The 72,089-nt window shown below is 36.6% G+C and overlaps 1 protein-coding gene across 1 annotated transcript; it reads left to right on the forward strand.

Moving 5' to 3' along the window:
- The first annotated feature begins 26,080 nt into the window (after positions 1–26,080).
- On the forward strand, positions 26,081–29,473 carry LOC113349882 (heparanase-like protein 3). The gene is made up of 9 exons (XM_026593918.1): positions 26,081–26,435; positions 26,786–26,822; positions 26,925–27,117; positions 27,225–27,373; positions 27,895–28,125; positions 28,229–28,418; positions 28,499–28,624; positions 28,734–28,833; positions 28,986–29,473. Exons 1-9 carry the CDS (start codon positions 26,214–26,216, stop codon positions 29,370–29,372), a joined length of 1,635 nt encoding a protein of 544 aa, XP_026449703.1. The 5' UTR covers positions 26,081–26,213; the 3' UTR covers positions 29,373–29,473.
- The last annotated feature ends 42,616 nt before the right edge of the window (positions 29,474–72,089 follow it).

Here is a 72,089-nt window from a genome sequence, read left to right on the forward strand (position 1 = left end):
AGATTGATTTTTACCTACAATTTATTTGGGGCTGCCTTTAGGAGACAAAAGTGGTGGTGTGTTGAAGTAGGACAAGGTGATTGAAAGATTCATTAAACAGCTGGAAGGTTGGAAAAAGAAAACTTTAAGTAGAGCAGGTAAAATTACTCTTATCAACAATGTTTTAGCAAGATTTCCTGTTTATTATATGTCCTTGTTTATTATGCCTGCTTCAGTAGCTAAGAAACTGGAAAAGATTATGAGGAATTTTCTCTGGAATGATAACAAAGGAAAGAAAAAATTACATCTGGTTAAATGGGAGGCTTTGCAGAGAAAGAAAAAGCATGGTGGTTTGGGTATAAAGAATCTTAAAAAGATGAATGAAACTTTACTTACAAAATGGTTGTGGAGGTTTGCTACACAGAATGATGTTTTATGGAAAAATATTATTGTGGAAAAATATGGGATTGAGTATCTAGGTTGGTTCTCTAAAATTCCTAAAAACCCTTATGGCAGATCTTTATGGAAGGGAATTATGAAGTGCATTTAAATTTTTAGAAGTCATATCAGGTTTAAAGCTAATTCTGGTGGCAACATCAGCTTCTGGCATGATGTTTGGCTGTCAGATATTCCTTTCAGCACTAAATATCCTAATATCTATGCGGTGTGCGGGTCTAAAACTCATACTGTTGCATAATGTTACAATACTGATACAACTAGTTGGAATCCGTTATCTCCCAGAAGAATGAATGTTGTAGTTAGAACTGAATTTGTAGATCTTCAAAGATGTCTGAATTTGGTTGTTTTGAATTCAACAGTTGCTGATGAAATTCTGTGGTCTGTTGGCAGCAAGGGTCATTTCTCAGTCAGATCTACTTATAATACAATTATCTATACTCCATCAGAGTTAGATTCTCAGCTAATCTTCAAGTTCATCTAGGAACAAAAATTTCCTCCTAAAATAAGCTTCTTTCTTTGGACTATTGCTCACAATAGGTTGCCTACCAGGGACATGTCGAGAAGAAGAGGAATGGAAGTTTCTCCTACTTGTTTGTTCTGTAGCCATCATGAAACTGCAAAACATCTTTTTTTGCACTGTGACTTTGCAGGAAAGATTTGGTCTCGCTTCAAAAATAAGCTCAGCTGGAATTTTGTCATGCCTGATGATTTTTTTTCAATGCTCTTGACTTGGGAGCTTTCTTTGCAGAATACTCAACATCTTCAAATCTGGCATATGATTGTTATTGCTATTTTATGATGTCTTTGGAATGAGAGAAACGCAAGGGCCTTCCAGAACAAAGTGAGTAATGAAGTCGCAATCATCAGAGAATCAAATACACTCTTTTCACTTGGTGTTTAGTTTTTAAAAATCTAGAGTCTCCTAGCTTTCAAGATGTAATGGCAAGTTGGCCTAAGATTTACTTCTATTTCCTTTAGTTTGCTGAGGTAGTTTGTTACCTCCTCAACATCTCTTTGTTCCTCTTTTCTTGTATTCTTTTGAGGGTGGCACAAGCCACTTTGTACCCTCTCTCTTTTTGATCAATATATTCTTCTTTACCGATCAAAAAAAAACTTCACTATAATTGAGCTCTTTTTTCCGATTCTAACACCTTTGTGGGGTTTGAATTGTCTTTCTACTATATTGACCTTCCTAAGTCAAAACAAAAAGGAAAACCGAAAACATTAAACGACATTTTTTTCATTACAGATAAAATAACACTACCGTTAAATTTCTACTTGCATATGTCAACGTTTTTCTTTGATAAAGTGGCAGAGAGAGTCGAGAAACTTGGAGAAAGTTTAGTGTCCAAATTTTCTTGGGATAAAATCATATGACTTAACCCAGAAAACCAGGCGATGTCGGTCTTGTTGAGATTTGTCCTACCTGGTGTGGGTTATTTAAGATCCTACAGTTTGTAAGCCTTGGGTAACCCTAACCTTGCAAGCCGATTTTCGAGGTTAGTTAGGCCCGTGTACTTCAATATGGTATTGTAACATGCAATTTGTGACGATTCATTTGATCACCTTTACTCCACGTCACCCGATTTAATGTCCACGTGTTAGACCCAACGAGGCTACACGTGAGGGGGCGTGTTGAGATTAGTCCCACATTGTATGGGTTATCTAAGATCCTGTAGTTTATAAGGCAATCCTGACCTTGAAATCTGGTTTTTGAGGTTAGTTAGACCCATGGACTTCAATATGGTATCAAAGTAGGTTATTTGTGACGAGTCATTTGACCATGTGTTAGACCCAACGAGGCTACAGTGAGGGGACGTGTTGAGATTATTAGTCCCACATAATGCGGGTTATCTAAGATCCTACAGTTTATAAGCCTTGGTAACCCTAACCTTGTAAACCGCTTTTCAGATTAGTTAGGTTCATGGACTTAAATAGATTTAACAAAAACCAAACAAATTAAAACAGAAGAGACCACCTAAAAAAGAAAAAGAAAAATACAACAAGCGAAATCTAAAATCCCAACATATGAGAAATGTAATTGGGAGTGACCGGTGGCCAATTGTGGATATTGTTTAGCAACGAGTATCGCAAGAGTGTGTGCCACTAAATTGGCTTCTCGTTTGATATGAGTGAATTGGATCGAGTTAAAGTGGCGAGTGCAGTCTAGAATGTCTTCAATTATACGAATCCTCCGTGGAATGGACATTTTTTCTTTACTAAATATTCGTGTTAACAACTGTCCCTTTTACAACGTCATCCTGATAGCTACTTTCATGAGTTAGTTGTAGGGTATGAACAACTGCTTGTTCTTGTACCATTATCTATCGGTTAGTTTTTGATTCATAAAACACCACCACCAACAACTTTTGACTCTTTAATATGTCCATCATAATTGTGTCTCTTAGGTAGATGGATGTAACTTGAGTAAAGTGTTTTATGTCGTTCTTCTTGATAGTAATCTCTGAAAATATTTGATACATTTTATAGGATATGTCCAGCCGTAGCTATTTTTCATCAAATACCAATGAATCATCTCCAAGCAGAAGGTTTTGAAGTTGTAGATGGTGGATTTTTGACAAAGGTTAAAATCGTAAAACCATAATTGTACATATTCTTGATCCAGCAATCGGATGAGTATTGAGGCTCATGTCTCTCATTGAAGCACGAAAGCTCATGCCGCAAGAACCTCTAACTGAGAATATTGTCTCTCAGAGCATATGAATATGCAGTCTCTCAACTGAGGCAACGACATATCTCATAAATACTGAGTAATTTCAGTAATTACTTCTATATAGAATCGAACGATTGGACGGCTCCTAGATAGCTTGCCTACTAGTATAGATCAATAACGTCTTCAGGATGTAACAATGTTTTCCCTGACTATATAAAAGAAATATGATGCTTCAACAAGCTCATATCGCTCAATTCTTGAATAATTAATGCTCCTAGAAGATCGTGCTAGTATAGAGCCATCAATTAATTATTTCTAAATCATTAGATTCATTAACTGAATCCTTAGAAAATATTCTACGTTTTCATAATATTTCATCACTTCAATTCATGGTTCTTCCCAGCAGAATTTCATGGGTTAGTGATAAATATTCAACTTACGGGCATCTGAGACGCTATCGAGTAAGCCCCGACCAAAATGGTGCAAGTGTATTCAACAATAATGCACTAACGAGAACCTGAATGCACGAACGAGCATTCCAAAATACGAAGGAACGATGAATCTATGTAAAATAGGAAGAAAAAAAAAATAATAATAAAATATTAACTAAGGCGCTAGGGGACTAGGCCCACCGTCCGGCCAGTCATGTCGTGGCCAGTCCCATGCCTAATTTCTTTATTTTATCATATTTTATTATTTTTCCTTGATCTCATGAAAATCCCTTCATTTGAACAAAACTCCTTCGTTTGAGTAAACTCAGTTTCATGGTGTTTCCTTCACACCAAGGAAATAATATAAAATTAGAAAAGGTGTCATGGGATCGGGTCTACTAGCCGGCCGACTATGCCCTAGTTGTGGCCGGTCTCACACCTCATGATTCCTTATTATTTTATTATTATTATTATTTCTTTCATCCCATGAAATTCCCTTGATTTCATGATATTTCCTTAAATTCATGAAAATAATATTAAATGAGGGAAAATTCACGGGACCGGGCCACTAGCCGGACGACCATGCCCTAGCCATGGTCGGTCCCACGACCCTTTTTATTATTATTATTATTATTATTATTGTTATTATTGTTTCCTTCATCTCATGGAAACTCCTTCACTTCAAGGAAACTCCTTAGTTTCAACAAACTCCTTGATTTCATGATATTTCCTTAAAATCATGAAAATAATATAAAATTAGGAAAAGTGCCATGGGACCGAACTTATTGGCCGGCCGGCCATGCCTTATCCATAGCCGATCCCACACTTCATGATTCCTTATTTTATTATTATTATTTCCTTCACCTTATGAAGTTTCTTCAGTTTGAGCAAAAACCTTGATTTCTTCCTATTTCCTCAAAATGTTGCTCAAACGCGCATCAGAAAATATCAAAATTCTCAGGACTGAGACACGAACACTTTGGTGACATGAGCATATTACCTTGACTGGCCAAGGTTGACTTTTTGGCTTGCAAGAGGCCGGTCCCACACATTTTCATCATTTGACCTAATTTGTTCACATTAGGTTCAAACTCTTCCAAACAATTTGGAATTTCATAAAACGATTGTCAGTCGGTCCCATGACCAACCAGGGCCGGTTTCATGACCCCTTGGTCGGTCCCTCATCTCTTCATAATTAGGTTTTATCACCTAAGGGTCGGACGAGCATTATTTTAATAAATGATTAAACCTGCAAGTAATCATCCTTTCACCAACTAGTCTTCAAGAGACTTTGGTATTTGCTCACTCGAGCATCTGGGCGTTACATGGTCGACTCATCATCCCATGTAGCCGGTCCCTCCTTCATTTCGTGGTTGATTTTCAATAAATCATCAATTGATCATCAATTGATCAAAATTAGGGTTTCGAATCCAAGGTTCATAGTTCCAGATTCAAACACTAATAATTTTATGTTGATCTCGTAATCAACACTTTAATTATCATACTCGATTCTGCCAGTATTTTAAATTAATATTTTATTTGGTTTTGTTACCAATAATTCATCAAACGAGCAACATTTTCTCAGATGAACAATATTTGCTCAGACTAAGGAATATTGGTTCAACTATCAATATTCAACAATTCATTAAATGAGCAATATGTGTTCACCTTAACTATCAACATTTATTCGACAATTATACCTCTGTCTCAACAGACACGTTCAATTCATGAGTCCGAGAACATTTATTTAACTCAGCAATACAAAGACTCATCGTGTCATCAAGTCACAACTGACTAACTAAAATCACGAGACATCAATCGTCTCACATGGGGGATATCAACTAGGGTTTTAGTCTGGAGGTCTATAGCACGTGTTCATACACGATGAGAATGTGAGCAAGGCGTGCAAGCAGTTAAAGGATTTAGCAAAGTAGTGAGTAGAAAATCAACCAAGTCTCCGTACTATGAGCAACTGGTTTTAACACGATTTTCACTTCCCCACTCTTTGACTCCAACAACTGTCACACTTCATGGGATCAAGGTGTCTACAATTCTTGCAATATAAATAAGTCTCTGAATCATGATTGAAACAACATGCACTCTTTCGTCGAACAGACAACAAGAGAATAAAAACTATCGTCTTAACAATTACTCTCAACAGAGCAAATTCAATCAATCAGAACTTATCTTATTTCTTCAGGCAGAATATACAATACACCTACAATTTCGATCACCATTGATCTCACAAATTTCTCTGCTTCCCTCCTACAGATCGACCCATCCTCTCTTGTGACCGAATTGACTCTGGAACGGCCATTGTCTTGGTTTAGGATGGAGTCGTACAGATTGATTTCTCGAATTCAAAGCACTCCCTTTTTGCAGTGCATCTGTGTAAGGTTAGACAGTTCGCTCGTTTCAAAGAGCTTCCTCCGCACGGTCGTCTCCTCAATTCCTTAAAAGCTAACAACTCGTTTTGCCCCATCTACATAAGTGATATTATATTTTTAGTCATCCAACTACTAGAACATGTATGCATGTGGAGGCTAGACAATTAACTCTCAAGCTTAACATAGATCAAACAGAATAACTCTTGCTCCACGATATTAGAGAAAAATATGAATACTTGTTTATATATTATCCTCACGCAAAAGGGTAATAAACAAGTTTTCAAGTTTGACGCATTAAATTTTTTTTACTTTGTAGACCATTATCAAATAATCTCTAAATAAAAATTCTCAACTTTGGAACAATGCATCTAACCTTCCGTAGCATCTTCAAAGGCATATGTGCAAGAGTGATTAATCAAGTTTGCCTAACTTTGTCTTCGAGTAGCCTGTATAAAGACTTGGTGTTGAGTTCACCAGTAGGTGTAAATTTCCATATTATAAGATCTTTGTCACATATATAAAATATTATGATCACTAGAATATCCTTTACAGTACTACTCCTTTTACATCCTAGTATTTGTCACCAGGAGATGTAAAGTCTTGTACACCAAAGCGATTATTAATGGTTATATCTTTGAATTGAAGTGTCGTAGCAACTGAAATCTTTTCATTGTTGCATATATATATATATAAAAAAACGTGGTCTTGGATGTGTAACAGAAAAAAGAGATGTGGATAAATGGAAGTGGGGAGAAAGAGAGAAGGATAATATCGATGATATATGATTCCAAGATGTATGGTCTATGAATAACCTCATACAAATGCAGCATAATAAAACATGAGTATTCGTCCATATCATAGAAGGAATATGGTTCATAAAAAAACAAATACAAATAAAAAAGAGCATCAAGTCGATAAAGACGACTCAGGAGAACCAAATTAAATTAAGAGCTCTATTACAGTGCTCAGGCCTAACCATCAACTAAGAAGCGATAGGAATGACGAAATCAATGATTGAAAACGATTCCATTGAAAATAGTCGTAATGATTCATTAGATGAGACTTGACGCTCAGTTAGTTATATTTGTTTGTTTATAGCAGATTGGTATCATCCTCACATCATAAAATGAAAGCTCTTTCCATAATTCATTATTCATTTAGTGAGAATTTCTAAGATGAAAGGTTCGTAATATGGGTATCTAGCGGTGGTATTATAGCTTTTCAAGTAGCTAAGCCTATTATAAATTTGTTATAATTGTTGAAAACAGGACGCGCCAAATTGATATTGCTCTCCTATGAACGTGCTTATTCATATTTCCTAACTAAGGAACTCTCTATCGAAAAGGGTAGAGAAACAAATATAAATCTCACACTCAGTCCTTTGTTGTATAGGACAATGAGTATATCCCTTATATAGATTTTTAGCGGTACTGTTTCTCTTTCGACAGAGGAAAGAGAAGGCAGCGGGAAACAATGGATGCTCAAGGTTATCAACATCGCGAGTGTGAGTATTACTGGTTGTTCTTCGTTTCATCTCCATGGATAATGGATGTACAAAGTTATCAACATCGTGATTGTGAGACATGATAACCTGGAGTAAACCTGATGCGAATTGAACACACAAGCTCCTAACCTGGAGTAAGACATGATACCCTCTTACTATTGTATCATTGGAGCATAGCATAAAAGTCAAGAGTTAATAGTGTTGTTTCATCTAACTAAGACCTAACTTATAAACTTAGAACATGATGAAAACAGATGACATATGAGATTTGGAAATTGAGATATTCATTCATGCAAACTTCTTATTCAACTGATTTCTACCAAGAATAGTAAAAGCAAGATGAAATCATAACTAATTCTACTCCTTCCCACTTGGATGATTTCCTTAAACAACAGAAACCCTTATTTATACAAGAGTTGCTAAGAGAGAAGATTTCTCAAGAGAAGTAGCTTGCCTGATCATTATCTAGCAATGATCTCCAGTTTTGCATCCCAACAAGCGCCTTTGCAGAACGATAAGAGAGAGCTATCCAATAATTCAGATCGCGCAGCAATATAATTCGAGTAGAAAGAGATAACATGAACGAAAAACGAGGAATTCATTATATTTTAACCAGCAGAATTTTTAGAAAAAAAGAAGGAAATGCAGCGAATATTTGGATTGCAAGAACAATTAGTAATGTATATTTGAAGAAGACGGGGCTTACTCATGCTCGAGGATTGTATATTTGAAAAAGATGGTCCACTTTTTGGAAAATTTTAAGAGTCTCCGAGCCATGTTGTACTCTATTCGTACTTACAATCGAGTTTATATTTCCAATATTAATTAAAGTATGAAATTGAAAGAGCTACACTCTTGGAGAAATCAACCCAGAATCATTTTAATGGTGATTAAGTGGACCGTATGTGCACAATAAGCTCCAAGATGAGATCTCAAAAGAGATTGAGACAAGACACCAGGGAAGATGCTTGGAGTCGTACACTATTGTGAGATGAATATTGATAACCTCGCGTTTTTAGGGGCTTCTCAAAAGGATTTAGGGACCATCAATTTATACTCATCCAAAGACTCTAGTTAAGGATACCCTATATGATATTGAAGTTACATAAATGTCCTTCTAGTAAAACCGTATAAAAACCAAATCAAAAAAATTCTACTCATTTCAACTCTTCTTCTTCCAGTTTCATATCTTCCGATTGTGGAAGAAAAAAAACTTTCCTCGTTCAACCGAAACATCGCCGCGAATCGTAAAATCAAAACATCGTCGATTCGTTTATAAAACAATGGATAAGGGAAATGAAACCCACAGACCTAGAACCAAAAATGTTTCTCGGGGTATCGATCCAAAGATTGGGATTTTAGCAAGAAATAAAGAAATTCTTGCTGCAAATGAAGAAGAACGCGAAGAACGCGAAGAACAAGTACCCGGAAATGTAGTCGGTGGTGGCGATTCCGATAGTCAAACACTTCGTCAACTTCAAATGGCCCCAATTAGGTAAGAATCTATCATTTTTGGGGTTTATTTCGCTTTAATTCGTCGAATCGAGAAAAACAATTCTAGGGTTTTCGGTTATTTATCCAGATTCGGGCGATATTCATGCTTATTTACTTCCGAATGTAGTCGTGTTCTTCATTTCTCAAGAACATCGACATTATTCGGGAGAAAGATTTGATGGTTATCGGCCGAATATTGGTGGTCATATCTTCCTGGATACAAACTGGTAATAATCGGTAGTTTAATGAATTTTTTGGCTACCGAATATATTTAAGTAGACACACAGTATTCGGAAGAACACTCACTACCGAATGTATATATTGAAAAAATCTCAAAATTTCTGATATAGGAAAAATCCCATTTTGGGGCCAGTATTTATTCGGAAGACAATATAATGTTTTATACCTCCGATTGTGTAGGATAAAATTTTAGAGTTTCTGAACTCCAGTTGATGAATATTCGGTTGTAAACATGTTTAGTTATATTCCGATTGTTTTTCATTCGAAAAAAATATGTGTCTTCTTACTTCCGAATTTGTACATTCGGGTTATAGATGTGCACTTTGTCTTCCGATTGTGTAGGATGAAAAATTTACAGCTTCTGAACTCCAATTGATGCATATTCGGTTGTAAACATGTTTAGTTATATTTCGATTGTTTTGTATTCGGGAACAGTATGTGTCTTTTTACTTCCGAATGTGTTCATTCGGGTTATATTTCCATACTTTGTCTTCCGATTGTATAGTTTGTAAATATTGTTCCTTTCTTTGTTGTTTAGACAAAGTCGATAAAGGAGGAAGAAAGTGACAGCTAGTGCTAGGAGGGAAAGGAGCGCCAAAGATAATTCAAGTGCTCAACAAAGCTTACAAGAACAAAGCAGTCAACAAGGAGTGCAACCAAGTGCTGAACAAAGTGTAGAACAACAAGGCAGTGAACAAGGGGTGCAACCAAGTGTTGAACAAGCCGCTCAACAAAGTGCAGAACCAACTGCTCCACAAGTTACACCCCACCATGAAATTGAACCAGTTGATCCAGTGCCAAGAGTAGAAGAAGAAGGACAACCAAGTGGTACCCAAAAAGCCAAAAAAGGAAAAGATGGTGTAAAGAAGGATATTGCTAAGAAAGCATCACATCTTGTCCCTCAGCACTTGAAGAAGAAGGGTATTCTAGCAGGCACAATTCTTGGGCTACCGGCGGATGGAGGAAAATTGCTATTTGGATACAAAGACTCATGGGCCAGAGAAATATACGAAACCGAGGTAATAAAATTACTATTTTTTATTAATGTATTGTCTATGTGTTATATCGTAATATTTGTATTAAGGATTTTTTTATGTACTTTAATATTCATCAAGATGCGGTCCGTCTACTCAAACCTACCGCCGCACCAACAAAAATGCTTGCGTGGCCTTTATCCGGTGAATGTGAAAGGTTCAAGTCAATTGTTGCCAACTCGGGGTTATCTAATGCCGCCGAGAATTCATTGTTGGAACATGATCGTGTGTCCATATCGGCGTTCGTGGAGAGAATGTATCCTGAGACCGATACTTTCCATATGCCGTTTGGGGAGATGACGATTACTCCGGATGATGTTCTGCAGATTCTTAACCTTCCCGACCAAGGCACAGCTGTGAAGTTTAACTACACAAAGCAGTTAAGTTGGGCACAACTTTATGCTCTAACTAAAAAGTGCTTAGGTTGGGATGAAGAGACAACAACAGCAGATTTTAGGAGGCATGCAAGCTACAGAACAAGACAGATCAACAATACAGCTTTGATGAATATGTTCTGAGGTACCTTGGAGAAGGAAAAGAATGGAACGTTAACTGATGAGCAAGTGAACCACGCTGCCACCGCATATCTCCTTTGTGTATTGGGATGTGTCATATTCCCCAATACTTCTGGCAACCGGATCGACGCCAACCTTATACAACTTTTGGATCCTCTCCATGAAGTCGGTGACTATTCTTGGGGCACGGCATGCCTAGCATTCTTGGGGCACGACATGCCTAGCATCCTCCGAATATTAAAAGTTCAAAACAAACCACGCCATGGCTCCAGGTGGTTCCAAGGGCCAATATTGAAGGTTAGACAACCCATATTCGGAAGTTTTGGTAACTAATTTAACTTCCGATTATTTCAAAGACAAAATTTGAAAAGTATAAGTTTTTCCAAATTCTGATTTTTGGGCCATCGTACATTCGGAACTTTACAAAAACATTATCCTCCGAATATTACAAGTACAAAAAAAACTGTTTCCTGGAACCAAACAACACCATAATCGGAAAGAAAGTTGACTCATAACATAACCGAATATTACAATCGGTAGGTTGTTTAACAAAATAATCTACCGATTTCGTGTAATCGGCTAGTTTTTATATTAATAATACTCCGATTACATCCATTACATAAAGTTCAAACGGCCTTAACCTTACAATTTCGTCAAAAGCACCTAAATCCATACTCCTAATTGACCATAAAAGTATTAAAACAGATCATAACTTCCAGTGACCATAGAAATTGTCCCTCTTGATTTTGTAGCATCCTTCATGTTCAAATCGTTTCCCGTAGAGGTCCACATACCGGCGATCCGCAAGATTTCTCTGAAATTACGAATGAGTAACAAGTTAGTACTAACTTTTGTTAATGTGAGTTGGAGTTACAGAGATACTTACTCGTTTTTCATACGTCCACCAAGGAAAAGCGTTCCTAACAAACCGTTCCTCATCTTCAAGTTTGTCATTCTCCTTATCGAGCGCATTCTTTCTCATCTTAATGTCATTGGATAATCTTCGAATTCGATTACCATCTAAGGCCTCAAATACCATTAATATACGGTTCCATATCTGCTCTTCGGATTCCGATTTGTGGAGCTTATGAACACGATCATGAGCAGTTACCACAACCCACGCTCTATAAATAGCACAATCTTCTTCTTCGGCAAAATTAATATCCATGTTTTTTGTTATGAAAATTAAAACTGAAGAGAGGAAAGAGTTTGGTGCAATTGGGGTGATAGATATGAGTTTCTTCATATAGGTTTAGGGTCCAACGGTTCTTTTTGTTTTTCCCAAAAACTCCAACGGCTAATTTGACGAAAGTTGAATGTGGAGAAACCAATAATCGATAGGTATTGTATTTAGCATATCTACCGATTATGGTAGCTTTCAAAATTTGAATTTGGGGCAACTTATAATCGGTAGGTTTTTTAATATATTTAACTCCCGATTAACGCTGCATCCAAAACACGAACCAAGTGGTTATGGCTGGCTGTGTACACTCCCGATTAATGAACACAAATCATTCTAATACTGCACCGACTACAATCGGAAGTGTGGGAAATATTTTGGCTTCCGATTGCAATCGGAGGATAACAATGTTATCATATCCTCCGAATATATAAGGGTAATTTCGCCATTACGAATTACGCGAGATAAGGGCTGGCTACATTTTCCCTTTGGGTGACCTTTTTTGTTTTATTGTTGGCCCCTAAATCCTTTCGAGTGGCCCCTAAAAACGCGAGGATTGATAATACTCCCTCCGTTTTTAAAAAATAGGTAGGTTTTCTTTTTTGGGCATGTCAAAAAAATAGGCTTGTTTTCATATGTGGAAAATCAAATGTTATGATTTTACTACTATATCCCTTGAGGGACCACTTCTCTTTCCTTTTTTTTTAATAACAAACGAGTGAGGACCAACGGATAGATTAGAAAAAAGCATAAAAAAGTGACTCCAATTATTAGTTTTCTTAATTTTTATGAAAACCAAACAAACCTATTTTTTTAAAACGGCCAGAGTATAAAAAAAGACCCAAACTACCACACTTTCCTTTATAAGAATAAAACAGTAATAGTACTGGAACGTCAAATTTGAATTTTCTGGTCATTCCTTAAGTTGCGACAATTCCACAGGATCATTAACAATGATCCCGCGGCTCATTATGGATAACCAACACATCTTTCGAGTTTTTGTTTTCCACTTAGAGTTGTGGCTCAAATCTATTGGTGTATTAGCTTGTTCCCTAGTTTGCCACTTGGAGTTGTGGCTCAAATATATTAGTGTATGAGCTTGTTTCTTAGCTACCCATGGATTCAGATATTGAAGAAATTTCCTAATCACTTGTTACTCGAGCTTTTTCTTTCTTTTCCATGTGTTCCATGACCTTTGTGTTTTGTAAGTTGAAATATTTGTAGGGTATGTGTTAGAAATGTGGTAGTTGCTGAGTGTTTAATAAATCTCTGATGAATAATTCCTCCAAAGCTGAAAAAAAGTAAATTGAACAGCAGCCAAGCTACGAGTAGTATTTTGGTAAGTTGAAACCGTGTTAACATGGACCGGGTGGTGGTTGATTATGGGCTTTTGGAGTATGAGGGTTAAGATGTGTGGATAGGTTGGTTCGGTAATAGCATCCACAGTGGGCGAGTATAACCAAAAATTTGGGATGAGATCGTAACACAGTGGGACGGAGTAAAGATCAAATCCCAACCAAAGATCAAATTCCAGACCAAATATGGTCGCGACCAAATCCCAAATTCTAATATAGTCGGGCGTAAATTTAAAGTACGCTTGTTGCTGGGCGTAAATTTAAAGTACGCTTGTTAACGGGCGGAGATTTAAATTACGCCCGATGAAAATTCAAATTAAATAAAAAAAAAAAGAATGGGGCGGACTTTTAAAGTCCGCCTGATGAAAGTTACAAAGAATGGGGCGGACTTTTAAAGTACGCCTGATGAAATAAAAATGGGGCGGACTTTTAAAGTCCGCCTGATGAAATTTTACGAAAAAAAAATGGGGCGGACTTTTAAAGTCCGCCTGACGAAATTTTAATCATGTACCGTTGCGTCACAACACAGACTAAACCCAAACTTTGATCTTTTTTTTTGATCTTTGATCTTTGGTTTTGATCGCACCACTGCAGTTGCTCTAAGAGAGTATTGCTTCGATAATTGGGAGAGACACGTCAGATTGAATTACCGATTCGGATATGCGTTCGATGCAAGTAATGTTTGTGTTTGGGTAGTGGGTAAATACCGATGAATAAGGTTTATGGGTGTTTTTCTAGAGGTTACAGTAGTGGATTTTGCGGTGGGTTAGGACCACTAGGGTTAACCATTTTAGATGTTTGATCTGTAATCTTTTCATGAGAAGACCATTGAACTCAGAGCTTGGCCAGAGGTCAACGACAGTGGAAGAGATTGATTATAAGACATGTTTTGGTTATATAGAGGCTCTAATGACATCATAATACTTTGAAATCTCCAAGTTTGTCATCTTTTCATAAAAGAGGTCCTCGAATTCGATTTTTTTCATTTCATATCTTTGAAATAGTGATAGATATTTATGCATCAAAGCCAAAGAAGCCATAACAATAACAAAGTTTAAAAAGCTTTTCATACCTGAGAACAATCATGATTAATTTTTGAGAAGGTAGAGTAACCTTAACTTGTCGTGGAAAAGGTTTCAATAGGTTGATTCTAGTCAAATGAGCGCAATGCATTCTTTGGTGGTTGGTAATGAGGTTTCAGACTTTCTTACATTTTGCATGACAAGTTTCTCTTGAAGTGTACCTGGGCAAAAAAAATTCTTCTTTTTTTTCTAAAGTTTGATGGGGTCTTCTCACTGAAAGCTTTTGTAACAATCAAAAGACCATCAATTATGTACCACGATATATGTTGTAACACATGCTTCATATCACACTTGCAGTTGAATCCAACAAAATAGGTGGTTTTAGATCCCAGGTCTGATATATAGACCTTACTAGCGTACTTTTAAGATTTTGTCAAAAACTTGTAGAGGATCTCATGTGCATATTCTCTTTGATTGTAAAGTCGAAAAATCAAATTGTTGGACTATTAAGAGCAAGTCCAGTGGGGTGGAAAAATGGGAAAATTTGCCCATTTCCACTCCATACTCCCGTAGTGAGACTGGAAAACAAGCAAACATGATGCGCAAAGGATCAAATTTAAGTGTTTGCCCATCCAGTTTCAAATTGAGTCCATTAACTAAGACAATTGAATCAACCTCAGCCAATCGTCCAAGGAAAGGGTGAGTGTCGGCTCTTTTTGAGACGACCGACCTTACTTGAGCCGATGAAGGCTTGTTCATCCAACGACTCTAATTTCATTCTCTATAAATTCAACCATCTCCAACTCTAAAATCACTCCTTCTACACCCAAAATTTCTTATAGTTTCACTTTCGGTCTCAAACTCTTAATCTCTACATTAGAAGAAAAAAAATCCCAAAAAAGTGGCTACTTCATCACAAACCCAAAATACATCAACAGAAAATGTTTTATCAGCAAAAGTTCCCCGGTCCAACATATAGTCTGGATGAAGATAAATCTATTCGCAGAGGTTACATAACATTTACGCTTGATCCTATCAATGGTCTTCAACAAAAATTTAATACGCCCTGGGGTAATATTTTTAAATAATTTTTTCAAGAAACTAGGAATATAAAAACCTATAATGTTGCTGCGTTATCAGTTCATTTTAATACAATCAACAAAAACATGAACAATTGGGTAGTTTTGATGATGCAAATGAATCATTGCAAAGATAGTGGTGATACTGAAGTCGATGTGGTAAGTCGCATTTCAGATTGTTTAATTGATTTTTAAAACGTGGTAAGTTTGTTGTTATAAGTAATTTATAAATGTGCAAACTGCAACAATGAAAAACTCAGGAAGAATGACAGAGAACAAGAAATACGAGTTTTAAGCGTGAAGCATGTTTCCACATTCTCAGAAAGTGGATCCAACATAACCCAGATTTGTTGAATGAATACCAAGTATCAAAGGAATCACCTTACGAGACTACAAATATTTCTCAAGGGTCTCCTTATTTTTCACCAGAAACAAACTCAAACCATCAACCTAACACTGGCGGATCAGAACGTGGTAATTCTATTCTTGATATCAATAGAAATGGTGGAAAATATGATGGATGCCAAAAGAGCAAAAAGGAACAGAAAGACAACTTAAGATGCCGCACAATCATTAACTTCAGAATTAAACATTCAAGATTTTTTTTGTTGAAAAACAAGAAAAGACCGATATTGTTAAATTAATATAGAGCATAAGAATATGGTTGCAGAAATGAAGAAAGGTCGTAAGGCGGTTGCACATATTTTTTTCAACGCACAGATGAAAGGAATCTTTAGAATGGACATGTCAGGAATGAATGTTGACTAACTATAACTTTGGCAAGATGAATTTGATGAAATTCAAGCACATAAGGATGGAAAACGCCAACAAAAGTTGACATTGATTCTGATGAGGAGGACACCATAGATGGGGATAACAATAATTCCATTATACAGGTATAATTAGTTGTAATTTCATTCGAATTTTTAGTTTTAAATTCAAAATAATCCTTAGTTTCAAACTCAAAATGTGATCCTTAGTTTGAATTTCAACGTTTGTTTAATTCAAATTATATAAATTAAATTATATTACAAAACGGAAATAATTGAAATGATTACTAAAAAATAAATTAAAAAGATTAAATCATGTGAGGGTTTCTTCTTCCGAATTCAACCCAATTGTGTGTAATGAGATGCTCCCTTAGTCTTAAATATAAACCTCGGTTTTGAATTCTCTCTTCCACCATTATGTACTCTCTTGCGGGAGCACTCCAACAGGGTTGAACTTTTTTCCTCAAATATTTATCTAGATAATTTGTCCAACTAATATCCCGTCGACTTTTCCTGATTACAATATTATGTAAAGTGATGCAGGTGGCATAATCTTATTCATTTAAATTGGTTTAAATGAACGATATAGGCAACAAATTTTATGGAACTTTCTCTTCAAAATTCCAAATATTCGTTCGAAGTCACTCCTACACCCCATCTACTTCTTGTTAAAATACGTTATATTGTGGTTCTCTACGTGTTTGGGTGTGTCAGGGTAAGCTTGAACTAAAGTTGACCACACTAGATAAATTTCGCCCTCCAGAAATACTCCATGTAATGGTTATTGTCGTTGAAGGTGAAACTTGCAGTTAGAGCAATTCCGTAATTCAGTTCTTCAAACAAATGTGATTTATACAAAATATTGATGTCGTTATTTGAGCCAGAGAGGAAAAAAAAGAATGCCATATCCAACAATCATAAAAAGACGCCACTTCTAAAACAAAAGTTTGTTTTGAGTAGCGATCCTTATATTGAACTCTCCAATCATAAGGACATCCATGCCACCCAATGTATGCAATCAAGGCTACCTAGCATTGCGGGAAATCCACTCTTCGTATTTTCAACTAGTAGTCGTTCGACGTCTTCTTGTATTGGTTGTCGTAAAAACGCGGACCAAAATAGTCGACTACGGTTTCGAAAAACAAACGAAGATCTTCGTATTTTGTTGTTTTTTCCATACGAGTGTACTCGTCGCAAGCATCCGCTGGTAAACTATAACTCATAATCCTTAGAAATGCAGTGATCTTTTATTTATGATTATGTCCTTGTACATTTCGTGCATCAAATTGATAGTTGAGTTTAGGGTTTACCCGACAAAGCTTTCCAATAAGCTAATGACCAAGTGTTGTGGTGATGTAGTTTTTTAAGTGGTAAATGAAGTTCGTTCAACTCGGACTTGTGTAGACTCAATTTCAGAATTAATAATAGAAAACAATAAAAATAAAGAAAATATATACACAAGGTTTGTCACAATCGAGAGATTACTGAGACTCAGGATTCCACCAAACCTCATACCATGTGGTTCAAAAATCAATTCTTAGACAATTATAGCTCTTGTTTATTGACTCTAATTCTTTGCCAGGGTATATTTTAAAAAGATTAACTGTAAATCACTAGCATGATGCATCAAAAGCACTTAGACCAAGCATACATCATCATGCGACTTCACAACTAATTAAGAAAAATCATAAAACGATTAAATTAATGCAAAAAGTCATAAAAAGAATTAAATATAATTATCACACGTATGAAATATGGCTTCCTCCGTCATCCCAGTGTTGGGGTTTAGCTCCTCATATTAATCATGATCTCAAAATATGTGTTTGTTGCTCAAAAGATGATTAAAAGAGTGAAAAGTAATAACATAGACTGTTTGCAACAGTGTATTGGTGTTGCAAAACAGCTGTTACAATGGAACTGTTACAAAAAAACTGTTGCTTTGTCGCTGATTTTAAAACCCTAGAATAAGACTTCCCTGAACAGCTTAATGTTCTTCAGCTGTTAAACAACGACACTTTTCTGCGACTGTCTACCGAGGGTCAATGTTCTTCAATTGTTCTTCTTCTTCAACAGCAGCAGCAACAGAAACAGAGTATGGTAAAGCTCTGATTTCTTCTTCTCTGGCTCTCCTTAGGTTCCCAAACTCTCGACACCTCTTCTATATTACCTAAGACATCTATTTATATCAAAAATACCGATTAAATCTCTCCCAAATCTTCTAAAATCTCTTTCCTTCTCTTCACGGCCAAGTTGCGACAATTTCTTGTTTTAGGATTTCTACGCGTTTCTGAGATTTCATTTTTATTCTAAACTCTTCCTTAGATAGATACAAATCTTTGGGAAGGCTTACAGCGTTTTAATCACTCTAAAATTCCCTAAAATAGGTCACACACGTGACTTTCCATATTTTCTTGTTGTGAGAAAAATCCGTCGTTTGAGCCCAATCTAATCGATTTAAACACCCATATCAGATTCCTAGACCCATAAGGAGTCTATCCTATGAAAATCAGAGGTTTAATCGACCTCAAACTCCTCCAAATCACGATTGCCAAAACTGCTCTTTAACTACACTTTTTTTCCCGCCAAAACCTGATTTTTGAATGTTGAAGATGGTTGCCCCTTATCCAGAGTAGGGGTGCGATTAGCAGATGCCTGGAAATGGGATGTCCCTTAGCAATTATGTTACCCCTTATCCAAAGCGAGGGTCCGAATAACAAATGTCCTCCCATGAACGCAAAACACACTTTTCGAGCCAATTTCGCCGCAAAATCTTATTTTTCCAAAAACACCTACAAAGACATAGAAAGCCAAAATAAATACAAAATCGAGCACTAACAATATATACAATTGAGATTATATGAGACACAAAAATTTGTCTATCAAATACCCCCAAACCTATTATTTGCTAGTCCTCGAGCAAAAATAAAATAGAAATAAAATCCTAACTCACTGTCGCAGGCATCGTCAATTGCATTTAGCGTATGCAATTAGCCTTTAAACCCCTAGGTGTCCCTAGTGGCGGAGTGTTGTCTCCGGTGGGCTTACCAGAGGTATACCCACAAAACCTTTTTATTCCAGACCCTAGCTATCTACACAAAACCTTGGAAGGCACTAAAGAATCTCCTTGGTTGGCATACTTATTGACTACAGGAGGAAGTACCCTGATGCGAAATTCCAATTTTTGTACACGAGTTTGCACTCAAGCATACTAAAATTCATATGAAGTGACAGAGCTCTACTCAGATAGTCGCACTATGGACATCAATATTCGGAGTCAAAACTAATCACATGGATAAATCAAGAAAATGTATATAGAAAAACATAGATGGTTTTGATGTTTACTAGGTGAACGGTGTTTCTCATATCTGTCTGAAGGCCTCCGCCAAAATGAACCTATCCTAATGGACTGAGATACAAGTCTGACTAATATCAACACACTGGCATATACAAGGGAACCAGTGATTGATAATCCTAACTCTAGGTCAACACAACTGGCGTATACAAGGGTTCCAGTGGTCGACTTTATTCCAGTTGGTCTGATGGTCTGGTCTTTTTATTTTTTGGATTTCAATCACTCTAATTCACCCTAGCATTGGTAACAACTTGAATCGTGAGCCCCACCTAATCACTTAGAAAAAAATAGTTTAAAAACAAAACAAAATAAAAACAGAAGTGAAAAGGACTCAACGAGATATGGTGAAACTATCATGTTATTTCTAACACCATGTATGCAATCAAGGATACCTAGCATTGCGGGAAATCCACTCTTCGTATTTTCAACTAGTAGTCGCTCGACGTCTTCTTGTATTGGTTGTCGTAAAAACGCGGACCAAAATAGTCGACTACGGTTTCGAAAAACATACAAAGATCTTCGTATTTTGTTGTTTTTGCCATTGTTTTTGCCATACGAGTGTACTCGTCACAAGCATCCGCTGGTAAACTATAACTCATAATCCTTAGAGATGTAGTGATCTTTTATTTATGATTATGTCCTTGTACATTTCGTGCATCAAATTGATAGTTGAGTTTAGGGTTTACCCGACAAAGCTTTCCAATAAGCTAATGACCAAGTGTTGTGGCATATGGAAGCGATGTTGAATTTTTTATCGGAGTAGACACGTCAATTTTTTAAATAATCACTCATCATTTGTTGATGACATTCCTCTCGAATCTCCATATAGATCTTCTGGTTAATACTTTTCTTGGTTCTGGAGCTCGTGGTACTTTTCCCGTGTATAATTGTATCATGGCGTTGGTCATCGTTTTCTCATCGTCTGAATTTTCATCTATTTGATTCAACTACCGCACAAACACATATTATTGTTGGAAAAAATTTAGCGCATGTGAGTGTGTTTCCTCATTTTCCAAATTATAATCCATAATAGAAAACAAATCTCGATTGAAACGACTGAAAAAAAGTAATATATTGAAGAAACTGAATGAGTTTTTGTGAAAACAAAAAATACATAGAAATTGTATGTGTTAATTGGTGGATGAGAGGAGATTTATATAAGTAGAACGGAGATATAGTTGTTGGATAACAGTTGAAGATATAACTATCGTTGACCATCCCAAGGATGATCGACTGTAGTTCAATCGTTACTCCGCTCAAATTGAACCGAGCATCGACTCAACCTGGGATGACCGACCCAATCTTGGACGATCGTCTCAACTATTAATGATAAACTCTTTACCCACTGTGAGAAAATGAATTTGCCCATCCACTGGACCATTAAATTGGTTATTTTGCTAAGTCACACCGGAGTAGCCCTAAGGAGGAAAAATCAAATGAGCCTGTATTGAGAACTATTTTGTATTTCTCACTGTTTTCCACGAAGGAAGACATCTTGATAATAATTTCATTAGGCCTATTCTTATGCAATGTCAAACACTATAATTTTCCATTTTTGCACCCACTATGGGTATGTCAAAGTGGCAAACTTATGTGCCAATGTGTCAAGTATACCATATAGGTATACACGATGGAGTTTCCAGCGAGCGGTAGATTGTCCATCGCTATATGGTCTTAATAACACTCGTTGGTCATTATAGTGCCAGCGATAGTCATGTTATCGCTCGCTGATAAGATCATCGCTCAGATGTTTTCCATCCAACAGTCAATAATTTCCCTTCCTATAAATACTCAAGTTCAATTTCATTTCAACTCACACCAGAATTTCTAAATCTCTTTAGAATTTCTCAATCTCACATATCTATCACTTTTCATCACTCTTTCAATTCTTCAATGAGCATGGTTGGAAATATGAACATAGCCGAGTTCATAGGAAACCAACATGCTGTCGAAAATCAAAGAGTTGTTAATCGAGCCAATGTGCAAAGTCGAATAAGAAGGCGATTAACATAATTTACTACTGCTGAAGATGATTGTATCTGTAGGAATTATGTTTTTTTAACTGAGACTTTTTTCGTTGCAAATGCACTCCAAACCCAAACATTTTGGCAAAGGATATTTGGGAAATTTCAAGAACAAACAATGAACCTCAACAATCGAGATGCGAGCGCGTTGAGTCACCGCTTCACTGTAATCCACAAGGAAATTGTTAAGTATGTTGCTTTATAAATGCAAGCGGGTCGAAACATGAGGGATGGTGAAATCATGATGGACATTGAACAAAGGTATCGGGTGGAGTGGCGTCGCATCAATGGAATAGACTTCCAATATGGAAGTTGCTTTGAGATTTTAAAAGTGTTGCCCAAATATAATCCAATGATCATGTTTTAATTTCTTATTTGTCAAAATACGTCTAAGTATTAAGTTTTAATATTTGTCTTACTTTATTAGTTAAAATTAAAATGTAACCCTAATTAAAATGTAAGACTGGATTAAGAATGGAATATAAGTTTAATTAGATCAAAATACGAGTCACATTTTCAAAATCATTAAACTTCGAATTAATAATTAATAGTCATTTTACAAGACATACAGACAATAATAATTTAAAATATAGACTTCAAAAATAAAAATCTGGAACAATGTTCTTCATCTTGTTTATCTTCTTTATTTCATAACTTCCAATCAATGCGTTCATGAACGGAGTTTCCTTTGTTTATCTTCTTCTTTGGCTTCAAATTTGCTTTACCTTGATTTTCCTTGCCTTGAACTCTTCTCTGCCTTTTCTTAGCTGCAGGTTTGAATTGGTTAATATCCAAAACTTGAACCTTCAACCATCACATACCTTATCGCACTTTTTCTTGCTTTTTACCTATTTTTTTATAACTATCACATATTTTTTGACAGCACCTTCAACCACTACACCAGAAAATCAAGTTGTGTTGCAAAATCAAGTTGGTTTGAAATTCTGCCATTTGAATTTTTTTTGAAATAATTTAGATTGAGAAATAGAAAGAAGAAAAATGTGTAAAAAAATCGGTGTAAAAGTTTTGTTCGATACCTATTTATAGGCGAGAAAGAATTAGTTGTAGGCATTAGTCACTAGAGCGGGTGATATTAGTATTATATCCAGCGATAGTCTTTATCGCTGACGCTATTGACAATATCTCTCGTTAGGAATTCCACCTCTTAATTGTTTTACCATAGTAGCACAACTCATTTGGTATGCCAAATAGAATATGGGAATATTGAGAATATGCCCAAAACTCAGTTTCATCTTGGAGATATGCCTCACATTTCCAGTTGCTGGTAATATGCCCCACCGTCCAAATTTCCATCCATGAAAGTTAACTAGTCAATATCTCAAGCTTGACTAGTCAATATCTCGGCGTAAGAGATATCAAGAAAGTTAAAATAAAAATCTTCTCCCATTACGCTTATACTGTATGTTATTCAGATCATCGTCTTAAGGTTCAATGAGAAATCAGAAGTCGAAAATCAAGAAGCAGATGCAGTTAAAAATCATAAGGTTAAAGATAGATATAAGGAAGCTTTTAAAGAAGAAAAATGACTCTGCGATTGATTCCTGGTGGGTTATTTTTCTTCTGTGAATAGTTAATGGATCAGGATAATCAAGCCTTACTCAATCCTTGAACTGTACAATAAAAGTTATATCACCATGATTGATTGAATGGGAATTTCTTCTAATTGATGATGATTTGTTCTTAAATCGATGAATGGGTACTTCTTAATAACGTGGAATTGTAGTTCTATAAGTTTGATTTCATCGATAACAACCTTTAGGGTTTTCAGATGTAATATTAGGGTTCAAATATGAAATTGGGGATGTTCATATTAACATCACAATTCATGTAATTATAGATATTTCTTTACTTATTTTTGTTTCTAATCGTGGAAGATGACTTTTATGATGATTTTATGGAAGTTATAATAAATATTGATTATGGTGTTAGTTATTGTTGAAAGAGGTAGAATTTTATTTGCGTGAACTCTAATTGATTTATGGAGATTGGACATTTTAAGCTTCCCCATTTACTAAACATGAACTAGCTGATATTGTTTAGGTTAATGGTGACTACTGACCTTGTTGCAATCTTGAAGAAACTACCTCTGGGAAACACGATGAAGAAGATGTACGATTTTATGCGTGTGGTTTACACATGTGATGCAAGGGTGTAGAGTTTCTTTTTACGCGTATCAGCTCACATGTGTAAACACTGACCACTTCACATTTTGGACGGAAATTTAAACTGTTGGGGCATATTACCGAGAACTGGAATCTCGGGATATATTCCCAAGATTACATCCAATTTTGGGATATATTCCCAATTTTTCCTAGAATATTTTGACATGGTACATAGAAATAGACCTTATAAGTTAGATAAATGTTCATGATTATTACACGAAATACCAGGGTTTACCAATCACAATTGTTTTGTGAGCGGAACAAAACCATAGAAATTGAAAATAATCAAACAATCAATCATTTAAACCAATGCAATAAGCACAGTTAAAGTATCTCTAAATGCAAAGTAAGGGATTAGAATAACCTGCTGCTTTGACGATAAAAGGCACCCATGCTTTCATACACTTTGATCTCAAAGATATGCCTTGAAAAGTTATAAAATTCTAATGAACAATAAACTTTCTTTCTCATACTCCAGCTATCTTGAAGATTCCTACGTTCTCCAAGTAGTGCACGCATATAGTCACCGTATACAAGAGTCACTCTTCACTGTAGGTGGGTTTAAATACTATAGAGTATACTAGATATGTCCCAAAATGCACATTAGTAAACAGATAACAAAATAAAAAGTGGAAAATAATTTACTTTCATCTTTAACCGGTACGCTGATGAGTTTCGAAATGAAAATGTAGACCATTGTTGCTTCAAGATAATCAAATTTTGAAAACTTTACATGTACCATCCATATGGTTGTTATAACAAATGGATTAATTCTTATGTATTCATGTGAGTTTTGTGTTCTTGCCATCTGGCCTGGTAAATTGGCCGCGCCACTATGGAAGAAAAACACAAGCGATCGAGTTTACACCGACCGGCTGAAGCTACACCGCTAGCGGTCGATACTACACCGCTAGAGGTCTAGACTAAGTCGCTAGCGGTTTAGTTTCAACTGCTCGGTTGTTTTCAAACCTCCAACGGCTCTTTTTCCACCGCCTATAAAAACAACAAAAATTCACACCAAAATTACACCAAATTTTTACACACAAAAATTCTATCTTTCTATCTTTTATTATCTTTCAAAATGGCAAATTTTGAATCCCAACTTGACTTGGCTACCCAACTCGATTTTTCTGGAGTGGTGCTTGAATCCGCACTTAGTAAGATATGTGAAGGTTATAAACAAATAGGTAAAAATCAAAGAAGTCTACAAGTTTTGGATATTACCCAAATCAAACCTTCAACTAAGAGAAGACCAAGAAAAGTTCAAGGGAAGGAAAATTTGAAGGCAAAGAAGAAGATAAACAAAGGAGACTTCGTTCATGAGCGCATTGATTGGAAGTTTGGTGAAATGAAGAAGATAAACAAGATGAAGAACATCGTCCCAAATTTTTACTTTTAGAGTCTTTATTGTAAGTTATGTCACTATCTAGATGAATGAAAGAGGCACCAATGTAAAATAAAATTCTAAACTTTTAGATGCACTAGTTTTAATAGTATCTTAAAATTAAAATTTGATACAAATGATAGATGCATCATATTTGGACAGCTAATCTAAACTGATTATATTCGGGCAACACCCTCAAGATAAGATAACAACCATCAAATTGAAAACCTTTTCCCACTCTGTTGCGCCGTTCGAGCCGACACTTTTGCTCCACATCAAATGCGTTTTGGACGTTTTATCTGTTTAGATAGCCTTAAATTTGCGAGCTCGAACTCGAACTGACATGTTGGATTTGTTGAGTGAAAGAATGGAGATTGAAGAAATGGTGTGAGTTGAAATGAAATTTGATATCGTATTTATAGGATGAAAAGATTGTGACAGTTGGATGAGATGATACTAACGGTCGAGTATCGATCGCTGGCGGTGGAGATTAACTCTACCAGTGTTGGCTACACCGAACGATCGAGACTCGACCGCTCGGTAGACACTTGACCTAGCCTGGTTAAGTGGCATATTTGTCACTTAGCCGGGCCAGTTTGCCAGCTCCATAGTGGGTGCATAAATGGCAAACTCTTTGGTTTGCCACACCCATAGGAAGTGGCCTTAGAAGTACCGTAGGGAAATAGCTGTAAATAGATTTTTGAGGAAAAAGAAAAAGAAAGAAAATAAATAAATTAGGTAGGTAGGTGGAAGTTATGAGATTAGAAAAGGTTATCCGATATTTTGAATTCCCAGTTACCAGTGTATATTTATAGTAGTAAATCATTAAATAAGAAAAAAGAGTGGATTTCAAAAAAAAAAAGAAAAGAAATAAATTATACCTCATGTTGAATGAAGCAAGTAAATAAGTTGCTTTCTATCTAACCATACTGACTTTGGTTTAAAGTTAAAAAAACCCACCTTCTTCTCTATCTTTGTCCTTGTGATTTAATTATTTAAAGTGTACTTTTCTCCAATGGGTATCTCTGTATTTAACGCATCCATTGCTGCTACTTCTTTTTTTCATGGCTTCTTCTTAGACCTTCATAAACTTAAACAAAACAAGAACGTTTCTTGAGATTTCTTCGAGTTTTGGTTAAATCTCAAGATGGGCACTTTGTATGCATTTCTTAGGTTATTTCTTTGGGTTCTTTTCTTAATTTTTAATGGAAAAGCTGAAGAAACTGTTAAAGGAAATGTTTTTATTGATGGAAGAGTTGCCATCGGAAGTACTGATGATGATTTCATATGTGCTACTTTGGATTGGTGGCCTCCTGAGAAATGTGATTACGGAACTTGTAGTTGGGGTCTCGCCTCTCTTCTTAATCTGGTAATTTTACTACTTCATTCTGTTTTCTGATTTTTCTTCTTTAAATATGTTTCTTTCTTTGGCATAAAGTATGGGCTTTGTGAAGGTTTTTATGTATTTTAGAAGAACATCATTTTGTCGCGGGTTTGAGTGTTTGCTTTAATATCTCTCTCTCCACTTACTTTGCTTCATTCTGAGTTTTTTAAGTTTGAATTTCAAAATTTGGTTTTCAAAACGCAAAGTATGATTAAATGATCAATTTCTGAAACGGGTTTTCACATTTCCCTCTTGTCATTGCATAAACTGTTTGAAAAATGAACCCCTTTTCTCTGTAATTCGATGAACTTTTCTTCAATCTGTGCTTTTTGCAGGACCTTGACAACCCAATTTTGTTAAATGCTGTCAAAGGTAAGAACTTTTTCCGGCAGTTAAAATTGACATTCCTTGACATTTTCGCAGCCTTTCACCACTGACAAGATAAACTTATATGTAGACTTGAAAATTTTGCAGCCTTTTCACCGTTGAAGCTTAGACTGGGAGGTACTTTACAAGATAAGGTCTTGTATGATGTCGGAGACCCTCGACCGCCCTGTAACCGATTTGTTAAAAACACCTCTGATGATTCTATACTATTTGGATATACTGATGGGTGCTTACCCATGCCTAGATGGGATGAGCTAAACAATTTCTTCCAAAAGGCTGGGTATTTTATGTTTCTTTCTTCTTTATTTTGCTTTTTTATTTTTATTTTCAAGGTTGAATTGTTCATTGTGTCGATGAATTAACTGTTCATTTCTTATATCTATTCAGGGCGTCGATTATTTTTGGGTTGAATGCACTCAATGGAAGGAATATGACTCGCGATCATTCTGCAGTAGGGCCTTGGGATTTCAAAAATGCTGCTGCTCTTATTCGTTACACAGTCAACAAGAAATACGCCATCTATGGCTGGGAACTTGGTATGAACTCTCTCTCTCTCTCACTCGCGCGCGCACACACACCTACACATTTTTGACATGATGCAAGCTCAAAATTCCCAAAAATGATTCTGCAACTGTAGGAAATATCGATTCTAGTAGCAAGTGATCCCTCAAACCACTATTTTCATACCCATAGTTCGCAGCACCTTCCATTAATTCGATATGTAGTATTGAAAATTTCTCAGTTTTAGTCTTTAGACCAACTGATATAGTTGGTTGAATTGAGTTTCGAAACCTTGATGCCTCCGTTGAATCCATCCTTCAAGCCGTAAGTAAAATTGATGAAGAAACAACAAAATTCATTATAACTAACAGTAGTATAAAAATTTGATACTCATGGAAAATTTATAACATGTGTGCAAAGTTAGTGTTTACAGGAACATAAATGCAATCTTACATGTTTTCCTCATTCTTTTTAGAATGGATGCAAATCTACACCTTTAAGCTTGAGTAGAAATTTAAGGTGATCGCATCTTCATTATATTATATTTAATGTTTAGGTAATGAACTGAGTGGAAATGGAATTGGAGCAAGGGTTACTGCAGCACAGTATGCCTCTGATGTGATTGCCCTAAATACTATCGTGCAAGATATTTACAGTGGTTCCAAAGATAAACCACTGGTGATTGCACCAGGTGGATTCTTTGACGCGAAGTGGTACAAAGAACTTGTTGATAAAACACCAAATTCTCTAAATGCAGTGACACACCACATATACAATCTCGGTCCAGGTAAATCTGAAGTCGTGTATAATTAAGTACAATTCAAGAATGATACTAAGTATCATCAAATCTGCTGGGTTCAGTTTGTAATGCTTCTTGCTTTGGAAAGTAGGTGTTGATGACCACTTAGTCGGCAAGATTCTCGATCCAAAATATCTTGATGGTGCAGCCGATACATTTAAGAGCTTGAAGAACATCCTGAAGAATTCTGCAACTTCAGCTACTGCTTGGGTTGGTGAAGCAGGAGGAGCTTATAACAGTGGCCATAATCTAGTCACAAATGCATTTGTGTTTAGCTTCTGGTGAGGTTTTTTGCTTAACTTGGTTAAGATTTATTATGTTTCTAATTCAAGCCTTATTATAAATATCAGAAAATATGCAGGTACTTGGATCAGCTTGGCATGTCAGCAGTTTATGATACTAAAACTTATTGTAGACAAACTTTGGTCGGCGGAAACTATGGCCTTCTTAATACTACTACATTCATACCAAATCCTGATTACTACAGGTAATTGTTGAAATGGAGACTATTATCATTCAGGTGATAGATAAAACTGAACCAGCTAAGTTACAAAGTACTACCTAATTAGCTTATTTTGGTTTTTGATGTTGTGCAGTGCTCTTCTATGGCATAGATTAATGGGAAGAAATGTCTTACAGACCAACTTCACAGGAACAAACAAAATTCGAGCATATGCACATTGTGCTAAACAATCTGTGAGTTAGATCAACTTAAATAAATTTGAGTATAAATTTATTTTTTCCTTGGATAGAGAAGAGAACTAGTCCATTTTATAAAACTCTGCTCTCTTGCGAAATTGGGATTCTATCCATTTTGATCTTCTTCTTTTTTGTACCAACTTTCACAGAAAGGAATTACATTGCTATTGATAAATCTCAGTGGTAACTCTACGGCAGAAGTTCATATGACGACTAAAACAATTATCTCTAGAAAGAAACATCATTTGAAATTGAAATCTCACCACCGGTCTTCAGGATCAAGGCACGCGAAGATTGTCCGAACCTCGAAAATATCTGAAAATACAAGAGAAGAGTACCACTTAACAGCTAAAGACAGGGATTTACACAGCCAAATAATGTTTCTAAATGGGGAGCCTTTGGCTGTAAATTCTGAAGGGGAGATTCCTCTCTTAGAACCCATACACGTAAACTCAACAGAGCCAATAATTGTGGCTCCATATTCAATTGTATTTGCTCATGTTCCCATGATTCATTTTCCCGCTTGTAAGTTGTAAGTACAAACGGAACCAAGAATTGGTTCTGTTTCATTGTTTAATTCAAGTAAGAGAAAAAAAATGGAAAAAAAGCAAAAATTTCAAGGGTTTCTCTCTCCAAACCAGAGCTTCTCTCTCCTATCCTTTCTTCCCTTTTCTCTCAAACTTTTTTTTGTGTCCATGGCAATACAATATCAACCCAAATCTCCTGATATTAATGAAAGATCTCGTAGGAACTATCGATTCAACCAAAACAGAAACAAATCCCGTTCGAAATCAAGATCCAAACTGGCTAGTATATCATCAAATAACCCAAACCACAGTCCTGCTGCTGATGTTCCGTACAACAATGGAGGTCTTGCAAACAACAATGGTGTTTCATCCGAAAATGGAACACGCTCCTACGCCAACATAGTGAAAACAAGATCGCTGGAACTTTCAGTAATCGATGCAGACTCGCTATCCCACCCTCCGATTCGATCCTCTACGGGTGAGATGGTCATTAGAATTCCAAAAGAAGTGATTTCCAAGTCAAAAGAGAACTGGAAGTTCAGTCTAGTAGGTAGATTTGATTTCAAAACGCTTGGCATGAAGTTTGAGGAAGTTAAACAAGTATTAAGTGAACAATGGAAGCTCACTGGTCAGGTCCAGTTCATCCCATGGGTGAAAGGCTACTTTATCATCAAGTTGTTCAACGAAATTGATAGAAAGATTGTAAGCTACGAAGGTCCATGGAAAGTGAAGTCTCAACAGCTGAAAGTCCTCCCATGGACTCCAATGTTCAACCCAGAATCTGAGAAGGTCACACGAGCTGCTGTATGGGTTCGTTTCCCTCATCTCCACCTGGAATATTGGGAAGAAGAGATTCTGTTTCGCATAGCTAGGGGTCTTGGCAGGCCAGTAGCAGTAGATCCTAGAACTCTCAAACACGAATACAGATACTTTGCTGCTGTTCTTATCGATATTGACTTCTCTAAACCTATTGAAAGTATTATCATTGATGATGAGGAACTTTCAACAGGTTTTTATGTTGATTACGAGGTTTTCAACCAGCCTGAATTCTGTGATCATTGTAAAACGATTGGTCACATTGAGGAAAACTGTAGGAACAAGAGATATAATGATCTGAAAAGGCAGCACGACTCTGAAACTGATCACGAGAGAAAAACATCCCTGAAAATGGAGATGGATGAGCTCAGAAATATCTGGAAGAAGAGGGAGTTCACGGGGACTGTTATCAGAAATGGAAAGTCCAACGATCCATCAGCTAAACCTGTTGGAGGTGTTACTTTCCAGGGAGTTCATACTATCATTCCCAGCTCTTCTGGCAGTGAAGATAAACGTGGTAACCAAGCAGATGTGCAGATGGACCATGAAGATCATGAATATTTCCAAGATCAGGGAGAAATTTCAGCTGAAAGGGTTACCATCAATGAAACAGGGCGTGCTAGTAGTGTTGCTATCCTGTTACCAGGCAAGGCCGACACTGATAGACCTGCAGGAGAAGTCCCTATCAATCTGACGGAGCCTGCTGTTGGTATTCAAGCCCCAATGTTGTCTCTCTCTGCAGGAACAACTACCAACGGCTCTATTGTTCAGTCACTTTCAGGAAGTACTATCTCCAACGGCTCTAAAATTGTTTAGTCACTTTCAAGAGGTACTACCTCCAACGGCTCTATGACTGACAACTCCCTTTCCAAGGGGACAAGGCCTGATGAGTCTCTTTCCAAGGGGACAATGTCAGCTGACGAGGATGAGGAGAATCAGAACTTGGATAAGGAGAATCAGGATCTCCTGACATCATACAACAACGAGATAAGGTTAGCTGACGACTTGCACACAGTGGCTAAGTTAGCCATAACCAAACATGAGATGGCCCTGGCTAAGATTCAAACTATTCAAAATCAAATCAAACAGAAGAAAAAACAAATTGTAGTCCTTGGACAAACCGATGGGGCTACTGTTACCAACAATGAGGTCACTTCTATCATCCAGGTTCTCACTGATGGCGAGGGTTTTAGTCCCCCAACTAAAACAACAAGAAGACCTTCCTCACTCAAAGCTACGGAAGCTTTGGAGACATCCAACATGTTCTTACTAGATGATGCTGAAGAAGCTAATAATACGGAGGAAGCTAATATTACTCTGTCACAGAGTAGGTCTAACATAGTAGTGGAAGAGACAAATAAACTGGAGTGGGGGGGTTCCAAAGACGAAGAGGATCGCCTGAAACGCAAACAAGCTGTTAAGAAGAAGGCGGACATTCTGGCAAGCAAGAAGGCTATGAAGACTACAACAAAGAAAAAGAAACAACAACCAAAGGCCGACAAGGAGGATGACAAGGGTTCAGCAAGCCCTTCTTCTAACTTGGTTATCTAATGCGTTTTTTCTTTTGGAATGCTCAAGGCTTGGCCAAAGATGGTGCAAAGGCCAAGCTAAAAGAGCTTCAAAATTTGCACTCCCCTGACATCATTTGTCTCGCTGAAACTCATGTATTTTGCACAGTTAGTTATGTCAATTCTCTAAGGTTGGTTGGCTTCTGTGAAGACGTCATTACAAATGAGGTTGCTGGTACCAAAGGTAATATCTGGATCATGTGGAGAAACACTTTCCCTAGACCGAAGGTGATCTCTTCTTCCAAACAAGCCATAACTATCGATGTGGATGGAAATTTTATCACGGCTGTGCATGCTTCCTACAATGCTGTTTCAAGGAAAATGCTTTGGAGTCAACTAGGTTTAGGCTCCATATCTATCCCTTGGCTGGTGGTGGGAGACTTCAACTGTGTTCTGCGCCTTGAGGAAAAAAAAGGCGGAATTCTGAACAAAGAAGCTTACATGATCGATTTCAGGAGCTGGATTTCCGACAATGGTTTGGTTGAGGCTGATGCAATCGGCAAGAAGTACACCTGGTCCAATTGTCAGAAAGGAAGACGTCGCATTGTCTCTAAGCATGATAGAGCAATTGTGAATAATGCTTGGATTTGCAAATATGCCAAGTGGAGATGTAAATCCCTACCAAGGATTTGTTCTGACCACTCCCCTCTCATTGGGTTTGACTTCCACAATACGAGACCGGTTAGAGCTCCCTTTAGATTCCAAAAAATGTGGCAATTGCATCCAAGCTTCTTAAACATGGTGGAGAATAATTGGAATCAAAATATGGATGGTGCTCCCCCGTTTGTTTTCAACAGCAAGTTAAAAAGACTTAAAGAATCTCTTAAAACCTAGAACAGACTTGTCTTTGGAGATGTTCACTACAGACTGAAGCAAGCTGAACTCAGGCTGGATTCTGAAGCTGATCTTCTTGATTTCGACCCAACAGATGAAGTCCAATTCACTAGAGTGGAAGATGCTAGAAAGGTCGCAGATGATGTGAGATTGGAGCTTGCCAGTATGCTGAGAATGAAGTCAAGAATCTCTTGGATGGAAGAAGGGGATCAAAATACTCGTTTCTTCCACAATTCCATCAGATTGAGAAGGGGCCAAAACACCATCTCAGAGATCAAGACCTCTTCTAACTCTACTTTGACTGTGCAGGAGGACATTAGAGACTTCATCATCGATCACTACAAGAAGAAATTTAATGGTGGCAACGTCAACATAGATCCTACGCTGTTTGATTATCTTCATACCTGTATTTCTACCACGGAGAGTGCCTCTATGGATGCTGTGCCATCCTTGGATGACATCAAGGAAGCGGTCTTCGATTTGGGAGAAGACTCGGCTCCGGGGCCTGATGGTTTCCCAGGTTCGTTCTATAGACATTGCTGGAACATTATCTCGGAGGACCTTTACAAAGCCATAGTGAATTGCTGGGAAATGAGGAAGATTCCAAAAGGCATCAACTCGAGTTTTCTGGTGCTCATCCCAAAAAACAAGAAGTCTGATGCAATCAAGGATTACCGCCCTATTGGCCTGAGAAATTTCTTCTTCAAAATCATCACAAAGATAATGGCTACAAGGATTGGCTCTGTTCTAGACGTTTTGGTTTCAGAAGAGCAGGTATCCTTTATGAAAGGGAGGAACATTCACGAAAACATAGCCCTGGCGTCTGAGCTAATCAATGAGCTCAATACTGACAGGAAGTATGGCAATGTTGGTATCAAGCTAGATATCGCCCAAGCTTTTGACACAGTGAGCTGGGAGTTCATTATTGAGGTCTTTCGCCAGTATGGATTCTCTGAAACTTGGTGCACTTGGATTCGTAGCATTCTTGATTCGGCTCGTATCTCCATCCTGATTAATGGCATCCCTAAAGGTTTTTTCAGCATCTCGAGGGGTCTCCGTCAAGGGGATCCTCTCCCCCCCTGATCTTTGTTCTCATTGAGGATGTCCTAAGCCGTAACTTGTCCAAACTCTTTGCTCGTCGTAGTATGCATTGGTTGGTCAGTAAGAAGGGAGTATCTCCTACCCATCTTCTCTTTGCAGATGATATCCTTGTCTTCTGCAGGGGTAATTGGCAAAGCCTTAGAAATATGGTTGATATTTTGACCACTTACAAGATGGCTTCAGGCCAATGTGTGAATTTTTCCAAGAGCAAATTCTATTATGGAGGAGGTTCGGTCTCAAGAGCTATAGCAATCTCCAATTTTATGGGCATGGAAAGAGCTCACTTTCCTGATAGATACCTGGGCATAAACTTGAAGCCAGGCATAGTTCAGCACATCCACATCCGTCAGGTGGTGGAGAAGATTATGGACAAGTTAGCAGGGTGGAAGGGTAAGCTCTTATCTTTTCAGGCTAGGCTGGTGTTAATCAAGTCAGTGATCTCGAGCTATGTTACCCATTCCATGGTTGTTTATAAGTGGCCTTGCACCTCCATCAAACAAGTTGAGAGAGCCATCAGAAATTTCCTTTGGTCAGGAGATGCGGATAAGCGTAAGTACTTCACTGTTCTCTTTGGAAGCCTTTGTTGTTCCAAAAAGGAAGGTGGCCTAGGCCTCAAGAAGCTTTTGGACGTTAACAAGGCTATGTTGATGAAGCTTTGGGTCTCCATCAGGGATTCGAACAAGATTTGGGCTCGCTTCCTGAGAGCCAAGTACTTCAAAAACAATGGCAATCTGATCGACTACAAGCTGGGTTCTTCTGTTTTTCCGGGCATCAAACTAGTTTACAAATTTGTGCAAAAGCACACAAGATCGATCATAGGAACTGGTGAGAATACCTCTTTATTTTTTGACAACTGGTGTGGGGACTTCTCGATTGCTGGGAAGCTGGGCCTCTCCTCCAAAGGCCCTAATGATTTCCAGGCAATGGTTAGTGACATTATTGAGGATGGGTCTTGGGTAATTCCACCCTCAACGAGTAGTCTAATGGACCTTTGTGGCATAGATGTGGGGAAGATTCCAATTATCCCTGGAGGGGAAGATTACAGAATCTGGGACTTGGACAAGAAAGGGGTTTTCTCGGTGAAATCTGCCAAGGCTGCAATCAAAGCACCAGGGGAGATCCATCCAGCAACGGTCCTGTTTAACAGAAAGATGGTCCATCCAACTTTGGGTGTGCAGTATTGGAAGATATGGATGGGCCAGTGTTGTGCAACTGAGGATAAAATGATCAAAATCACTGGTAGAAGCATGCCAACGATGTGTCGGCTATGCCGAAGAGATTGCGAGTCTCTTAGCCATATCACTTGGCATTGTAGATTTGCTAAAAGGAGTTGGGTTTGGTTAGCTGGTCTCTTCAATATCAAGCCAAGCGAAGACCTTGTGAACTCTTACAAGGCCGCAAAGGGCCGTAGAAAGATGATAAAAGATCTGTGGCTTGTGGAAAATCTTGCTATCACAACGGAGTTATGGAAGACTCGGAACAGAAATTACTTTGATGATGCTCCGGTGAATTGGCTTGGCTTCAAAGGAAGGGTCTATCAAACAATACGAGACAATTCTAGCCGAATGAAAGGGCATATGCATAACACTCAAGGTGACTTGAGGATTCTAAATTACTTCAGAGTTCAACACAGATTTTGCAAGGTCAACATCCCGGTGGAGATAAGCTGGACTCCTCCTAATCCTGACGAAATCTTGATTTGCTGCGATGGTGCCTCGATGGGTAACCCAGGCCAAGCAGGCTCAGGAGTAATATTTCGCGACCCAAGCTCAGCGGTCCTTGGATCTCTTTCTGTTGGTCTGGGCTGGCAGACCAATTTCTATGCAGAAATAGCAGCTGTTATCTATGGAGAAGTTGTGGCTCAGAAGTGGGACATTAAAAATCTCTGCACACGTTCTGATTCGATGAGTTGTATACAGGCCTTTCAGAAAAATGAACTTCCTTGGCAGCTGAGACAGAAATGGATTTTAGCGAAGCAATTCTTCTTCAACATTCGCTATGTTCACAACTATAGGGAAGTCAATTTTTCTGCAGACGCCTTGGCCAAGAGGGCCTGTTTGCTAGCCGAAGACATCTTTGAATTTTATGAGGGTAGGCCGACCTTCCTTCCCTCTGTAGAATGGCCTGGCAAATTGTATTATCGTTTCAAATAGGCTCTTTGGATTTTGCCTTTCTGGCTAAGGATTCAGAGACCTTCCCCTTTATGTTTTCGCTTTTTTAATCAATCCATTTTGACCGAGTAAAAAAAAAAAGAGAAAAAAAATGGAATATAATGTTGATTCTTTTTTTTTTTGTCTGAAGGAAATATTTGTTGTTTTGAAGTTTTCATTACCTTAGGCTAAGTCCTATGGGCTAGATATCTAGCTACTAGATTGGCCATCCACGTCAGCATGGACAACCTCCTAAGTCCTATGTGCTAGATATCTAGCAACTAGATTGGTCATCCACGTCATCTGGGACCACTGTAAAGCGCTGTTTGGTTCAGCGCTGAGCAATGTTTGGTTCAACGTTTTAAATCTCAGCCGTTAGATCATAAAATTTATCTCCCAGCGCGGAACCGTTCAGCGTTAAAAACACTTTTTGAGCGCTGAACCATTCAACTTTTCAATCTCGCTGATAGTTGAACTGCGAGCACTTGTTAGGAGAGAGAACTATCAAATGCTAGTGTTAACTTTTTCCCACACTTTTTTCATGATTTGCAACACTTTTTGTCCAATCTAGCAGTTCAATCTAACCCATAGGGGTTAGCCTTAAAGCGTGTTCCTGGTTTATGAGACGGTACTTCCACCATCTCGAGAAATTACCAATAGGTCTGAATCTAGTGGGCTGGTTTAATGGATGATCTTTTTACTAAGCCCAGTTTTGGACCAAAATTTTTTCTTCAACGTCCAGAAACGTGTGGAAAAAATAAAAAATACTACCTCCGTTTCTGGAAAAGAGATACTTTCACCTTTTCATTTTAGCCTAAAAATAGGCCAAGTTGAAAAAAATGAAAGTATCTCTTTTCCAAAAACAGAGAGAATATTATTAAAATTCCAACATTACCCTGCAATCATTTTTTTTCAGATTTGAAATTCTACTTATTCTCTCTTTTTCTTTTGCTCGCATAGAGCTCTTCAATGGAGATTGAAGAAAACCACATCAGAAAATATCGCCATTGAGTATTGTTGAATCATCAAAAAAATTCAACAAAGAAGATATGTTTAATTTTGTTTCAAACAATAAATCTCCCATCTATATTGTTTTCTGTTAATTCTTTCTCGAACTAAAGCTCTGGCGATGAAGAATTTTTTGTAACCTTTGATTGTTTTGCGAAATCAAGCTGGATTACTTGTATTTGGTAAGTTTATTTCCTTTTTGATGATTTTAATTTAGGTTTTCTTCCTTATTTCCTTTCTTCTTACAATTTTTTTTGTTGTTTTTTTTTTTAATTTTTGATAGATTAAATTGGATCTTTTTTTTATGATCTATAGATCCATAACTTGTTTGCTTATTAATGTTCTTAATCTTGTTAATTTTCTTATTTCTGATGGAGATGTGACATCATCAAATGGAAACCTTAACCCTAGTTAAATTGTTGGGTTTTCAAAAATTCGCTGTATATATCTTTGGAATTTATGATGTATCTAATACCGGACTTTCCCAACGCAATCCTTATTTTTGGTGCCAAGAAAGGATCTTCCGTATCTCTTATTAACTTAGAATTTTATTCTATAAAATTCCACACAAGAACTTATGCTTGCAGAAAAAATATTCTTCTTCCTTTATTTTTTTTCTCAATTACAACACAAGCTTCTCAATACATCTCGCGGACCTACTACCGGTAATTGATGAAATGTGAAGCAACCCATCATGCCAGGTGTGGAGTCCAAGTGTCTAACGAGGTAAAACACATTGTCTACTGGATAATTAATATTACCTCCACTTCTTTTACAAGATATAAACTTAGACAATAATAAGTACTAATTACATCAATAGAGATCTAGTATAATCTTTAGCCTCCTGGTTTTCTTCATTTGACGTAACTTCTATTCAGCGCGCTCGTGAAATGTTTCTCCTTTGTTTTTGAAACTTCGGTTGTTAACTTTCAAAACTGAAGCTTTTCTTCTCTTTTTTAACGAAACATTTTCCTCGGTTAACTTCTAAAACTTGTACAGATCTTTACTATTTTAGATTTTTTTAAAAATTACCACATATTTTATTTACAGCAGCCTCAAGTTTGCTTCATGGAAAAGAGAAATTGCCTTATGAGACATTTCAAGAGAAAGATTAGTGGAAAAAATTCAAAAGAAGATTGAATTTTGGTGTGAGTTGTATGTTTAAATGTATTGAATATTTATAAGGGGAAAATAGCCATTTAGAAATCTGATCGTTGGCAGATCAGTTGGAGACGACCGGCTCACAATAGACCAAGACTGAGCCGAGGCTCGGCCTAATGTGAGCCGGTCGTCTCCGAGTATTCCGTCCATCTTATTTTGACTCAGTAAGCCCTGTCCCACTGCCTAAAACTCAGTTTGTCCATCCACCTAGACAGGCATACCTCTAAATTAGATGGTGCCCATGGAGCTGCTCTAAAGTAGCAAAATAGAAACTGATCAAGAATAGTAACACCTTTGTCGTGCGTAAGTTTCCTTAGTCATATCCTTTTATATTCACCGGAAGTTTCCTTTTCTAATAAAACTCGTCCTCATATCACAAGCCTATATATCTAATAACTAATATAAAGAAAAGAGGTTTTTTTTGTAGGAGACCCCTGAAATTACCAAATTGGCCTCATTTAAATTACCAAGATCTACTACATCATGTAAATTCAATAAAATAAAGGGTAGATACGTACATTTGCCATTGTTTTAGAAATAGATCAATAAATTTAAAATTAATATCTTTCAAAATATATACGGATTTTTATAAATTTATATGTTTGAAAAGCTGTTTTGATTATCTACTTATCGAGTACAAATAAAATTATTAGAATTTTATTTTACTCAAAAAATTTCATTGTTTTCAAATTTCATATTGTTGGATGAGTCAAATTCAAGCATGTGCATCGCACATGTGTTATCACTTGTAAATATATGCCCTAGTTTTGTTTCCAGCATCATTATTTTGTTTTGTTTGGTTTAAATAGAGGCGTTACTGAAAATACACCAGAGAATGAAGAAGAAAAAATATTAAAAAAGATGGAATTGATGAGAAACGGGTTTCAAACTTATGCCAAGAGAGTCAAAGGATTACAAAAGAAAGTTTTTGAGTTCTTTACATTAGTTATGTTGATGCTTGTATGATTATCTACGGACCCAACCAGAGTGGTGGTAATTATCTTCCGGTTTGGCCTGATATGTATCCTGAGAATTTAAGCGATGTAAATCGAATCGTTAGGCGATATCTGAATGTGCCGAAAGAAGAACGTACTAAAAGACGCATTGATCTTTCTAAGTCATCTGGCAATGATGGAAAGAACAAAATTGAAGATGATAATTTTGTTGTATTACCACAAAAAATTAACATTTAAGATGGAAGTGAAATGATGAAAAATGGAAAAGATAATCTCTAATCTGAATATTAGAGCCAAATCTGGGTTCAAAAGAATGCAACCAACAATGGTTTCTATTTCATAAGTCAGATAGGTAGAGAAGAAGCTTCTCTTACATATTTATAAAAAATTATTAATCCTAATGATTATCCCTAGTGGTTACGTTATTGATGACAGACATGTGCCAACTAATCAACGGACATTCCACTCCCTAGATAACAAACTAACTGAGTTGATGAAGCATTCCACAACTTGAACTACATGCAGTCAAAATGGTAGCCCATATTAGAGAGAATGCAACATTGCCTTCCCCTGAAAATTTTCCTTGTCCTCAAGGATAAATCGAGGACAACGAGCTCTGATATTCAAAAAAAATTCCCATGTAGCATTCTCTGGTGAGGAATTTGTCCATTGAATCAGCACCTGCCTGACCAGTTTGTTACCTAAGAGGATAGTTCTTGTTCTCAACACTTTCTATAGTATCTCTTGTGAGATCAACAGCAGGTAATGTAGGAGAAGGAGTGTGTTTCACACAAATTTGCTTCTTCAGTTGAGAGACATGGAACACGGGGTGAATACGAGAATGAGAGGGTAACACCAACTTATAAGCCACTTTGCCCACCTTATGTAAAACTGGAAATGAACTATAAAATTTAGCTGAGAGTTGAAATTTCTTATTAATGAAACAGATGCCTGCCTGTAGGGTTGCAGCTTAAGATAGACTAAGTCCCCCACTTCAAAAGATCTCTCAACTCTAGAACTATCAACACAGAGTTTCATTCTTTCTTGGGCTTTGTTGAGTGACTCCTTGAGTATATCAAGCATAGAGTCTCTCTCCTTTAAGTAAGTCTCCACAACAACTACAAATGTTATGACATGAGAAGGAAATGCCATGTGAGGAGGTAAATACCCATATAATGCTTGGAAAGGAGACATCCCCAATCCTCTATGATAGCTGGTATTATAACACCATCCAGCAAGTGCTAGCTATTGACTCAAGCTGCTTGGTTTTTGGCCAATGATATATCTCAAGTAATTCTCCAAACATGGATTTACTCTTCAGTTCAACCATTTGTTTGAGGATGGTAATTTGTACTCAAGTTCAAGCTAGTACTCAAAGCTTTGAATAAATATTGCAAGAAGTTACTAGTAAAGACCTTGTCTCTGTCAGACACAATAGAATAAGGTAGTCCATGAAGTTTGAATACCTGATTGAGGAATGATTGTGCCACAGAAGCAGTTGTATAAGGATGTTGTAGAGCAATGAAGTGAGCATACTTGGTAACCCTATGCACAATGACCAGACTAACACTCTTTGTGTTGCTGATAGGAAAACCATCACTGAAGTCCATAGTAATGCGTTGCCAAGCATGATCAAGTATAGGTAGAGGTTGCAGTTGACCAGCAACATTAGTTAGATCACTTTTGTTTCTCTAAAAAATGTCACAATGAGATACAAACAACAAGATGTCTTTCTTCATTCCTTGCCAATAAAAGTGACTTTGAGCTCTCACATAAGTTTCTTGTATGCCAGAATGGCCTCCAAAAGTAGAAGCATGTAATGATTCTAACAGATTGTCTGATATTACCCCCAATTCCAATGTAAAGTATGTTTTAGTACCTCAATATACCCTCCTTATAAGTAAAATTAAGAAGGCACTAAGAAGTAGTCGGGAGATAAGTTGGTATGCTTTTGGATCTTGGACATAGCTCAAAAAATGGGGGTCTAACAACCTCACCCAATATTTCGATTAGAAATCTGTATGGACTAAATTTAATATACTTTCTAGAGAATCAACTAGACAGTCATACTCAATCAAGATAAAATTATATCAAAGAGTTAATATCTCAATCTCTCGATTTGATCTTTACTCAAGCAAATGGAAATCTGCAATTCTTTATCAAATACCAGAGAGATAAACTTGGATGGTACCAAAGACCAATATCCAAGTGTCAATCAATTTAAATAAACAACAAAAGGTTGGATATTCTAATTGATTGATTTTAATGCACAACCTATGATATTTAAATTATATAACAAAATATAATGCGGAATAGAAATAACACCGACACATAAAAGTTTTTTAACGAGGAAACCACAAATGCATAAAAACCCAGGGACCTAGTCCAGATTGAACACCACACTGTACTAAGCCGCTACAAACACTAGCCTACTACAAACTAACTTCGATCTGGGCTGTAGTTGAACCCTAATCAATATCACACTGATTTAAGGTACAGTTGCGCTCCTTACGTCTCTGATCCCAGCAGGATGCTACGCACTTGATTCCCTTATATAATCTCACCCACAACCAAGAGTTGCTACGACCCAAAGTCGAAGACTTTAATAAACAAATATATATCACACAAAAAATTCTACGATAATAGATAAATATGTCTCCCATAGATAAACCTAAGAGTTTTGTTCCGTTTTTTGATAAAATCAAGGTGAACATGAACCAATCGATAACCCAGACTTATATTCCCGAAGAACATCCTAGAATTATCAATCACCTCATAATAATATAAATCATATGGTAGCGAAACTAGATATTGCGGAATGACAAACGATGAGACAAAGATGTTTGTGGTTTCTTTTTATCTTGCCCTATCGGAGATATAATCTCAAGTCAATTATTCAATTGAACTCGTACGATAGAAAATGGCAAGATCAGATCGCTCAACTACAAGAGAAGCAGTTTTGTCTGGCTTCACAATCCCAATGAAGTCTTTCAGTCGTTAACCTATAGGGTCTCGAGAAGAAACCTAAGGTTAAAGGAGAACCGAGTCTAGCAAAACCAACTAGTATCACACAGGAGGTGTGGGGATTAATTTTTCCAGTTGCTAGATGTATCCTTTATATAGTTTTCAAATCAGGGTTTGCAATCTAAGTTACCTTGGTAACAAAGCATTCAATATTCATTGTTAGATGAAAAACCTGATTTAACCAAGCTAATATCTTTCAACCGTTAGATCAAAACTTAGCTTGTCACACACAAATGAAATGTATTTCATTTAGGTTTGAGTAACCGTACCTAAACGTGTACACTTAGTTGGTTCACAAATAGTTAACCAATGGTTAGCCATATTAGCACTTTCATATTGACCGTATTCATCTTCTTCACAACTAGTTCAAATGACTTCAAAAGAACTAGTTGAAGAGTTGTTCAATTTTTTAGGTCTTTATGAATAGACACAATTGAAACAAAATCGGTTTGATTCACTTGAATCAATTCGTGAACAATATAGCCGCGGTTTGCAAAGATTGCATTTCTTATTGATTTATTTTTTAAGTTCATGAACTTCCGATTTGAGAAATATAACCAGCTTGGGTACGCGTACTGGTACGTGTACCATAGTTACCGGGTTTGAGTTTAGAAACTCAGCAGAAATTTTCGGTCGAAAACTTCCGTGGGTACGCGTAACTAAGGTGACTGGTTTAACAGTTTGCAAACTTACAAACTCAGCAGAAATTTTCGGTTCGAAAACTTCCGCTGGTACGTGTACGGGTACGCTACCCAACCTGTCTCCTTCATCAATACCGTATGCACACATATTCACACACTTGGTTTCCGTCACATGGATTTATACACTAATGTGCGAACACACTATATATGCTTATATCCGTAGTTGGTTACGTAATCTCAACTCTACATTTCAATCATTGAAACATTCTTTTATAATGTTATAACAGTCATTATTCACAACTATCGTCATCAAAGCTATTTTCAAGATTGAAACGTCATCATGACTTTCGTCACGGGTTAAGATGAAAAGTGGTTAAAGCGAAAGCTTACCAACACATATTTTGATAAAATTATAGGCGAGTAAACTCGGCACGAAATAGCAAATGTGTATGTATGAAAACTATCATACTTATACGACTTTGTCTCAAGAATAGGAGATAGAGAGGTAGACTTTTGAGTGATAGATAAGTTCAAGTCTCCACATACATTTTAGTCGGATGAAGTTTCACTGTTTCCTTGAGTAGTTCTTCGTCTTCGTAAGATGATCGCCGTGGAGTCTGGAGCTCAACTACACTTAACTGTCCTAGTTCGGGACTTAGCTATAAGTAGTCTAGAAATCAAGACATATATTTTTGACAACTAAACTTGACAAACATGCTTGAGATAGCAGCGCATGCGATTTCGACCGAGCAATGCTCTAACAATAGTTATTTAGAACATCATGTACCCATGTTGGTGTAGAGAGTGACAGAGAATTGCAAACATCTGAATATGGAGGTCTTCTAGAAAGAGAATCAACTACCACATTATAATACCTTTTTTTGTATTGAATATCATAGTCAAATCCTAAAAGTTTTCACAAGCCATTTTTGTTGTAAGGCAGTAGTGATTTTATGTTCAAGAAAGTATTGAATACTTTGATCATCAGTTTTGATGATGAACATGTTGCCTTGTAAATAATGCCCCCATCTCTGCACAGCCATAACAATGGCTAGGAATTCTTTCTCATAAGTAGATATTGCTCTGTCTCTTGGGCATAGTGGTTTTCTAAAGTAGGAAATTGGTTTGTCTTGTTGAAGTAAAACAACTCTTATGTATCCCTCACTGACATCACTTTCAACCACAAATGGCTTGGTAAAATCTGGTAAAGCTAATATGGGGGTGTTATTCATTGCTTGATCAAGTATGTTAAATGCAGTTGTTGCAGTTGGACTCCATATGAAGGAATTCTTATTGAGTAAATCAGTTAAAGGCTTACTAATGCCCCCATAGCCTTGAACAAATTTCATGTAATGTCCAGTAAGACCAAGAAATCCTCTAAGTTCTTTTATTGTTGTAGGAATTGGCCATTGTTGCATGCAAGAAATCTTGTTAGGATTAGCAGATACTCCTTCAGCTGTGATAATATGACCAAATACTCTAAAGAAGATTGACCAAAGCATCATTTAGATAATTTAGCAAAAATATGATGTTGTCTAAGTAAGGAGAAGACAAACTTGACATATTCAATATGTTCAGTCATGTTGGAGCTATAGATTAAGATATCATCAAAGAATACCAGAACAAATTTTCTCAAAACTAGATGAAAAACTTCATTCATAAATGCTTGGAATGTAGATGGAGGATTTGTAAGTCCAAATGGCATTACTTTGAACTCTTAATGTCCTTTATGAGTTCTAAAAGCTGTCTTGTGAATACCTGAGTCTAGCACCCTGATTTGATGGTAACCAGCTCTTAGATCACTTTTTCCCATTGAGCTCATCCAATAACTCTTCAACAATGGGTATAAGAAATTTTTCTTTGATAGTAATACTATTCAACTTTTTGTAATCTACACAAAATCTCCAAGAATCATCATTCTTCTTGACCACAAGAATATGGTAGGCAATGGAGTATGACTAGGATGAATTATCCCAGTTTGAAGCATTTCTCTGACAATATTCTCGACTACTTATTTTTGGATGTAAAGACATTTGTATGCTCTTTGATTCATAGGTGTAGAATTTGTTTGTAATGGAATAGTATGATCTAAACTGCTCTTTGGTGGTATCTTAGTAGGTTCATGAAAAATGTCTGTAAATTCTTGTAACAACGGAAGAAGTATAGCAGGTGTTACGGGTTGAAAAGTAAATGTAAAAATAGAGAATAAATGGACCACAATACCAAGAGAAGTTTTAGAACAAAAATTCTTGACTTCATCACTACTCATCATGAACAAGGAAGTTTTAGTCCCTTGTAAGGTAATCCTCTTGTTTTTGTACTTAAAAGAAATACTCAACTTAGCAAAATTGAAGAGCACATCACCTAATGTCCTAATCCAATCATCACCAAGAACTATATCACAACCACCCAATGGTAAAATTCTCAAATCTTCAACAAATTCATGTCCCTGCATAGTCCATTGAAGCTTGGAACAAAAACATGTATTACTGTCTTTTCTCCATTAGAAAATGTGACCATCATGGGAGAAGTTCGTTCTATGGAACAATGTAGTGAAGAAGCTAATGTATTGTCAATGAATCTGGTGGTGCTACCTGTATCAATAAGGATGGATACCCTTTTTTCGTTAAGGATACCAAGAATTCTAATGGTGTCTCCAGATATATAAGAAATAACTTGGACGGTATCAAAAACCAATATCCAAGTGTCAATCAATTTAATAAACAACCAAAAGTTGGATTCACAATTGATTGAACTTACGCACAACCTGTGATATTTCAATTATATAGAAAATATAATGCGGAAAAGAAATAACACACACACCGGAAGCTTTGTTAACTAGGAAACCACAAATGTAGTCCAGATTGGAACACCACATTGTATTAAGACGCTACAGACACTAGCCTACTCCAAGTTAACTTCGGACTGGAATGTAGTTGAGCCCGAACCAATCTCACACTGATCAAGGTACATTCGCGTTCCTTACGCCTCTGAATCCCAACAAGACTCTGCGCACTTGATTCCCTTAGCTGATCTCACCCACAACTAAGAGTCGCTACGACCCAAAGTCGAAGACTTGATAAAGCAATCTGTCTCACACAGAAAAGTATACTGAATAGATAAATATGTCTCCCACAGATATACCTATGAGTTTTGTTCCGTCTTTTGATAAATCAAGGTGAACATGAACCAATTGATACACCGGACTTATATTCCTGAAGAACATCTTAGTAATATCAATCACCTCACAATAATCTTAATCGTGTCATAGCGAAACAAGATATTGTTGAATCACAAATGATGAGACGAAGATGTTTGTGACTACTTTTTATCTTTCCTATCCGAGATTAAATCTCGAGCCAATATTAAAGAATATAGTACCTCAATCACGATAAAAAATAGCAAGATCAAAATACGCAACTACAGAGAAAATAGTTGGGTCTGGCTTCACAATCCCAATGAAGTCTTCAAGTCGTTAACCTACAGGGTTTTTAGAAAAACTTAAGGTTAAAGGAGAATCGACTCTAGTCGTAACTAGTATCACACAGGAGGTGTGGGGATTAGGTTTCCCAGTTGCTAGAGTTTTCTCTTATATAGTCTTCAATCAGGGTTTGCAATCAATGTTACCTTAGTAATAAAGAATTCAATATTAACCATTGGATAAAAACCCAATTAGACTCAAGCTAATATCTTTCAACCGTTAGATCGAACTTAACTTGTTACACACAAATGAAAAGTGACTTCATTTAGATATGAGTAATCGTACCTAAACATGTACACCTTTGTTGACTCAACAATAGTTAATCGAAGTTAGCCATATGAACACTTTCATATCAACCATATTAATCTTAACCATAACTAGTTCAAATGACTCAAAATGAAACTAGTTCTAGAGTTGTTCAATTTATTATATTCTCTTAGAAGTATACAAGACACAATTGAAGCAAAATCGGGCTCTTCTCTTGTTCATTTCCTCATGTGTAAGTCGTTTTAATGGCAGGAGTTGTTGGGTTAGATTTGGGTGTAGGTGTGAAAAAGACCTTGGAGTGAGAGGTGCAAATTTAGGTGAAGTAAGAATAGGTTTGGGTGGAAAGTTTACAGAGGAGTATTATCTATTTGAGTGAGGTATTAAAGGATTTGGTAAATGGTTTAGTGGATGCAATTGCTAGATTTTAAAAATATGGGGGTACCCAAATACACCACAATATTTTATTTATCAACCTATAAGTCCTCGTCCGAATGTGATCGTCTATGGACAGAGTCAAGACAATCCAACAATTCGGTTCACACTTCCTGTGATCGTCTATGGATACGAGATCAAGACAATACAACAACAAGATCACTTGTGTAATTGACTATGGATACAAGATCGAGATGATATGACAAAAAAATGTTTACTTTATAATAGGTTCGCTAATAACCGAAACTCTATAGGATCAATATCAAGTATTGCGGAGTTAACGTACTTGTGTATTTTACTTAATTATAATAACAATTATAATACGAAAAACAAAGTAAAAGACACTGCAAGATTTTGTTAACGAGGAAACTGTAAATGCAGAAATGCCCCGGGACATACTCCAGTTTTGAATACTTTCAGAATTAAGCCGCTATACAAAATCTAATACCAACTTCGTATAGTTGAGACCAAGCAGACTACCCCTAGCTACTTAGTTCCCTTAATATCCATGCGCCTTCGACTTCTAGAGTCACGCACATGAATAACAAGTCCTTTGGATCGTATTCCAAACAACAAATGAAGAATCTATTTGGTAACCACTCTAATCAATCTTGCTACAAGATAATATGAGTTTTTGACAAAGGCTCTTATGTTTAATCTAATAAACTCGTTTGTATGGTTAGATAAATCATTCAATAACTACTGAAATAGTCAAGTATAGATTCGCACTCAATCAATATAAATCTCAAATAGAAATATAGAGAATGCCGATCTCACACAACTAATCAATCATATTTATCAAAGATAAAATGATTCTAGTTAGATCCCAGCGATTAAGCTTTGTGCACTAAATCCACAAGATATGAAAACTAATAAGAATTCTTCTTCGTCTTCAAATCTTCTTTTGCATTCAAATACCTGCACATAACCACTTGAATATCTTGTGATCAATCACGCACAGAACGGAGTATGTTAACAATGGATTATCACAATATGTCTTTAGATCTAACAACAGTTTTAAAGATCCCGTGGATACTTTGATGTAGTCTGGGTGAATCTTATATGAAGAGAATATTTTCAAGAATAAACAAACTAGGTGCAATCAAAGTTTCAACAACTGTTAGTCAATAAATCAAATCGAAAACTAATAACACTACAATTATATAGTTTCCCACCAATGGTACTCATAAAGCTTCTTGATCCCACAGAAGTCTTTAAACGAGTGGTCGTAAGAGATTTCACCTAATTAGGATACTTTCCTCTCTGAATAGACGGCTCCACCAGAAAAAACAAGAAATGAAGTTTTCCTGGCTCTTAGGATAGTTTGCTAGAAATGCAAACTTAGATATTTATAGACCAAGGATGTTTGGACACCAAGGAATTTCCAAAACGTAAAATATGCAATGAATGCCCAAATTCGGTTTTCCTAATTCCAATAAATGATTGTCCAATATTTCTGAAATCTCTCATAGAAAATCTCCAATTAGTAAATGCACATTACTAATTTTTATTCTCTAGAGCTATGCATTAATTGATGGTAATTAAAGCATACAAAACCAAAAACCTTAATTAAGAGATTCTTAATTTATTTCGGCATAGGATCACCTTGAGTACCAAGGAATATCTTTGAACAATAAATGATAAGAGTTACTGCTCGTGTTCAAAGTATGTTGACATCTTTTCACTGCAAGTCCTTATTCCGTATTTACATGGATTTGCATCTTGGAATCACTTCTACCACACTTCCAAACAAGTTTAGAATTGGTTCTAGCAGACTTCCAAGTCTACTATGTGATCCGTCATACCAAGTCATTATGGTTAGTTGTGATCGGTCCTTCCAAGTCACATACATGGGTTCAGATCAGTTATACCAATCACTAAGATCAGTCATACCAATTACATGGATTGCTTACATTACTACTTATGATCGGTCACACCAATTACCAGAATCAATCACACTAATTACAAGGATCGATCATCTCATCTCATGGTGATTACTTAGGATCAGTTACACTAATTACCAGGACCGGTTGTACCGAATCATAAATCTAGGCATTGTGATCGGTTATACAAATATACATAACCTGAGTTAAGATTGGTTATACCAACTCACACATATTGGTCATCCAAAGAATATGCAATGAATAGCCGGACCAATAAACCTATTGATTTCCCTTTAGATTCATAAAGAAAGTTCATGAACGTACTTCCTTTAAATAATTGTAAAACATTGTTTCCTAGGATGAAATCTTCACCATAACCCATTCACATAATCATAAAACTATATACAAGATTATGTCGATGTCATATCTACGAAGTTCAAAAGATAAGTGTTATACTTCGTAATATAATTCCTTAATACTATGACCATAGTATTATGATCATGTCTGTCCACTAGAGTATTATATACAATATGTACAGTATATACAACTTCACATGTTATGTTTTCAATATAGCATGACTTGAAAGATACGTTAGGAGGAAGGATGATATCGTCGTTGTAATTCATTACTTCTTCTCATTCTTTAGGTCTTCAGAGTAATACTTGTATGTCTCAGCATTCCCAGACTTTCTAGTCTAACCTAAACGAAGTTGACTCTAGTATTTAATCAAGCGACTCTATATGAGTTTTGATACTAAATATGACAATCAAATTTGACATACAACGCTTGGTGAGTTCAACCGAGCTATGCTCTAGCAGATTTATTTTTTGTTCTTGTAGTCTTGCAATAGAAAAAACATCTGATAGTATTTTTGGTTGAAACATAGAGACATATTTACCCATCTCATCCTTCAAACCACTGAGAAAACTCATAATAAAATTAGCCTCAGTAAGGGATGGATTCATTTGTAGCATTAATGTTTTAAGGACTCAAAATCTTCATAATAGTCATCAACAATAGAACTTTGCACCAGTTTATTAAAACTACCAGCAAAATTTTCTTCAACAGGATTTTCAAATCCAGCACATAAATGTTGAGATAAGTCATACCATGTAATTTTATGTCTATTAACTTGGAAATTTAAGAACCATTTTTCAGCCTTACTCTCAAGATAGATTGTTGTTATATTCACTTTTTTATGCTCCTTGATATTTTTGAGCTGAAAGTATTATTGGCTCTTCTGGATCCAGCATCTAGGACTATCACCATCAAGCTTTGGGAAGTCAAGCTTTGGTATACGATGAGGTTGATATTGAAAACCACCGGGAGGATTATGAACAAAATTGTGTTCACCCATCTCGCCTGGATGAGATCCACCGGTGACTTCAGAATTCTGTTGTTGTTGATTATTGTTGGGTTTACTAAAGAGCTGAATGAGATTGTGATTGTTCTCTTGTAAGGTATTATTAAAAGTAGTTGCAAAGGAATCGAGCTTAGCAGCTACATCAATGAATAACATAACAAAATCAGTTTTGAGCATATTGATTTCAAGTTGTTGTCGACCCACATCTTCTTGAACATCTTTCAGAGTCAATGCAGGTGTGATTTTTTTTTTAGATAGGTTTTGAACGACTCTGATGCCAATTGTTGTATATCACGACAAATGAACAATCGGGATGGAAGTGAAATGATGAAAAATGGAAAAGATAATATCTAATCTGAAGACTAGAGCCAAATCTGAGTTCAAAATAATGCAACCAACAATGATTTCTGTTTTACCAACCAAAAGCTTTGTATAATGATTAAGAAATCGATAGAGAATAAAAATTATTTCTGTTTTATAAATCAGATAAATGGAGAAAAAACTTCTCTTACATATTTATAGCAAATGATTAAGCCTAATAGTTACTCTATTGATGACAGATGCGTGTCAACTAATCAACAGCAATTCCACTTCCTAGATAACAGACTAACTGAAGTGATGAAGCACTCCACAACTTGAACTAAAAGATGCCAAATGGTAGCCCATACTAGGGAGAATGCAACAAATTCCAATGAATTTGTTACCATGAAAGATAATTATAATGTTGATGAATTGGAATGGGATGATTGGTTCGATGAGTTAGGTGCCGATCGAATACAACAACTTATTGACTCACTGGAGTCGAAGATTGATAAGAAAACTCAGTTCACGGAAGTTGCAGAAAATTCTAGCTATATCACTTGGGGAGTTTCTGGGCATGGGGATGATGGGGAAGCTGCTACTGTATCTGGAAGGGGTGATACTTTTATGCAGATGCAACCAATATATGTTCTTCAAACATTTAACCATAATTTTGCTCCCAATGGTTCTTCAATGCTACCGATAGGAGATTAATGGTACGGCCGCCAATGGGACGAATGTATCATATCCAATGGTAATGCAGTATCCAATGATGGCAGTCCGACCAAGCGGATTTAATAAGCAGGAGGTATATGTAAATCATCAAGGGAAAGTTACATACTTTTTTCCATAAACATTCGTCCTGCCAATGGAGACGTTGTATATACCATATCTAATGCCTGATGACACATCTTCGAATGCATAAAACTTTTATAGCACTGTTCGGTCGAACTCGCATGCGTTGCTATCTCAAGCATGTTTGACAATGTTAGTGATCAAAACTATAAGTCTTGATATATAGTCTACTTATAGCTAAGTCCCGGACTAGGATAAAAAGTGTAGTTGAGATCAAGACTCTTTGGCGATCATCATACAAAGACGAAGAACTACTCAAGGGACTGGTGGAACTTCATCGACTAAAAGGTATGTGGAGACTTGAACTTATCTATCACTCAAAAGTCTAGCTACTCTATCTCCTATCTTGAGACAAAAGTCGTTTTGCTATATAGACTTTGATTATACACATTTGCTATTTCGATCCGAGTTTATCTCGCTTATATATTTATCGAAATATGTGATGGTAAGCTTTCGCTTTGGCCAAGTTCATCTTTACTAGTAAATAAAGTCATATTAAGTTTCAATTACTTGAAAATTGCTTTGACGAAAAATAGTGTGTGAACAACAACTATATAACGTCCTCTAAGAATATTTCAATGATTGAAATGAGAGTTTAGATTATATAACCATAGTTGGTTATGATCATTGTGTGGTAACTCATACATGTATAAGTCCTTATTCCTTGAACCAAAGTATTCATACTTTGCTGCTCAGGAAAACCGGAACTAGAGTCCGCGTACCAAGTCCGCGTACTGTCGGAAGTTCTCATCCCGAGAATTTCTGCTGGAGTTTGTGAACTGAAAACAAACTTATTCCGGGTACTTAAGTCCGCGTACCAGTCCGTGTACTTAAGTTGGTTATTTTCTAAAAATGATTATTCGTGAACTTAAACTTATTTAAACTAAGGAATGCAAGTTTTCAAACCGTGGCTATAAAGTTCATGAATCGATTCGAGTGAATCAAATCGTTTGTGCTTCGATTGCGTCTTGTATACTTCTATAGGATCTAAGCAATTGAACAACTCTCTAACTAGTTCATTTGAGTCATTTGAACTAGTTATGGTAAATAAGAATATGGTTGATATGAAAGTGTTCATATGGCTAACCATTTTGTTACTACTGTTGAACCAACTAGATGTACATGTTTGGGCACGGTTACACAAACCTAAATAAACGCGCATTTCATTTGTGTGCAACAAGCTAAGTTTCGATCTAACGGTTGAAAGATATTAGCTTGAATCTAATCAAGTTTCCATCTAACGGTGAATATTGAATGCTTTGTTACTAAGCTAACATTGATTGCAAACCCTGATTTGAAATACTATATAAGGGAGAACTCTAGAAACCGGGAAACCTAATCCCCAAACCTCCTGTATGATACTAGTTGTATTATCTAGAGTCTATTCTTCTTTAACCTTAGGTTTCTACCGAGACCTGTAGGTTAACGACTTGAAGACTTCATTGGGATTGTGAAGCCAGACCGATACTACTCTTCCTGTAGTTGTCTGATCTGATCTTGTTGTTTCTATCGTACTAAGTACAATCTTAAGATTGGCTTAAGATTGATTTCTCCGATAGGCAAGATATAAAAGAAGTCACAAACATCTTCATCTCATCGTTTGTGATTCCACAATATCTTCTTTCGCTAGTCGATTAAGATTATTGTGAGGTGATTGATAATACCGAGCTGTTCTTCGGGAATATAAGTCTGGTTTATCAATTGGTTCCCGTTCACCTTGATTTATCAAAAGACAGAACAAAACTCGTAGGTATTTCTGTGGGAGACAGATTTATCTATTACCGTAGACTTTTCTGTGTGATACAGATTTGTTTATTAAAGTCTTCGACTTTGGGTCGTAGCAACTCTTAGTTGTGGGTGAGATCATCTAAGGGATTCAAATGCGTAGTATCCTGCTGGGATCAGAGACGTAATGAGCGCAATTATACCTTGGATCAGTGTGAGATTGATTGGGTTCAACTACAGTCCAGACCGAAGTTAGTTTGTAGTAGGCTAGTGTCTGTAGCGGCTTAATACAATGTGTGTTCAGTATGGACTAGGTCCCGGTTTTTTTTTGCATTTGCGGTTTCCCCGTTAACAAAACTTCTAGTGTCTGTGTTATTATTTTTCCGCATTATATTCAGCGGGTCGGATTACGGGTCACTTGGCAAGCTCCGATTCCCTGATACGCCACTCAAGAAACCGAACTTTCAAATTTTTGGAACCAATTCACATTTAACCTGCAGAATGTTCATTGAATTATCCCAAGAAAAACAGACTTGAGATCCTGCTAACAAAGTCGTATTGGTCTCAAGGTTGGAATTCTATGAGCATATATCCCATACCATAATATTCATAAAATTACACGAGGGATCCAATTTTCAAAAAGATTAAAAATAAGATCGGCCAATTGCCTGAAATAAAATTTGGCCACTTGCCAACCCGATAACTTATACAGCCAGTTGCCAAAATTACCACGGGCCAATTGCCCAAAAATAATAGACTGCCAGATGATAAACTAACATGGGCCAATTGCTCAATTAACAGACGGCCAGTTGCCAAACTAACACGGTCCAATTTCCCAAATAACAGACGGCCAATTGCCAAACTAACAAGGGCCAATTTCCCAAATAATAGACAGCCAGTTGCCAAACTAACACAGGCCAATTGCCCAAATAACAGACGACCAGTTGCCAAACTAACACGGGACAATTGCCCAAATAATAGACGGCCAGTTTCCAAATTAAGGTAGTTCTGGTTACCAACCATCATTGGATAGTTTCCCATGATATATACTCGCCAAGGTTGCAATCATCTTTGACTAGATATTATGAACTGCAAAACAGTAACCAAGATGATATGAACAACCTTGTAGAGTTGTACTGAACCGCATAGCGGCTGCCTACGTACACTCTCCGTTGCTCGAAGGGATCAAGCACGACCGTAGTTCGTCATCGGCATGCACCACAAATATTGAAGCAGCTAATCGACTTCCCCTCTTATTTACCTCAATTATGAGGTTTTATAAAATGAGATCAACGTATCAGTATCTAATAACCTCAGACAGCCACAAAAGAGTAATCATTTCCTAATTAATTTAATATAATGTTCATTGTTATCATCTGAACTTTTCAAGTATCCAATTAATTTGAATATTCCCATTACTGCATTCTGTACTAATAAGATTGTATAGATCATATTTTGAATTACCACATTATTAACTCGTTATCATCTGAAATTTTCAAGTATCCATTTAATTTGAATATTCCAATTACTACATTCCGTACTAATAAGATTGTATAGATCATATTCTGAATTACCACATTATTAACTCTTAGTCATCATTATACTGTAACTTACTATCATTCCATAGCATCTAATATATCAAAAGATAAACTACTTAGACTTAATAATTTATCATTCTCACTAAGCCATGAACTTAATTTAGAGACAGAAATGTCTACAAAAGAGCAAGTAATTATTACCTTGGTCTATGAAGATTGTCGCTAACTCCACCCGTTCCATCACCATTCTCACTTGTATCAATAGAGCTTCAAGCATAGTGTGAAAAAAGAAATCATCTAACATAGTTATAATTTAAGTATCACAAGAGCTACATAATTCTCATTCACAATTCCCCTAACTTCCACCCAAATTAAAAGAAGAAACAACTAGAACGGCATAAGCCCGAAGGCACAAATATACAACATTACTGTATAATGGTCACTCACATCATGCATCACAGAGCAATAACAATGATTCTAGAACAAGGGTTGCAAGGATGGTACAAAGAAAATAGGTGAAATTTAGTATTATCACCACAGGCACTTAAAATCGGTATTATCCGTTCGGTAGCGAAAAATGAAATTTAATCACTTAAAGAAATGTCGGAGTGTAAAGATCACTCACCCCTAAGTTTCATTTCTCAAGTTATAGGAAATGTTAAGATTATTATATAATATCGCGTCCAGACACATAGAAAGATACTAAAAAATATAGTAAAATAATAAATATTGATCTATTTCTCTGGCAACTGTCAGACTAATATTTCAGATGACCATATGTTTCCGCTACATGCATACATTAATGAAAAGAAACAAATCTATTAGTACGTCAAAGTTCAGTAGACCGATGCCGAGACAAATATGCTCACAGTACATATCGACTACGAGATTCAACAGAGATAAACACATTGCTAACTCTTGTGACATAATCCCATGATTAGACCCTTAGCTCAAAACTTGAACTTCTGATTATTACCAAGTCTATACTTGTTTTAACTTCTTGCGACACTAGTCCCCCAAGGACCAACCAAGAGCCAAAGATTACGTGGTGCTGGAAAGGTTAACATGAGTAATTAATATGATTATAATTTATCAACTTAACCTTGCATAAGAGACACTGCAAGTGGACCATACGCACTACTCGACACTAGCCCGTGTAAGAACAATATAATTTCACATAAAGGTCTGTTAAGGCACTAGTGCAACCCAGTCACTGAATCAAAGTATCTCTCACCATAGTCTGGCCATTCTGCTAGATAGGAGTAACATTGTTCGACCCATAATCTAAACACCGCTAACTGAAATGATTTCAATAAATCTAACATCAACCAAGCACTTAGCATATCTAAGCTAGTCACGCTGCAAACTTTTAACCAGGATAACCATATTATGTTATTTCAGAACACATTGAGCCAACGCGTAGCTGAATAGAAATGCTAATTCAAGTGAACTAAGTATCGACAAACTACAGAAAATATCCAAGCTGTAAGATCTGCTATTAGTGATCTTTGGTGCTTAAAAACACATTTCCATCATGCACTAATTCACGTAGCCAATCCAATATCGCCATATCAAACAAGAATATAAATCAAGAAACCAAAATCAAAGTCGATAAAGTGGACCAGCAATTTGTTAATTAAATGGATACTTTGAGTGGTTAACCCACCGATAATTTAGTGTCGTACCTTACCAAAATAATCACAGAAGCAATGATCTAGTTAAAACAAGCTCAAAGTTTTAGGGGAAGATTACTCAACAATTCTATCCATTCAACTCCACATGCAATAAACTTTATACACCTAAAAGCTGGTGAAACTCATGTATGAGTCTTGAGTTTTATCCTAAGACCAAATCACAATTTAAAATGCTCAGAAATGGAACTCGAAACACTGGATGTAAGCATTACAATATGATTTCACAATAGTTAATTCCTTAAGACGTTATACTGAACATGTAAGGCTCGTAATTTCAATGATAGTTCTGAAATTTCAAAGGAATGTAAATACCAGATATTTCATCATTACGAACAGCTTTATAGCTAGGTTTGCAAATTTCAAGCATACCCATCCTAGCATTTAACATGAAATAAACAATACAAACTCATTTGGGGGAAAAGCCCCAAATGTTAACATGAGAAAGATGATTCTAAAATTAGATGCACCAGTGTATAAAATTATGCAATTAACTTGAAATTCCTGAATTTGACATAATAAGAAGTTATCTCATGCTTTGATATCACCAAAACTGGTATGAACCCTAGCTTTACTGTTTTGTATTCAACAAATTCAATACAAGAAAGTTTTCATTTAAACATGCATTCAGTTGATACAAAACTCACCAATTGGTTTGAATCACTTGATCTATTGATTTAAGAGAATGATTACTGTAAAATAACTCCTAAATTGCAAACAGGAAGAAGAACTCCCATTACTCCGCTTACGGAATCATACATTAACAGCATCACCAACTTTACTTATTCTCATCTTCATTAGGTTCATGCACGCAAATATCAACCAAGTTCCTTAAAATTTTCAGTCGAATCGGGAAAAAAGGAAAAAGAGAGAAAATAAGAAAAATATCCGCCCCCTTTCGGTTCTTTACGTTATAGTTTTTAACATCATAAGTAAAATTACTCAATTGTCCCCAATGACATCTCTACATGTGTCAGACATGCTGAAATAACTAATGTATTCCTAAAATCTACTAGTTACCCATACTAAAACTACTAAGGGATAACCTAAGAATGTTAAAGGCACTCCACATCAGACTTTCATGCACTCTAAGTGCAAAATTGGGTTAACGGGTTTCACATAAAACCGAGAAAAATTATGGAATGTCACACCATTAATCCCTTAAAGAGAACTTCGTCCTGAAATTCAACATGAGACCAGATGTAAGGAAAAATACATGTATTCACCGTGCAAACAGAACACTGATGGGTTCTGATGAGTGCCAAATATTGTATATATTTGTACCCTTTTTATTGGCATTTAACTCATCTTTTGTGCATTAACGCTCCATTTTATCCCATACTCTGTGTTTTCGTTGTTTTCAAGAATAAATACTTTTCTTAATTAATTTTGCATTTTTAGGTACTAAATAAATCCTGGTTAACTCACGGAGCGAAAAGAGCAAAGAAACGGCAAAGACTCTCGCAGAAAGGCAGCGAAGAATGATGCTTGCAAGAGCCGGATTAACTAGAAGTGGGCTTGAAGAGGAAGAATTGTCTTTAAAGAAGATATGGGCTTGGCATACCCAAGGCCCAAAACGCTTACCCAAATCCATTTCCAATATCCATACCCATTTCCATGAGAGCCGTCAGATTGGATCCATCACATCATCCAACGTTCGCCTCATCACCGAGCATCAAATCTTGAATCTCCTGTCAAACAGCATAGTACCTAACTCCAATCTAAGCCGTCAGAATTGTTGTATCACGCATCCAATAGTCACTGCAAGCTTGTTCCATCTTAGCCGTTCGATTCAATCCAGATGTGATCATCCAATGTATCATCTTCGCTGGACTTCGAATTTGCTACAACCGCTCAACACTACAACACCTAACACCTATACCCGCAAAACAAACGCACCCTTCTCCAATTCTATCGACTTCATCTTCTCCCTCACTGTCTGCAGAGAAAACTCTGCCATCACCACCCCCTTACGCCACCTCGAGCTCAACCACTACCTTCCTCAACCACTCCATTCAAACAACTACCAAAACCCATCATCACCATCACTTCCACCAACCCTCTATCCAGCTATTTTATTTCATTCTCCTCTATTCAGAAAACCCTAGGTGAGGAGTTGATAAGATAGCTCGAGCTAGAGACGCACATGGAACAAGACAGGGAGCAGGAGAAGAAGAAAAAGCATGGGTCGAAGTGATAGAGCAGCTATCTAGCATGGGTGGTACGAACTGGTTAGGTAATTTTCGAAACCCTAGTTTTGGAAATTAGGGATTTTTTTTTAGAACTCATTGTAACTATAAATTGAGTGTGTGGGTGTGAGTAGGATTCATGCCCGGATTAGCCGGTGCACCAAGTTGTAGTAGTATATTGTGTTCATCATGTTCTAATTACTTTTGCTAGGGTTGAGATGAAACCATTAATTTGTTGCTAAGTTTGATTCATGTTTCTGATATTGTTGTTGTTGTGCTTTACTTGTTTAGGATAAATATAATCTGAGCTCTTCATCATTTTACTTTCACAGTGTATGTCATGCATCCATTGTAGTTAGAATACTTCTGTGATGAATGTGCTGCAATTCATGCTTCATTGTCTGTTATTGATCCCTTGACTAATTGTGTCCTGAAAAGACAGTTAGTGCTTTGGAAAGATACCCTAATTGCGATTAGAATATTCATCTTAGGAAAGGTTTAATTATCTAAGTTATCAAATTGATCTGTGATTAGTTGTACTGTGATAAGACAGCTAATACTAGGGATTAATTAGTTGGCTTAGTTGATATTAATCCATCCATTGAGACCCTGGATAAACGGCAGACTTGCATCTTGTCCGGTGTCCTTAAAAAGGGACAAGAACATTATTGAAACTGAACTGACTTAGCTGAGAGTATGTGGTGGATTCGACTGCCCTAGTGCCCTTTAATATGCATTCTTGTTTTCTATTTTGTGTTACATAACCAACATCTAGCCGTATCGGCAAACAAAACCCCCCTTTTGTGCTACTCTTGTTTCGAATCAGTTAAGCAAAAGCCTAGATTCAACTACACACACCAAGTCCCTGAGGACAAATCCCTTCTTACCTCACTCACTACAACTGAACCTGTATACTTGCATGTATAAGTTGTAGGTTCTTTTAAAACCACACCAAGTTTTTGGCGCCGCTGCCGGGGACTTGGCTGTTGTGTGGTTGAAGCTTTGTGTATCTTGCTTTGCTGTTTTCTGTTTTCCTTGCTGTTCATCTTAGTTTTTATTTACTTACATATTAGATAACTTACTGTGCATTTAGTGTAAGCATATTTGTTATTTGTCCTGTAACTGCATTTTAGTTTCTCATCTGTAGCTGCACCTGCATCTCATACTCTTTGCTCTTGATCTTGATCTTTACTGTCCTGTTCTTGCTGTACATTCCCTTGTCTTGCTGTTTCTTGAATCTTATTTGCATTATATCATCTTGCAGTCTTCACTGCATCATTTTCTTGCATCTATTCATCTGCATCTTCTCTGCTATAGTAGCATTTTCATTTTGCATTTTCACTGCATATTGTTCTTGCATTTATCTTTGCATATTGTTCTGCATCATAACTTGCATCTTTCAATTAATCTTACTGCCTCATGCATTCACATAATCTCTTCCTTCTTGCTGTGCATCTCATTGCATTTCACTGAACTTGCAAATTTTGTTGATGCTGTGGTGCTGTGGAGCTGGTGTTGCTGCTGCTGCTCTTGGTTGTGCTGCTGATGTTGATGTGTTGTTGCTGCTGCTGCTGCTGGTGCTGGTGCTGCTGCTGCTGGTGTTGTTGCTGATGTGAACCAAAGCCCAACTGGGCTGTGCAACAAAAGAAAAAGGGACCAAAGCCCAACTGGGCTTCCCTCCAAAAACAAGTAAGCCTGAACCCATTAGAAAAGCCCAACTGTGCCTTCTTTATTGTCTGTTGGGTTTATATTTTTTCTGGGCTTGTAATATTATTTTAAACCCAACAGTGGGCTTGTGTTTTTGGATTTTTGGGCTTGTAATTTTAATTGGACTGTGGGCTTATAACTTTGAACACTAACTGGGCCTTGTACTCAAAACAACAACTTTGGAACTTTGAGAACAGTGGGCTTAAAATCTTTGAAAATCTATCAAGTTTTCCAATTTCAAAAACTCCTGTTGGGCTCCTCACTTTCCAAATAACCTGTTGGGCCTCCTGAAGACTACTGGGCTATGCTTTGGGACCTGTTAAAATACCAACTGGGCCTGTTCAAACTTCATTCAAATTCACAGCTGTAGGCTGTTTTTCAAACTGCCTAGTGGGTTGTGCATTCTCCCACCAATGTGGGCTTGCTCCCAATTTTAAAACCAAATTTGCTCCCAATAACCAAAAATTTTCTCCCACATTCAAACCAAATTTTCTTTTCAAAACCCAACAAATCCAAATTTTTTCAAAACCCATCAAAACCAAATTTTTCTGAAAACAATGGGCGAGTATGTGAATAAACCCCGTAGTCTCCATGAATACATGTACTCTAACAGAATAAGTCAGTTATCATGTATCTTCTTACCCCAGACTGATGGCCCATTTGAACTAAACGCAAGCATGATACAAATACTTCCTATATTTCGAGGGGTCGATTATGAGAATCCCTATAATCATGTAAGAGAGTTTGAACAAATTGTCCGGGATATACAACCTGACTATATGTCTGAAGACTCTTTGAATTGCGTTTGTTTACATTTTCTTTAAAGGAAAGGGCTAAAACAGGGTTTTACAGTCTGAGACCGCAGTCAATCACTACTTGGGACCAACTCACAAATCAATTTGTCAAAAAGTTCTTTCCCCATCATAGGACCATCTCTATTCGTCAAAGTATTAATTGTTTTGTCCAGTTAGATGGAGAGACACTTTTTCATTATTTTGAACGGTTTAATGATTTGTTGTTTGAGTGTCCTCACCATGGCCTTGAGAAGTGGAGACTGGTCGCCATTCTTTATGAGAGACTAGACTTTAAGTCTCGATCCTTGGTTGAATCTATGTGTAATGGTGAGTTCATTGATAAAACTGTGGACGATGCATGGTCATTTCTAGCTGAAGTTGCAGAGAAAACCCATCAGTGGGAAACCTATAGGGAAACTAGGACCATGCCACGTGATATGGGTAATCACCATGATTCAGATGTTGATTTTCCCAATGAGCTTAATTCTGGATATAGTGTTTCATACCCTATTGCTGAAAATGTCAATCCATATTCACCTATTTTAGAGGCAGATGTATGGACGAAAAACACTAATGGTTTTGACAAAGTAGGATTTTCATGTATTTGCGATGATGATGATGATGATGATGTTATGTTAGAAGAACATGTCTATGCTGAAAATGTTATGGAACCTTTGGGTTCAAATGCATTAGGCTTTTCTACCCCGACCTTCATGAATGATGTTTCTTCTAGTATTCCATATACATGTGATAAGGCTACTGATTTAGATATTGTGCAGTTATCCTGTGAAGAGCATGACTTAGGTAATGTTGAATCTTCTGTTGACACTAATGATCCTATGCATGAAAATATAGTTGATGTGTCTGATTCCATACTTAAGCCACAATATATTGCTTCTTTTGATGCTGATTTGGATATTTCGGATAACCATGATTCTGAATTTGGACTTGTGCAATTGTTTTGTGAGGATAAGCATGCTACACAACTTGATTATGACTTAGAAAATGCTGATGTGACTGATAATATTGGTACTCTTGATCTCATGCATGTGAGAAACTTAGATGTCACCTTCCTACTTAAGTCACAATCTGATAGCCTTCCACCCAACCTAGATTTGGTTTGTAACAATATTGTAAAACCAACTTTTTTGAGAATACCTAATCTAGGCCTGGAACTGTGTGCCTCCCAAGTCCTCTTGGACTATTTTGCATCTAAATACAATACCTTTAAGGAGCCAAAGTTGGAATATGCATGTTTGCCCGTCCCTAGCAAAGTCCATTTCGAGTTAGACCTTGTGCATGATGAACCCCCAAAACTGCGAGATTTTGTATCCAATAGTATATCTAATGTAAATCCAGGTTTAGGGGTAGCTCATTTGGTTTTTAACTCTCACTCTCATTTCAGTCTAATTTTAGTGTTTTGAAACTGTCTATGTTTCAACACTTTGTCTTTTGGGTTGATCCTCAACTCTTTAGACTGTATGTATATAGTGAATTGTTTGTATATAATCTGGTAGGTAATGTTTAGTGGAATCATATGTTTCTTGTATATATTGTGCTAACCCAATGTGAATTCACTTGAGTTACTGTTGGGTTTTGCCTTGAATAATGGAGTTCAAAACTTGCTTTCGCCAATATCTGGTAATCTCTTTCCTTTTTCTACACTTAGCATCGTTCTCATGGTATGTGTTATAATCATGTTTATCTTTTGAAACATTGAGGACAATGTTTAGTTTAGGTTTGGAGGTGAAAAGTAGATACTTTGATAACATGATATAATTGAAAACAGAACTCTTTCTTTTTGGAATGAAAAGTAGATACTTTGATAACATTCTATAATTGAAAACAGAACTCTTTCTTTTTGAAGAAAAAAAAAATCAAAAAATCAAAATTAAAAATTAAAAAAATAGAAAATGAAAAAAAACATAAAAATGGAGCTCATTTACCTTGAAATGTTGACTCTTGTGCATGTATGTAAACAAAAGGATTCTTAGTCTAGATATTTAGGCACCCTGATTCTAGCACAATTCACATAGTGATAAGAAACTTGCACGCGCACGATCTACCAATACATGTATAGCCTTATCCTTGAGGTGTTCTATGGGAAGTCGCGATTGCCAATCACTTTAGAATACTGAACGAAACTTGACTAGCTTGTTCTTTGGTTGGTTGGGATAGAAGGTGGAGGTACGTTAAGAAAGACAACCATCGAATTTAACTGGGTGCATCAAAAAGGGCTACCTCTTGCAAAGTGTCATGTAATTTTTTGTTTCTTTTTTCTTATGTATCAAAAGAGTTACCATGTTGTAAATATTTTTTTTTTCAAAAAAAAAAAAAAAACGATGTATATACTCAGAAAAAATCAAAAAAAAATAAATCAAGTATTTATCAATTCCATCCTCTCTTGTTCCAAAAATAAAAGAGAGTAGTCAATGTAAATAAGAGTCATGTAAAGAGTCATCTTTTGTGTTTTTGTGTTATAAGCAAGGAAGGGTGTATGCCATTGATGTACAACGCGAGTAATTGTGAAATACCTCAAACTCATTCACAATTCTCGTAAAGTCCGGACAGCTAGCTAGATTTCGACCTCGGTTCTTAGCCTGAGAAACTATCTCTTGGTGATTAGTAGTCATAACATCCGATCTTTCTTTACACATGTGTAGATACACTTTACACTCTTATCACATGTCTTTATTTGTTATCAGTGCTAGGATTGTGCCTTTGATAGCTAGATTGACATCTCCATTTTGCTGTGAGCTTCTACTGTCTTGCACATGTCACATTTCATGGAATCTAAGCTTATTTTTTGTCCTAGAACTTTGTAGGTACGTTCTAAGCAAACCTTCACGAGACTTCAACTCGTCCACTAGGGACACTTAGTGGTTTAAAAGGCTTATTGCATTCGCTAAATGCAATCGAGAGACCAGCGACAGTGGTATAGGTAGGAATTCCTTAGTTTTGTTTCACTTGAGGACAAGTAAAATTCAGGTTTGGGGTTATTTGATGAGTGCCAAATATTGTATATATTTGCACCCTTTTTATTGGCATTTAACTCATCTTTTGTGCATTAATGCTCCATTTTATTCCATATTCTGTGTTTTCGTTGTTTTCAAGAATAAATACTTTCCTTAATTAATTTTGCATTTTTAGGTACTAAATAAAGCCTGGTTAACTCACGGAGCGAAAAGAGCAAAGAAACAGCAAAGACTCCTGCAAAAAGGCAGCGAAGAATGATGTTTGCAAGAGCCGGATCAACTAGAAGTGGGCTTGAAGAGGAAGAATTGTCCTTCAAGAAGATATGGGCTTGGCATACCCAAGTCCCAAAACCCTTACCCAAATCCATTTCCAATATCCATACCCATTTCCATGAGAGCCGTCAGATTGGATCCATCACATCATCCAACGTTCGCCTCATCACCGAGCATCAAATCTTGAAGCTCCTGTCAAACATCATAGTACCTAACTCCAATCTAAGCCGTCAGAATTGTTGTATCACGCATCCAATGGTCGCTGCAAGCTTGTTCCATCTTAGCCGTTCGATTCAATCCAGATGTGATCATCCAACGTATCATCTTCGCTGGACATCGAATTTGCTACAACCGCTCAACACTACAACACCTAACAGCTATACCCGCAAAACAAACGCACCCTTCTCCAATTATATCGACTCCATCTTCTCCCTCACCGTCTGCAGAGAAAACTCTGCCATCACCACCACCTTACGCCACCTCGAGCTCAACCACCACCTTCCTCAACCACTCCATTCAAACAACTACCAAAACCCATCATCACCATCACTTCCACCAACCCTCTAGCCAGCTATTTTATTTCCTTCTCCTCTATTCAGAAAACTCTAGGTGAGGAGTTGATAAGATAGCTCGAGCTAAAGACGCACATGGAGCAAGACAGGGAGCAGGACAAGAAGAAAAAGCATGGGTCGAAGTGATAGAGCAGTTATCTAGCATGGGTGGTACGAAATGGTTAGGTAATTTTCGAAACCCTAGTTTTGGAAATTAGGGATTTTTTTTTAGAACTCATTGTAACTATAAATTGAGTGTGTGGGTGTGAGTAGGATTCATGCCCGGATTAGCCGGTGCACCAAGCTGTAGTAGTATATTGTGTTCATCATGTTCTAATTACTTTTGCTAGGGTTGAGATGAAACCATTAATTTGCTGCTAAGTTTGATTCATGTTTCTGATATTGTTCTTGTTGTGCTTTACTTGTTTAGGATAAATATAATCTGAGCTCTTCATCATTTTACTTTCACAGTGTATGTCATGCATCCATTGTAGTTAGAATACTTCTGTGATGAATGTGCTGCAATTCATGTTTCATTGTCTGTTATTGATCCCTTGACTAATTTTTCCCTGAAAAGACAGTTAGTGCTTTGGAAAGATACCCTAATTGCGATTAGAATATCCATCTTAGGAAAGGTTTAATTATCTAAGTTATCAAATTGATCTGTGATTAGTTGTACTGTGAGAAGACAGCTAATACTAGGGATTAGTTAGTTGGCTTAGTTGATATTAATCCATCCATTGAGACCCTGGATAAACGGCAGACTTGCATCTTGTCCGGTGTCCATAAAAAGGGACAAGAACATTATTGAAACTGAACTGACTTAGCTGAGATTATGTGGTGGATTCGACTGCCTTAGTGCCCTTTAATATGCATTCTTGTTTTCTATTTTGTGTTACATAACCAACATCTAGCTGTATCGGCAAACAAAACCCCCTTTTGTGCTACTCTTATTTCGAATCAGTTAAGCAAAAGCCTAGATTCAACTACACACACCAAGTCCCTGAGGACAAACCCCTTCTTACCTCACTCACTACAACTGACCCTGTATACTTGCAGGTCTAAGTTGTAGGTTCTTTTAAAGCCACACCAGGTTCCAAAACACACAGTCCCGTTTGAATTGGAACTGCTCTGATACCAACTGTGACGGACCAGAGATTTTTTTTCTTCCAGCGGGTCGGATTACGGGTCGCTTGGCAAGCTCCGACTTCCTGATACACCACCCAAGAAACCGAACTTTAAAATTTTTGAAACCAATTCGCATTTAACCTGAAGCATTTCGTTGAATTATCCCAAGAAAAACAGACTTGAGATCCTTCTAAACAAAAGTCATATTGGTCTCAAGGTTGGAATTCTATGAGCATATGTCCCATATCATAATGCTCATAAAATTCCACGAGGGATCCAATTTTCCAAAAGATTAAATATAAGAGTCGGCCAATTGCCTAAAATAAAGTTTGGCCAGTTGCTAACCCGATAACTTATACAGCCAGTTGCCAAAATTACCACGGGACAATTGCCCAAAAATAACAGACGACCAGTTGACAAACTAACATGGGCCAATTGCCCAATTAACAGACGGCCAGTTGCCAAACTAACACGGTCCAATTGCCCAAATAACAAACGTCCAGTTGCCAAACTAACACAGACCAATTTCTCAAATAACAGACGGCCAGTTGCCAAACTAACACGGGCCAATTTCCCAAATAACAGGCGGACAGTTGCCAAACTAGCACGGGCCAATTTCCCAAATAATAGATGGCCATTTTCCAAATTAAAGTACTTCTGGTTACCAGCCATCATTGGCCAGTTGCCCATGATATATACTCGCCAAGGTTACAATCATCTATGACTAGATGGTATGAACTGCAAAACAGTAACCAGGACTTTCAAATGATATGAACAACCTTGTAGAGTTGTGCTGAACCTCATAGCGGATGCCTACGTACCCTCTCCGTTGCTCGAAGGGATCAAGCACGACCGTAGTTCGTTATAGCCATGCACCACAAATATTGAAGCATCTAGTCGACTTTCCCTCTTATTTACCTCAATTATGAGGTTTTATAAAATGAGATCAACGTAACAGTATCTAATAACCTCAGACAGCCACAAAAGAGTAATCATTTTCTAATTAATTTAATATAATGTTCATTGTTATCATCTGAACTTTTCAAATACCCAATTAATTTGAATATTATCAATACTGCATTCCGTACTAATAAGATTGTATAGATCATATTCCGAATTACCACATTATTAACTCTTTATCATCTGAACTTTTCAAGTATCCAATTAATTTGAATATTCCCATTACTACATTCCGTACTAATAAGATTGTATAGATCATATTCCGAATTACCACATTATTAACTCTTAGTCATCATTGTACTGTAACTTAGTATCATTCCATAGCATCTAATATATCAAAAGATAAACTACTTAGACTTAATAATTTATCATTCTCACTAAGCCATGAACTTAATTTAGAGACATAAATATCTACAAAAGAGCAAGTAATTATTACCTTGATCTATGAAGATTATCGCTAACTCCACCCATCCCATCACCATTCTCACTTATATCAATAGAGCTTCAAGTATAGTGTGAAAAAAGAAATCATCTAACATACTTCTAATTTAAGTATTACAAGAGCTACATAATTCCCATTCACAATTCCCTTAACTTCCATCCAAGTTTAAAAAAACAAACAACTAGAACGGCATAAGCCCGAAGGCACAAATATACAGCATTACTGTATAATGGTCACTCACATCATGGATCACAGATATAAAGCAATGACAATGATTCTAGAACAGGGGTTGCAAGAATGGTGCAAAGAAAATAGGTGAAATTTTGTCTTATCACCACAGGCACTTAAAATCGGTATTGTCCGTTCGGTAGCGAAAAATGAAATTTAATTGCTTAAAGAAATTCCGCAGTGTAAACATCACACACCCATAAGTTTCATTTCTCAAGTTATAGGAAATGTTAAGATTATTGTCTAATATCGCGTCCAGACACACAAAAAGATACCAAAAAAGACAGTAAAATATTAAATATTGATTCATTTCCCCGGCAACTGTCAGACTAACATTTCAGATGACCATATGTTTCCGGTACATGAATACATTGATGAAAAGAAACAAATCCATTAATACGTCAAAGTTCTGTAGACCGATGCCGAGACAAATATGCTCACAGTACATATCGATTACGAGATTCAACAGAGATAAACACATTGCTAACTCTTGTGACATAATCCCATGATTATACCCTTAGCTCAAAACTTGAACTTCTGATTATTACTAAGTCTGTACTTGTTTTAACTTCTTGCAACACTAGTCCCTTAAGGACCAATCAAGAGCAAAAGATTACGTGGTGTTGAAAAGGTTAACATGAGTAATTAATATGACTATAATTTATCAACTTAACATTGCATAAGAGACAATGCAAGTGGACCATACGCACAACTCGACACTAGTCCATGTAAGAACGATATACATTCACATACAAGTTTGCTAAGGCACTAGTGTAACCCAGTCACTGAAACAAAGTATCTCTCACCATAGTCTGTCCATTCTGCTAGATAGGAGTAACATTGTTCGACCCATAATCTAAACACCGCTAACTGAAATGATTTCAATAAAGCTAAACATCAACCAAGCACTTAACATCTCTAAGCTAGTCACGCTGCAGACTTTTAACCAGGCTAACCATATTATGCTATTTCAGAACACATTGAGCCAACGCGTAGCTAAATAGAAATGCTAATTCAAGTGAACTGAGTACCGACAAACCACAAAAAATATCCAAGATGCAAGATCTGTTGTTAGTGATCTTTGGTGCTTAAAAACACATTTCCATCGTGCACTAATTCACGTATCCAATCCAATATCGCCATATCAAACAAGAGTGGAAATCAAGAAACCAGAATCAAAGTCGATAAAGTGGACCATCAATTTTTTAATAAAATGGATACTTTGAGTGCTTAACCCACCAATAATTTAGTGTCGTACCTTACCAAAATAATCATAGAAGCAATGATCTAGTTAAAACAAGCTCAAAGTTTTAGGGGAAGATTACTCAACAATTTTATCCATTAAACTCCACATGCAATAAAATTTGTATACCTAGAAGCTGGTGAGACTCATCTACGAGTCTTGAGTTTTAGCCTAAGACAAAATCACAATCTAAAATGCTCAGAAATGGAACTCGAAACAGTGGATGTAAACATTACAATATGCTTTCACAATAATTAATTATTTGAGACGTTACACCGAACATGTAAGGCTCGTAATTTCAATGAATAGTTCTGAAATTTCAAAGGAATGTAAATACCAGATTTATCATCATTACGAACAGCTTTAAAGCTTGGTTTGCAAATTTCAAGCATACTCATCCTAACATTTAACATGAAATAAACAATACAAACTCGTTTAGGGAAAATCCCCAAATGTTAACATGAGAAAGATAATTCTAAAATTAGATGCACCAGTGTATAAAATTATGCAATTAAGATTGAAGTTATTGAATTTGACATAATAAGAAGTTATCTCATGATTTGATATCACCAAAAATTTGGATCTTATATGAAAATCCAAAAGTGGTATGAACCCTAGCTTTACTGTTTTGTATTCAACAAATTCAATACAAGAAAGTTTTCAGTTAAACATTCATTCAGTTGATACAAAACTCACCAATTGATTTGAATCACTTGATCTGTTGATTTAAGAGAGTGATTACTATAAAATAACTTCTAAATTGCAAACAGGAAGAACTCCCATTACTCCGCTTACGGAATCATACATTAACATCATCACCAACTTTACTTATTCTCATCTTCATTAGGTTCATGCACGCATATATCAACCAAGTTCCTTAAAATTTTCAGTCGACTCGGGAAAAAATGAAGAAGAGAGAAAAGAAGAAAAATATCCGCCCCCCTTTTGGTTCTCTACGTTATAGTTTTTAACATCATAAGTAAAATTACTCAACTGTCCCCAATGCTCTCTCTACATGTGTCAGACATGCTGAAATAACTAATGTATTCCTAAAATCTACTAGTTACCCATACAAAAACTACTAAGGGATAACCTAAGAATGTTAAAGGCACTCCACATCAGACTTTCAGATAGTCTAATTGCAAAATTGGGTTAACGGGTTTCACATAAACCCGAGAAAAACTACGGAATGTCACACCATTAACCCCTTAAAGAGAACTTCGTCCTGAAGTTCAACATGAGACCAGATGTAAGCAAAAATACATGTATTCGCCGCGCGAACAGAACACTGATGGGTTCCAAAACACACAATCCTGTTTGAATCGGAACTGCTCTGATACCAACTGTGACGGACCTGATACGCCACTCAAGAAACCGAACTTTCAAATTTTACCAATTCGCATTTAACCTGCAGAATGTTCATTGAATTATCCCAAGAAAAACAGACTTGATATCCTGCTAAACAAAAGTCATATTGGTCTCAAGGTTGGAATTCTATGAGCATATGTCCCATACCATAATACTCATAAAATTCCACGAGGGATCCAATTTTCAAAAAGATTAAATATGAGAGTCAGCCAATTTCCTAAAATAAAATTTTGCCAGTTGTCAACCCGATAACTTATACGGCCAGTTGCCAAAATTACCTAAAAAAATAACAGACGGCCATTTGATAAACTAACACGGGAAAATTGCCTAATTAACAGACGGTCAGTTGCCAAACTAACACAGGCCAATTGCCCAAATAACATACGTCCAGTTGCCAAACTAACACGAGACAATTGCCCAAATAACAGACGGACGGTTTCCAAACTAACACGGGCCAATTGCCCAAATAATAGACGACCAGTTTCCAAATTAAGGTAGTTATGGTTACCAGCCATCATTGGCCAGTTGCCCATGATATATACTCTCCAAGGTTGCAATCATCTCTGACTATATGGTATGAACTACAAAACACTAACCAAGACTTTCATATGATATGAACAACCTTGTAGAGTTGTGATGAACCGCATAGCGGCTGCCTACGTACCCTCTCCTTTGCTCGAAGGGATCAAGCACAACCGTAGTTCGTCATCTCCATGCACCACAAATATTGAAGCAGCTAGTCGACTTTCCCTCTTATTTACCTCAATTATGACGTTTTATAAAATGAGATCAACATATCAGTATCTAATAACCTCATACAGCCACAAAAGAGTAATCATTTCCTAATTAATTTAATATAATGTCCAATTTTATCATCTGAACTTTTCAAGTATCCAATTAATTTGAATATTCCCATTCCGTATTAATAAGATTGTATAGATCATATTCCGAATTACCACATTATTAACTCGTTATCATCTGAACTTTTCAAGTATCCAATTAATTTGAATATTCCCATTACTACATTCCGTACTAATAAGATTGTATAGATCATATTCCGAATTACCACATTATTAACTTTTAGTCATCATTGTACTGTAACTTAGTATCATTCCATAGCATCTAATATATCAAAAGATAAACTACTTATACTTAATAATTTATCATTCTCACTAAGCCATGAACTTAATTTAGAGACATAAATGTCTACAAAAGAGCAAGTAATTATTACCTTGGTCTATGAAGATTGTCGCTAACTTCACCCATTCCATCACCATTCTCACTTGTATCAATAGAGCTTCAAGTATAGTATGAAAAAAGAAATCATCTAACATACTTTTAATTTAAGTATCACAAGAGCTACATAATTCCCATTCACAATTCCCTTAACTTCCATCCAAGTTTAAAAAAAGAAACAACTGAAACGGCATAAGCCCGAAGGCACAAATATACAACATTACTGTATAATGGTCACTCACATCATGCATCACAGATATAAAGCAATGACAATGATTCTAGAACAGGGGTTGCAAGAATGGTGCAAAGAAAATAAGTGAAATTTAGTGTTATCACCACAAGCACTTAAAATCGGTATTGTCAGTTAAAGAAATGCCGGAGTGTAAACATCACTCACCCCTAAGTTTCATTTCTCAAGTTATAGGAAATGGTAAGATTTTGTCTAATATCGCGTCCAGACACATAGAAAGATACTAAAAAAGACAGTAAAATAATAATATTGACCATTTCTCCGGCAACTGTCAGACTAACATTTCAGATGACCATATGTTTCCGGTACATGCATACATTGGTGAAAAGAAACAAATCCATTAGTACGTCAAATTTAGGTAAACCGATGCCGAAACAAATATGCTCACAGTACATATCGACTACGAGATTCAACAGAGATAAATGCATTGCTAACTCTTGTGACATAATCCCATGATTAGACCCTTAGCTCAAAACTTGAACTTCTGATTATTACTAAGTTTGTACTTGTTTAAACTTCTTGTAACACTAGTCCCTCAAGGACCAACCAAGAGCAAAAGATTACGTGGTGCTGGAAAGGTTAACATGA

The sequence above is a fragment of the Papaver somniferum genome, chromosome 2 (assembly GCF_003573695.1).
Source record: "Papaver somniferum cultivar HN1 chromosome 2, ASM357369v1, whole genome shotgun sequence".
Taxonomy (NCBI): domain Eukaryota; kingdom Viridiplantae; phylum Streptophyta; class Magnoliopsida; order Ranunculales; family Papaveraceae; genus Papaver; species Papaver somniferum.

What these genes read in the sequence shown, in the direction of transcription:
- LOC113349882 (XM_026593918.1), top strand. Translation starts at nt 26,214, where the DNA reads ATGGGCACTTTGTATGCATTTCTTAGGTTATTTCTTTGGGTTCTTTTC. An exon ending in CATCTATGGCTGGGAACTTG is followed by an intron (nt 27,374 to 27,894) that starts GTATGAACTCTC and finishes TTTAATGTTTAG; the next exon opens with GTAATGAACTGAGTGGAAAT. An exon ending in CACATTGTGCTAAACAATCT is followed by an intron (nt 28,834 to 28,985) that starts GTGAGTTAGATC and finishes CAACTTTCACAG; the next exon opens with AAAGGAATTACATTGCTATT.